This window comes from Hyla sarda (genome assembly GCF_029499605.1).
Source record: "Hyla sarda isolate aHylSar1 chromosome 1 unlocalized genomic scaffold, aHylSar1.hap1 SUPER_1_unloc_18, whole genome shotgun sequence".
NCBI classification, from domain to species: Eukaryota; Metazoa; Chordata; class Amphibia; order Anura; family Hylidae; genus Hyla; species Hyla sarda.
Genome location: NW_026607579.1, coordinates 230,514 through 302,602, shown reverse-complemented (window position 1 = coordinate 302,602; position 72,089 = coordinate 230,514). Strand labels below are relative to the sequence as shown.

Below are 72,089 nucleotides of genomic sequence, written 5' to 3'. Positions count from 1 at the left end.
TGGGAGTTGTAGTTTAGCAACAGCTGGAGTCTCCCTGTCTGGGTAGACACTGCCAGAAGGGTCTTTTCACATTATACAAAACGGACAATGTGAACAGAGCTTCAGATTAACTAGCCTAGTTCCCTTCTGTAGCCCCGCCCCCTAATGACATCATCACTAGGGGCGGAGCTACACAGACCTGCCCGGTACTCGAGAGAAGTAAGCGGACTTCGTCTTCTGTATACACTATATACAGCTATCTATAGATAGCTGTATATAGTGTATACCGCCCAAAGGGTTAACCTACACTGTCCAGCAGTGTAAGTTCACTCTTCCCTTGCTGGGCTTGCGCATAGCGCACAGCTCAGCAAGGGGTTAAGTGAGCCAGCAATGTGTATACTGTATGCACAGTGCAGGCTCACTGTAAGTTATTGCTGGGCAGTAGATATACCAGGTATACCTACGGCTCAGCGTCAGCTGTTCTCCCGGCTCTGTAGCCATGAGAACAGCTGATCCCGACGTTCACATCAGGACATTGCAGAAGGTGTCAGGAGGAGTGACATCCGCTGGGATCTGTCCCTTACTGCAGGTACTAGTAGTCCCAACTAGTGTTGAGCGCCATAGGCCATATTCGAATTCGCGAATATTCGCGAATATATGGACGAATACAGTATTCGTCATATATTCGCGAATATTTGCATATTCGTAATATTCTCGTTTTATTGTCGCATATGTGAAAAATTCGCATATGCGATAATTAACATATGCATAAATCAGCATATACAAAAATCATCGTAAGCGAAAATTCGCATATATGAAAATTAGCATATGCAAATCTTCGCATATGCGAAAATTCGTTCACCAGTCTCACACAGTAGTATTAGAGCCTTCTTTACACCACGCAAGCTGGAAGCAGAGAGGGATGATCACTGTGATGTGTACTGTGATTTAAAAAAAAAAAAAAGAATATTCAGAATTACGAATATATAGTGCTATATTCGCAAATATTCGCGAATTCGCGAATATGCGATATTCGCGAATAAAATTCGCATTGCGAATATTCGCGAGCAACACTAGTCCCAACATGGAGCACACTCTGCTCCATGCTGGGAGCTGTAGTACCTGCATTAATAGACATATCGTAGCGAGACATATCACAGCTCTGCGGGAAATATGAATATGTGTATATATACGTGAGTGCAGGGGACCATAGAAGAGCTGCCGCCCCATCTATACAAGAAGATCGCAAGGGACCCCAGCGATCTGTCAATTAGTACAGGTAACTACTACTCCCAACATGGAAGAGTGTGTTCCATGCTGGGAGTTGTAGTACTACCTAAAAAATGTTTTTTAAAAAAAGTGAAAAACACGCACACACTACATTTTCATTATTGTCGGCTACATTTTTAGTGCTTTACCTGCTCACATAAATTGATCCCTGTTTAAAAATTAATAAACATTTCATAATAAAAAAGATACATTTCGTTAGATACAATTTTTTCCATCACTACTGTATCTTTTTTATTATGATTTTTTTATGGTACCCTACGAAATTTTAATAAAAAAGGCATCTCCATAATTTTTTAGGATCGCTAAAGTCCAAAAAAAGAATAAAAAGATTTACCGAATGTACCTGAATACCGAATGTATCCGAAAAAAATCAACCCCAAACACCCGAATACCGAATGTATCCGAAAAAAAATCAGCCCCGAACACCCGAATACTGAATGTATCCGAAGAATCAAAACCGAAAATATTGCCGAACCGAAAAGTTTTTTCCAAAACGAAAAAACGAAACGAAACAAAACAAAAAATTTTGTAGTGCACAAGTCTAATGTGTGGCAGTGACTGGGACACAATGTCAATGACAGAAAGGTAATATATTATTAATATTAATGCCAAGTAATATTTTTAACCCCTTAAGGACCCATGACGTATGCATACGTCATGGTCTTTTCCTGGTCTCCGCCGCTCACCCGGTGGAGATCGCAAGCGGATCCCTGCGGAAATCCTTCAGCAGGGATCCAGGGCAAACGCCGAGGGGGGCCATGTAGGCCCCCCATGTCGGTGATCGCCGCAAATCGCTAGGGAAATCGCCCCTGCGATCTGCGGCGATACCGGGCTGATCGGGTCTCTGGGACCCGACCGCCCGGTAATTTTGCATGATCCCGGCTGTCACAGAAGGCCAGGACCATGCTAAAGTATAGGTGCGAGGTGCCACCTCCTCCTATCCCCTGCGATTCTTCGGTTAGCTAACCGACCAATCGTACTGGGAGGGGGGGGCGGTTACTTCCTCCCGCCCTGCCCGGCCCCTGGAAGTCCGGAGAGGACAGGAGGAAGACGGGAGGACGCGGCGGGAGAGTGCTGGGGCCCGGCCCCGGTACTTACCTCGTCTCTGAAGACCCGGATCCCGGCGATGAAGACGGCGGCGGCGGCGACAGGTGAGTGGATCTTCAGCCGCGGTTGGGCCCTTTACAGCAATGCACGTCGCCATAAAGCCCTGTATACTACAACTCCCAGCATGCCCAGACAGCCCTTGGAGTTTTGCAACATCTGTAGGTCCGCAGTTTTGGGACCACTGTGCCCTTCCAGATGTTGCAAAACTACACATGCTCAGCATGCCCTTACTGTTCAGTCATGCTGGGAGTTGTAGTTCTGTAACATCTGGCCCTTCAGATGTTGCAGAATTACAACTCCCAGCATGCCTGGACAGTTTTGGCATACTTGGAGTTGTAGTTTTGCAACATCTGGAAGGGCACAGATTGGGAACCACTGTATTAGTAGTCTGCAAACTGTAGTCCTCCAGATGTTGCAAAACTACAACTCCAAGTATGCTGGGAGATGTAGTTCGGCAACATCTGGCTCTAAAGATGTCGCCGAACTACTACTTCCAGCATGCCTGAGAATGTTTGGAGTTGTGGTTTTGCAACAACTGGAGGCACACTGGTTGGGAAACATTGTCTGTTTCCTAACTCAGCGTTTCCCAACCCGTGTGCCTCCAGCTGTTGCAAAACTATAACTACCAGCATGCACTGATAGACTGTGCATGCTGGAAGTTGTAGCTTTGCAACAGCTGGAGATTGCCCCCCCCCCCTGTGAATGTACAGGGTACATTCACATGGGCAGGGGCTTAAAGTGAGTATCAGGCTGCAAGTTTGCGATGCAGCAAATTTTGTGCGGCAGCTCAAACTCGCAGCGGGAAACTCGCTGTAATCCCCCGCCCGTGTGACTGTACCCTAAAAACACTACACTACACTAACACAAAATAAAATAAAAAGTAAAAAACACTACATATACACATACCCCTACACAGCCCCCCTCTCCAATAATAATGAAAAACGTCTGGTACGCTACTGTTTTCAAAATGGAGCCTCCAGCTGTTGCAAAACAACAACTCCCAGTATTGCCGGACAGCCGTTGACTGTCCAAGCATGCTGGGAGTTTTGCAACAGCTGGAGGCACCCTGTTTGGGAATCACTGGCGTAGAATACCCCTATGTCCACCCCTATGCAAATCCCTAATTCAGGCCTCAAATGCACATGGCGCTCTCACTTTGGAGCCCTGTCGTATTTCAAGGCAACAGTTTAGGGCCTAACAAATTTTGGGGGGCTTTTTCTACTTTCACCCCTTATGAAAAGGTGAAGTTGGGGTCTACACCAGCATTTTAGTGTAAAAAAATAAAAAAAAATGTACACTAACATGCTGGTGTTGCCCTATACTTTTCATCTTGACAAGAGGTAAAAGGGAAAAAAGACCCCCAAAATTTGTAATGCAATTTCTCCCGACTACGGAGATATCCCATATGTGGGCACAAAGTGCTCTGGGGGCGCACAACAAGGCCCAGAAGGGAGAGTGCACCATGTACATTTGAGGTGATTTGCACAGGGGTGGCTGATTGTTACAGCGGTTTTGACAAATGCAAAAAAAAAAAAAAGCACATGTGACCCCATTTTGGAAACTAGGGGTGCAGTGAGAATTGACACCCCACTGGTGTCTGACAGATCTTTGGAACAGTGGGCTGTGCACATTAAAAATTTTGTACAGCCCACTTTTCCAAAGATTTGACAGACACCAGTGGGGGGTAAATGCTCACTGTACCCCTTGTAATGTTCCTCAAGGGGTCTAATTTCAAAAATGGTATGCCATGTGGGGGTTATTTTGCTGTCCTGGCAACATAGGGGCTTCCTAAATGCGACATGCCTCCCGAGCAAAATTTGCTCTCAAAAAGCCAAATATGACTCCTTCTCTTGAGCATTGTAGTTCGCCCGTAGTGCGCTTAAGGTCAACTTATGGGGTACCTCCATACTCGGAAGAGATGGAGTTACAAATTTTGGGGGGTATTTTCTGCTATTAACCCTTGCAAAAATGTGAAATTTGGGGGGGAAACACACATTTTAGTGAAAATAAAAAAAAATTTTTTACGTATGCAAAAGTCGTGAAACCCCTGTGGGGTATTAAGGCTCACTTTATTCCTTGTTACGTTCCTGAAGGGGTCTAGTTTCCAAAATGGTATGCCATGTGGGTATTTTTTGCTGTCCTGGCACCATAGGGGCTTCCTAAATGCGACATGCCCCCGAGCAAAATTTGCTCTCAAAAAGCCAAATATGACTCCTTCTCTTCCGAGCATTGTAGTTCGCCCGTAGTGCACTTCAGGTCAACTTATGGGGTACCTCCATACTCAGAAGAGATGGGGTTACAAATTTTGGGGGGTATTTTCTGCTATCAACTCTTGCAAAAATGTGAAATTTGGGGGGAAACACACATTTTAGTGAAATTTTCTTTTTCTTTTTTTACATGCAAAAGTCGTGAAACACCTGTGGGGTATTAAGGCTCACTTTATTCCTTGTTACGTTCCTCAAGGGGTCTAGTTTCCAAAATTGTATGCCATGTGTTTTTTTTTTCCTGTTCTGGCACCATAGGGGCTTCCTAAATGCAACATATCCCCCAAAAACCATTTCAGAAAAACGTACTCTCCAAAATCCCCTTTTCGCTCCTTAGCTTCTGAGCCCTCTACTGCGCCCGCCGAACACTTTACATAAACATATGAGGTATGTGCTTACTCGAGAGAAATTGGGCTACAAATATAAGTATACATTTTCTCCTTTTACCCCTTGTAAAAATAAAAAAAAATTGGGTCTACAAGAACATACGAGTGTAAAAAATGAAGATTGTGAATTTTCTCCTTCACTTTGCTGCTATTCCTGTGAAACACCTAAAGGGTTATAATGCTGACTGAATGTCATTTTGAATACTTTGAGGGGTGAAGTTTTTATAATGGGATCATTTGTGGGGTATTTCTAAGATGAAGACCCTTCAAATCCACTTCAAACCTGAACTGGTCCCTGAAAAATTGTGATTTTGGAAATTTTGTGAAAAATTTGAAAATTGCGTCTGAACTTTGAAGCCTTCTGGTGTCTTCCAAAAGTAAAAACATTTTATGATGCAAACATAAAGTGAACATATTGTATATGTGAATAAAAAAAAATTATTTGGAATATCCATTTTCCTTACAAGCAGAGAGCTTCAAAGTTAGAAAAATGCAAAATTTTCAAATTTTTCATCAAATTTTGGGATTTTTCACCAAGAAAGGATGCAAGTTACCAAAACAATTTACCACTATGTTAAAGTAGAATATGTCACGAAAAAAGTCTTGGAATCAGAATGATAACTAAAAGCATTCCAGAGTTATTAATGTTTAAAATGACAGTGGTCAGATGTGCAAAAAATGGCTGGGTCCTTAAGGGGTTAATATTTGTCCAGCAAGAGACTATTGGAAAACCAGAGGGCTACATGAATAAAGAGAAACAACTAGTTGGAGAAAATACTGAGAATCTGAAGACTCCAATGACACGTCTAGCGCGGCCGCAGTCTGAGGAGCCTGTGAGGTAACGGGCGCGTAATGCTGAATAGTGGAGAGAGGGACAGAGAGAGAATCTCGCAGGAACCGCCCAGTTTAGAAGCAAATTCCCATAGCAAACCTCTTCTAAACTGGGCGGTTACCGAGACACGTGTCATCAGAGATTACTTAGACAGAAAATAACAACCTAAACTTCAGAAGCTCATAAGTACTGAAAGGATTAAGATTTTTTAATAGAAGTAATTTACAAATCTGTTTAACTTTCTGGAGCCAGTTGATATTTAAAAAAAAAAAAGTTTTTCCCTGGATAACCCCTTTAAGGGGTTAAGGAACGCCTATACCTCTTATAACCTATGCCGTGTGCTGATTGGTGGATACCTTGCTGATTACCTACCTGCTATCACCTGCGTTCACCTGTGTTTTTTTCTCTTCTTATTTCCGTTAACTCTTTTGCTGCTGTTTTTTCACTAAAAGAAAGATTTGGCACTATAATACTCGCCTCTTGCTTGTAATAAAATCTTGTATTAGTAGGTCTCTCCCATTGAATATGCGTGAAGCAAACATAATTCTGCTGTTAAAAAAGGGAAAGAACCTTCTTTCAGCTGATTCATATAGACCCATCTCTCTATTAAATTCAGATGCCAAAACTATTGCCAAGGTTTTGGCAATGAGATTGGCAAAGGTTTGTAACAAAATTATTGCTACTGACCAAACCGGCTTTGTACCGAGGCGAAATAGTCATGATAATTTGATTAAGCTGTCTGCTAATATTCATATGCCGGAGTAGGGGCTCCGATCCATCCTGTCGATAGATGCCATGAAGGCCTTCGACAGGGTAGATTGTAGCTACCTCAGGCAGGCGATGGAGAGGTTTGGGTTGGGTGGCAGATTTTTGGAATGGGTCAGGGTCCTGTATGTTTTAGATCTTAATAAAAATATCAGATTTTTAAAAAAAAGAGAAGTTTTCCAGGTCCTTATACGGCAAGGACTGAAGGTCAAGCCATCCAAGTGTCACCTGTTAAAGCCACAAGGGCACTATCTAGGACATGTCGTAAGTGCCGATGGTGTCCAACCTGACCCCCAGAAAAGAAGTGCTGTGAGGAACTGGCCTACACCCAAGACAGTACGAGACGTCATAAGTTTCCTGGGATTTGCCGGCTACTACCGACTTTTCATCCCTCCCTTTGCACAAATTGCTGGCCCCTTGACTGCCTTACTGAGGGGTACTGCCAAGGAAAATTATAATGGGAGGCTCCCGACACAATGGGCTGAAGACCAAGAAACTGCCTTCCGAGCTTTAAAGTACCTTCTTACAGAACCTCCTATCTTTGCCTATCCTGACTACGGTAAGCCGTTCCGCTTATATACTGAGGCCAGTTTCGAAGGACTGGGAGCCATCTTATCTCACCTCCAAGATGGTAAAGAGAGGGTAATAGCCTACGCCAGCCGTCATCTTCGAGGCGCGGAAAGGAACGATGACAGCTATAGCTCTTTCAAGTTGGAGCTCTTGGCCCTGGTCTGGGCCATCACTGAAAAATTCAAGGATTATCTGGCGGCCACCCCCTTCACGGTCTATACGGACAACAATCCCTTGGCCCACTTGAACGCTGCTAAGTTGGGGGCTATTGAACAGTGCTGGGTCTCCCGGTTGGCCAATTATAACTTCAGTATTAAGTACTGCAGTGGAAAATCCAATGTCAATGCGGATGCTCCCAGGTGAAGAACCCCCTGCAGGGGACGAATGGGAAGATGTGGAAATGCCACCCTTCTACCAACGGTTCATGAGCCAGAATGCTCTAACAGCCCAAGAGGGTGACGAACCCGGACCTCTGGAAGTCCCTGAAGACCAATACACGTGGAAGACTCTGCAGGATGAAAGCTGGGTCATAGGGGACCTCTTGAATTACTGCCTCCACAAGAAGGTGCGCACTCGACTCCACAAGCAGCAAGGGGACTTTGAACTGAGACAGTTGTGGCGACAGCGAAATCGCCTATTCCTCCATAAGGGGCTGCAATACAGAAACTCATTGGACCCGGTGTCTGGAGAACGGGTGCATCAAATTGTAATCCCCAGAAGAGATGCAGCTATGGTCCTGAATGCATATCACGACCAGTGGGGGCATTTTGGAATCCATTAGACAGAGGACACTTTTCGTCGAAGATTTTATTGGATAGGAATGCGAGGAGACATCGAAATATGGTGTGCTGAATGCACCACGTGCAATGTCATCAGGAACCCCCAAAAAGATGCAAGAGCACCCTTGCACCCCATCCATACTGAGAGGCCTAATCAAATGGTTGCCCTTGACCATGTGAAGTTGACCCCCACTGGATCTGGCTATTGCTATGCCTTGACTATGGTGGAACATTACTCTAAGTGGGTGGTTGTTGTTCCCGTCAAGGATCTGACCGCCAAGACGGCAGCATAACTCTTCCACAGCCACTGGATCCAGCCCTTGGGGTGTCCCGAAGCAGTCCTCACTGATCGAGGGACGGCCTTCGAAGCTCAGTTGTTCCAGGAACTCTGCCAGCTGCATGATTGTAAGAAGCTCGGAACGATAGCTTACCATCCTCAAGGAAATGGGCTCTGTGAAAGGATCAACCAGGTGTTTATCCATATGCTCCGAGCAGCTTCTGTCTCGAAACACGAAGAGTGGCCCCGACTACTGCCTGAGTTATTGGAAATCTACAACAACACTACTCATTGTTCCACAGGGTATACCCCCTTCTTTCTCATGATGGGAAGACATGGTCAATTGCCGAAGGACAGAACTTTTGGGCTACAGGCCCCTTTCAATAACTCCCCTCAAGTCTTGCAGGACTGGGTCTCTGAACATCGCAGGAGAATCAAAGAAGCCCGAGACATTGTGGAGAAAAAATGGGCGAAGCCCAGGGCCGACAGCAAAAAAAGTCGGCATGCCTCGGCTCAACCCCTGCAGCTGGGAGACAAAGTTTGGCTCAGGAAATTCCCAAGAACTCATGAGCTGTATTCTCTATTGGAAACAGAACCCTATACTATTACTGCAATTCCTTATCCCGACACAGATGTGTATGAGATACAGAAAAAAGGGTTTGAGCCACAGGTGGTCCACCAAAGCCGAATAAAAGTGTGCTTGAAGGAAGACTTACCGGGACCCCCTCCTCCTGCACTTCTCCCTACTCCTCCTCCAGCCAGGCCAGCCAGGGAATATGTACCAGGAGAAGGAATTCATCCCAGTATGGACGTTCCTTTATTCTCTTCTCACCAACCTGTCATGTATTGGAGTATGCCATGTTCAGCTGCAAGTCAGCCGCCCCTTGTTGCTCCACCTAGCCAGCCTCCACTGGTTGCTCCGCCCAGCCAGCTACCAATAGCTGCTCCATCCAGTCAGCCACCATTGGTTGCTTCCTCCAGCACCAGTCCTGCTCCTGTGGCTACTCCAAGTCCTGCTACACCTTCTCTACCTGACTTCAGAGAATCTCCCAGTCCAGCCGAAGATGTTGCTCCTGTGTCCAGCCTTCAAGCTGGTCAATCGGGGACTGAAGTTTCTGCAGAATCTCTATGTGAAGAGACTCCTGCCAGCCCGAGGGGGATGTTGCAAGAGTCTCAAAGGACTACTCAGGGTGAACTACCCTTAAGGTATTAAGACTAACTTTTAAGCAGTACGTGCACACATAGTACCTCAAATAGCTCACTTAAATGTACTTATCTCAGTCTTCTTCAATACACAAAGTAAAATAAAAATATGTCTCACACTCAAGAAACACTTTAGGAATTGTATCCTATTGAAATTCTATTCCTGCCACTGTTAGGTACACTAATCTCTCTTTTCTTTATTACGTGTATGAAATGCTCTACCTGGCCAGTAGATGCTCTTGAGTGCTAAAATTAAACACATATTTCTAATGGTAACCTAGGTAAGGGTATACTGTTGTGTTCTAGAGGTAAGAAGCGTGTAGCCAATAGACCCTGGTGGCTAAACTTATTGGTAGATAGCCTCAGGCAAGTCAATATAACTTTTGTGTACTAACAGGTGACTCATCGTGGCAAAACAAAAGAAACTGTGGTGAGATTTCAAAAATGTCTAGACAGCTTGAGACTAAATGTACAGAGAGCTCTGTATAAAAATCCAGGGAGCTTGAGACTAAATGTTAGACAGCTTCATCCAATGTCTAGTGAGCTTTATCAACGTCTAGTTAGCCTCATAAATGTATAGAAAGAGCTATAAAGATGTCTAAGGAGCTAGAGACTAAATGTTAGATAGCTTCATATTTGTTTAGTAAGAATACTAGGCAAATTAAAAGAAAATGTTGTCAGGATGTATAGACTGTTTAATAATTCTGTCCTTGTCCTAGTCCCTCTGCCTTAGGGGACAGGCGTCGGGGTCGACTTGTTTTAAGTAAGGGGGTTTGTGGTGTCCTGGCACGTATTTCATACTGTGCCTTGTTTGGAGGGGCCCCAAAGTCACAGTCCCTAGGACTGTCAGGGTCCGCTTCCCTAGTTATACCCTAGTCACCCCTTAGTAAGTTAACTCCATAAGGACACATGACGTACTGGAACGTCATGTGTCCGCTCCCGATCTATAATAGCGGGTCGGGCCACGGCATTGATCGCGGTGCCGCACGCTATTAATCCTTTAGACTCGGCGTTCAAAGTTGAACGCCGCGTCTAAAGTGAAAGTGAAAGTATGCCGGTTGGCTCAGTGGGCTGTTCAGGATAGCCGCGGCGAAATCGCGGCATCCCGAACAGCTTACAGGACAGCAGGAGGCTCCCTACCTGCCTCCTCGCTGTCCGATCGCCGAATGACTGCTCAGTGCCCGAGATCCAGGCATGAGCAGTCAAGCGGCAGAATCATCGATCACTGGTTTCCTATGAGAAACCAGTGATCAATGTAATAGATCAGTGTGTGCAGTGTTATAGGTCCCTATGGGAGCTATAACACTGCAAAAAAAAAAAGTGGGGAAAAAAAGTGAATAAAGATCATTTAACCCCTTCCCTATTAAAAGTTTGAATCACCCCCCTTTTCCCATAAAAAAAAAACACTGTGTAAATAAAAATAAACATATATGGTATCGCCGCGTGCGGAAATATCTAAATTATAAAAATATATCGTTAATTAAACCGCATGGTCAATGGTGTACGTGCAAAAAAATTCAAAAATCCAAAATAGTGAATTGTTGGTCACTTTTTATATCATGAAAAAATGAATAAAAAGTGATCTTGCTCTTTCTGAGTGTTGCTGTGTAAGAGGGGGCGTGAAAGTGGAGTTTCAAAAACTGGAGTTTGAAAGCAGGAGGTTGAGATCGCTGTGAGTGTTAATTTCTGAACGCACAAGGTCTACAAAAAATTTTTAAGTGTAATTTTGACTGTCTGTTTTTTCCTATACATTTGTGAAATCCCCATTACTAGATGGCCTCCATGTTGGAAAATGCAGTCCAATGTACATCCTGTTCAATGTATGCAATCCTTGAACAACAGTTTGAGGGTGCATATTGTTGTGCGAGATGTGTGCTAGTTGTCCGTTTGGAAGCCCAGATCCTGCATCTAGAGGGGCGACTGGCAACAATGAGAAGCATTAACAACATGGAGAGGAGTCTCCTGCTCACTGAGCAGGCACTCTCAGGAGTAGAGGTGGGGGAGGACAGTGGGACGGAGTTGCAGGACAGTCAGGCAGTTAGCTGGGTTACAGTTAGAAAGAGGGGTAGGGGAAAAAGTGTCAGGGAGGCTAGTCCTGAATTGGCACACCCCAACAAGTTTGCCCGCTTGGCAGATGAGGGGGATGCCATTACAGAGCTAGGAGAACTGCAGCAGGATACCACCTCTGACCGCCAGGGGGGTGTCTGCTCCAGTAAAGAGGGAGGGAGGAGTACAGGGCAGGCCAGACAGGTACTAGTGGTGGGGGACTCAATTATTAGGGGGACAGACAGGGCAATCTGTCACAAAGACCGGGATCGCCGAACAGTGTGCTGTCTGCCTGGCGCACGAGTTCGGCACATCGCGGATCGGGTTGACAGGTTGTTGGGCGGGGCTGGAGAGGACCCAGCAGTCATGGTACATATTGGCACCAATGACAAAGTAAGAGGTAGGTGGAGTGTCCTTAAAAATGATTTCAGGGACTTAGGCCGCAAGCTTAAGGCAAGGACCTCCAAGGTAGTCTTTTCTGAAATACTACCAGTACCACGAGCCGCACCAGAGAGGCAGCGGGAGATCAGGGAGGTAAACAAGTGGCTCAGAAGCTGGTGTAGGAAGGAAGGGTTTGGGTTCATGGAGAACTGGGCTGACTTCGCTGTCGGTTACCGGCTCTACCGTAGGGACGGGCTGCACCTCAATGGGGAGGGTGCAGCTTTGCTTGGGGAGAAGATGGCTAGAAGGGTGGAGGAGTGTTTAAACTAGGGACTTGGGGGGAGGGAACCTACAGCAAAGAGGGGGAAGATAGTGTAGATAGAGAGGTGGGAATTATAAATGTACATGGGGGTGGAGCGGAGGGAGGGGTTAGAATAGTTAATAGGAATAGGCTTCATAGGAAAATAAAACTTACACCCTTGAATCCCATTAACCCCAATAACATAAAGGATGGAAATGTAAAGTGTATGTTCACAAATGCCAGAAGCCTAGCAAATAAAATGGGGGAGCTTGAGGCCTTGATACTGGAGGAACATATTGATATAGTTGGGGTCACTGAGACATGGCTGGACTCCTCGCATGACTGGGCTGTCAATCTGCAGGGGTTTACATTGTTTCGCAAGGATAGAATGAACAGAAAAGGTGGTGGAGTCTGTCTGTATGTAAGAAGTGGCATGAAAGTCAGTGTGAACGATGCCATAGTGTGTGATGATTCTGAGGATGTGGAATCATTGTGGGTAGAATTACAAAAGGAGGGAAATACTGAAAAAATTGTATTTGGGGTAATCTACAGACCCCCTAATATCACTGAAGAGATAGAAGTTCAGCTTCATAAACAAATAGAGAGGGCCGCCCGGGCAGGTACAGTGGTAATAATGGGAGATTTTAACTATCCAGATATAGATTGGGGTCCGGGGTTGGCTAAAACTACAAAGGGGCGACAATTCCTAAATTTATTGCAGGATAATTTTATGGGCCAGTTTGTGGAGGACCCAACAAGAAGTGATGCCTTGTTGGATCTGATCATTTCCAACAACGCAGAGCTGGTTGGGAATGTAACTGTGCGGGAAAACCTTGGGAATAGCGACCACAATATAGTTACTTTTGACTTAAAATGTAGAAAACAAAGACAGGCGGGGAAGGCAAAAACATATAACTTTAAAAAGGCAAATTTCCCTGGGCTGAGGGCTGCACTACAGGACATAGACTGGGGGGAGGTGTTCTCAAATACTGATACAGAAGGTAAATGGGACATCTTTAAATCAACTCTAAATAACTATACAGCTAAATATATACCAAAGGGGAACAAATATAAACGATTAAAACTAAATCCTACATGGCTGACACATGATGTTAAAAGAGCAATAAACAACAAAAAAATTGCCTTCAAAAAATACAAATCTGATGGGTCAGCTATAACATTTAAACAGTACAAGGAGCTTAATAAAATCTGTAAAAATGTAATAAAAACAGCAAAAATTCAAAATGAGAGACAGGTGGCCAAAGAAAGCAAAACTAATCCTAAATATTTTTTTAGACATATAAATGCAAAAAAACCAAGGACAGAGCATGTAGGACCCCTTAATAATGATAATCGGGAGGTTGTCACAGGCGATCAAGAGAAGGCGGAGCTACTGAATGGGTTCTTTAGTTCTGTATACACTATGGAAAAAGGAGCTGATATTGGCCAGGTCAGTGCTGGTAACACATCATGTACAGGTCAGTGCTGGTAACACATCATGTAATGTACTGAACTGGCTTAATGTAGAGATGGTACAAGGTAAGTTAAGTGATATAAATGTAAGCAAATCCCCAGGACCGGATGGACTACACCCAAGAGTTCTTAGAGAGGTAAGTTCAGTAATATCTGTACCCCTGTTCATGATATTTAGAGATTCTCTGGTGTCTGGTATTGTGCCAAGGGACTGGCGCAAGGCGAATGTGGTGCCAATCTTCAAAAAGGGCTCTAGGTCTTCCCCAGGAAACTATAGACCGGTAAGTTTAACGTGCATTGTGGGTAAATTGTTTGAAGGACTTATAAGGGATTACATACAGGAATACATAGGGGATAATTGTATTATAAGTGATAGCCAGCATGGGTTTACTAAGGATAGAAGTTGTCAAACCAATCTAATTTGCTTTTATGAAGAGGTGAGTAGAAGCCTTGACAGAGGAATGGCTGTGGATATAGTGTTTCTGGATTTTGCTAAAGCATTTGATACTGTCCCTCATAGACGTCTGACAGGTAAGTTAAGGTCTTTGGGTTTGGAAATTTTAGTTTGTAACTGGATTGAACACTGGCTCATGGATCGTACCCAGAGAGTGGTGGTCAATGATTCGTACTCTGATTGGTCCCCGGTTATTAGTGGTGTACCCCAAGGTTCAGTACTGGGCGCGCTGTTGTTTAATTTATTTATTAATGATATAGAGGATGGTATTAACAGCTCTGTTTCTATCTTTGCAGATGACACCAAGCTTTGTAGCACGGTACAGTCTATAGAGGATGTGCATAAGTTACAAGATGACTTGGATAGACTAAGTGTCTGGGCATCCACTTGGCAAATGAGGTTCAATGTGGATAAATGTAAAGTTATGCATCTGGGTACTAATAACCTGCATGCATCGTATGTCTTAGGGGGGATTAAACTGGCAGAGTCACTGGTAGAGAAGGATCTGGGTGTACTTGTAGATCACAGACTACAGAATAGCATGCAATGTCAGGCTGCTGCTTCCAAAGCCGGCAGGATATTGTCATGTATCAAAAGAGGCATGGACTCAAGGGACAGGGACATAATACTCCCCCTTTATAAATCATTGGTACGGCCTTACCTGGAATATGCTGTTCAGTTTTGGGCACCTGTCCATAAAAGGGACACTGCGGAGTTGGAAAGGGTGCAGAGACGCGCGACTTAACTAATATGGGGAATGGAACATCTTAGCTATGAGGAGCGATTAAAGGAGTTACAATTGTTTAGTCTTGAGAAGAGACGTTTAAGGTTTAAAACAGGATTAGATACATTCCTGGAACAAAATAAGATTAATGCTTATGAAGAAATATAAAATCTCATCCCTTCCCCAATATCGCGCCACACCCCTACCCCTTAATTCCCTGGTTGAACTTGATGGACATATGTCTTTTTTCGACCGTACTAACTATGTAACTATGTAACTATGTAACTATGTAATAAGTCCTATCAATGCAAAAATGGTACCGCTTAAAACTTCAGATTACGGCACAAAAATTGTGCCCTCATACTCCCCCATATGCGCAAAAATAAAAAAGTTATAGTGGTCAGAAGATGACAATTTTAAACGCATTAATTTTCCTGCATGTACCATATTTATCGGCGTATAACACGCACTTTTAAAACTTGCATTTAAGGCAACAAGTCTTCCTGCGTGTTATACGCCGATAAGTCTTCTGGTCCCTGATTTAAAGCGGCCGCGGCAGCGTCTGCTTGTTAAGTATTAACAGCACGACCGTGGCCACTTTAAATCAGTGACCAGCGGTGTCTCCTCCCCGCACTGTCACTTGTTTTCTCCCGCACTATCCACAGGTACTGGTGTGGTGGATAGTGCGGGAGATGCTGATTAAAATGAGCCCTACCTTGTCCGGATCTGCGCTACCTTTTAATTAGCGTCTCCCGCACTATCCACCAGTTCCTGTGGATAGTGCAGGAGAAAACAAGTGAGTTTTACTTTTCATTTTCCCTCCCTCCCCCACCCTCATCATTCCCCCTTTCCCTGCTTTTTATAGTTTCATTTATTTTCCTTACCTGTCTGCGCTTCAGTGAAGCAGATGAGTTACGTCCTCTGCCGGCTTCTCTGTGCGGCATCACTTTATTTCCTGTAGTCGTCGCCGAAAAGTGACCTCCGTGATGCCGTGCAGAGGAGCCGGGAGAGGACGTAACTCATCTGCTTCACTGACCCCGCAAGACAGCCGAAGCACAGACAAGTAAGGAAAGGGGAAGAGTGGTCTTCAACCTGTGGACCTCCAGATGTTGCAAAACTACAACTCCCAGCATGCCCGGACAGCAGTTGGCTGTCCGGGCATGCTGGGAGTTGTAGTTTTGCAACATCTGAAGGTCCGCAGGTTGAAGACCACTGAATGCCATAGGAGGAACATGATGGGGGGATAATGAGATGGGGAAATGATGAGGGGGGGATGAGACAGGGGGAAATGATGAGAGGGAAAATGATGGGGGGATGAGACAGGTGGAAATGATGGGGGGATGAGACAGGGGGATGAAACAGGGGGAAATAATGAGGGGGGGATGATGGGGGGATGAGACAGGGGGAAATGATGAGGGGGGGGTGATTGGGGGATGAGACAGGGGGAAATGATGGGGGGGATGAGGGGGGGATGAGACAGGGGGAAATGATGAGAGGGGGGATGATGGGGGGAAGAGACAGGGGGAAATGATGAGGGGGTGATGGGGGGATGAGACAGGGGGAAATGATGAGGGGGGATAAGACAGGGGGAAATGATGAGGGGGGGGATGAGACAGGGGGAAATGATGAGACAGGGTGGGGGATGATGAGGGGGAATGATGAGACATGGGGAGATGATGAAACATGGGGGGTGGCGATGAGAGGGGTAAATGTGGCACAGGAACTGATAAAAGGGAAGGAATGATGTGGCACTGGAGGGGACGGGACCAAACTGAGGTGCAGAAGAAAACGAAGTTTGGGGGATGATGTGGCATTTAGTCCAAGTCATTTATTTTACATTTTATTTTTTTTACTTAAATTTCCCTGTTAAAATGGGGGTGCGTGTTATACGCCGATAAATACGGTAGTTATGACTTTTTCCAGAAGTACGACAAAATCAAACCTATATAAGTAGGGTATTATTTTAATCGTATGGACCTACAGAATAAAGATAAGGTGTCATTTTTACCAAAAAATGTACTACGTAGAAACGGAAGCCACCAAAAGTTACAAAACAGCGAGGTTTTTTTTCAATTTTGTCTCACAATGATTTTTTTTTCCATTTCAGCGTAGATTTTTGGGCAGAATGACTGACGTAATTACAAAGTAGAATTGGTGGTGCAAAAAATAAGCCATCATATGGATTTTTTTAAAGGCAAGGAGGAAAAAACGAAAATGCAAAAATGGAAAAACCCTCGGTCCTTAAGGGGTTAATATTTATAACCATTATCATTGTATATATGTATATTGTATTATTCACTTGTTTGGCGTCGCAGTACCTTAGGTCATGTGACCCGTTACTTAGAACTCTATGGTATGTTGAAGGACCTTAGGTGGTTCTTGTGTCACATGTTCACCCACAATGCCGTGTAACGGTGAGTGACAGTTGTTATGGACCAATCCAAAACGGCCAGCCCCTGCCCATATAAGGGAGCTGCGGCCATTATTCGCTCTCTTGGGTTGCTGTCACTGAACGAGGTAGGACCTCCGCAACTTTCAAGTACGTTTTCTAGGCCAAAGCCTTGCGGCCTCGGCCTATACCAAAGCGGTTATACTTCAATCATTCACCACTACTCTCTGCAAGATCACTGGACCTAAATGCACCCCTAAATCCAGCGGATCTATGCTACGGAATCTTTTAATAGCTAAATTAAGCTTATCTGATCCCAACCCACTGTCAATTGCTGATCAACTAGAAATATAATCTGTTATCTGGACTGTTATTGCTATTGCCTGCTTCAGAAAATCTTCAATAAATGTTCCTGCAAGTTTTCCGTTAAACAGTGGTTGTGGACAATCCATTTATTACGCACTCACCTATCGCTCTTGGGAAGGGTGACGATAGGCCCTAGCAACTTTACAGTATTTAACCCTGGCGTCACGAGTGACAAGGGTTAACCGCGCCCTTTATTATCCCCAACAGCAACACCCCAACTACCCTACATCCCCACCAAGGCACCACAATTGCTTTTTACAAATAAGTAACTCAGATCATAAATCAATAAAAGGAGAGTTCAGGAGAGAACATTCACATCCCCTTGTTTAATTAATGAGAGGGCCCCCTGTCCCTAAACCCATGACAAAAATGTATAAAACGTTGATGCTATCAAGGTTAGATGGGAAAGGGACTTGGGGGGGGGGGGGGGGTTATATTCAGATTCATGGGGCAGGGCCATTGTAAACATGAAATGTACATGATATAATAAGGTCCATGTAATGGTACAGTCTAAGATTTCGTATAGGATGTATTATACTCCATGGGGATTGAAGCGTATGGGCCTCAGACAGGATGCAAGCTGTCCAAAATGTCAGATGGAGGATGCTAACTTTTTGTATCTTATATGGAATTATTCCTATATTCATACATCATCGATGTTATTGAAAAAAGGTATAACATTAAGATGGAACGAGACCCTTAGATGCTTATCCTTGGAGATGTCGGGGAGTCTATATATAAGAAAAGTTTAATTAGACTATTTTCTTATGCAAAGTTGCTGTCCGGGCATGCTGGGAGTTGTGGTTTTGCAGCGGTTGGGGGTTCACAGCTTAGAGACCACTGCTATAGAGGGTGCAAATGTATCCGAGCCCTGGAACTCAAATAATGTGAAATATGAGATGATCAAAATGGAGCCCCTGCGCTAATTACTTGGGTTCTGGGGTCTGTAAGGTCCATAGTAGCAACATCAGGTTCTGTCCATAGCAGATACTAAATCATGTCAGCTCTAAGAAACAAGCAGTCATCGTGACATCAGACATGTGATGTCATAGACAGCTGGAGTTCTGACATTCCACTGACAGCCGCCCGAGCCTTCATTCTGTAGATTGGTACAGTGCGATTAGCAACTTCTATTTCTTCTTCTTGACTGAGATGGAGCTAAAAGGTTTGGGGTTCGTCCCCCTTCTGTTGGCGTTTTGGTGTGCGGCCTGGCTTGCCACCAGCTACATCGTGACGGTCGTCCTCGGCCATGCCGCCTCGCCACTGATGCACATCAGGTAAGATAAACAAGCACAAGATTCTTATTTCATGGGTTGGGAGTGAGGAAATATCCACAATAACATTGGTTTCTTTACCTTCACAGTGACGTGGGAAATTTCTTTCCCGAAAACATATTATTGAGAATTGGTTTCATAGGGACATCCATTGGCACTTTGGTACTAACCTTTCTTATTTATAAGTATATGGTTATGCATACTGAAGAGTTCAGGGGTCATCAGGTCCTGATCCAGAGGATCCTGCTCGCCATTGTGTGGGCCTCCTGTTTTGGTACAGCTGTCATGCATGTATTGTCCCCCGAAGAATATCCCAGGATACACTTTGTCAGCATGGTAATTTCCATTACATGTGAAGCCTTATACTACCTTGGGCAGTCCATCCAGATGTATAAATTACCAGGAGCAAAGAAAGTCATCCGCCATAGTAGATGCACCTGCTGTGGCCTGGCTTTTACCTGCGCAATTTTCTACTTTGGATATAAAACATTACAGGAATTATTCTATGATGATGAAGACTGGGACGAGATCCGTGAAATCACCACCATAATCATCGAGTGGGTGATGCTTCTACTGATCCTGATAAACATCGTGACCTATTATTCCACCATGCAGAGGTTAATGTTAACCGTCTCCAGGAACAGCTGCAAACTCTCTCTTAGAGTAAGAATTGATGACTTCGGGGTGTAGACCACCACGTGGGCCATCAAGTGGACTTCTGGGAGAGATACTGCACAGGACACGGAAAAACCATAAAAAAAATAATATGAGCTGGTAATATTACCTATACAAAAAAATAAAAAACATAAAAGAAAAATATTGGTGTGTGACGTGTAATACCTACCGTATATACTCGAGTATAAGCCGAGTTTTTCAGCACCATTTTTCGTGCTGAAAACGCCCCCCTCGGATTATACTCGAGTGATCTCTCCGCCTGTCAATCCCTTTTCAGTGGTCTTCAACCTGCGGACCGCCAGATGTTGTAAAACTACAACTCCCAGCATGCCCAGACAGCCATCGGCTGGGTGTTGTAGTTTTGAAACCTCTGGAGGTCCGCAGGTTGAAGACCACTTCGGCCTTCGTCATCATCCAGGCCCCCCCTATTTTGTTTTGTACTCACTCCCCCCCCCCCCCACAGCGGGAAGTTAGTGTGAGCTGGTCCGGGCCATCTATGCTGCAGGGACCATCCGGTGGGGAGGGATACTCGTTCCGGGCTGTCCATTTTCACCGGAGGGCCCTCTTCATGCACAACGTCCCTGTGCGTCGTCGTCAAGGCAACATCACTAGGACCAGCTCACCCTAACTTCCTGCCAAGGGGAGGTGAGTACAAAACAAAAAGGCCACAGTGGTCTTCAACCTGCGGACCTCCAGAGGTTTCAAAACTACAACTCCCAGCATGTCTATACAGCCGATAGCTGTCTGGGCATGCTGGGAGTTGTGGATCTGCAACATCTGGAGGTCTGCAGGTTGAAGACCACTGATGAAGGGATTGACAGGCGGTGATGATGAAAGGGAGGGGGATGATGATTAAGGGGGGGATGATGATGAAGGCCGCAGTGGTCTTCAACCTGCGGACCTCCAGAGGTTTCAAAACTACAACTCCCAGCATGCCCAGACAGCCGATGGCTGTCCGGGCATGCTGGGGGTTGTAGTTTTGCAACATCTATAGGTCCGCAGGTTGAAAACCACTGATGAAGGGATTGACAGGCGGTGATGATGAAGGGGGGGGGGTGGATGATGACGGGGGTCTGGATGATTACATGGGGGGATGATGTATTTCCCACCCTAGGCTTATAGTCGAGTCAATAACTTATTTTTTTTATTTTTTTATTTTATTTTTTTATTTTTTTTGGGGGGGGGGGTAAAATTAGGGGCCTTGGCTTATATTCTGGTCGGCTTATACTCAAGTATATACGGTAGTTAGAAAACCAATCAAATTCAGCATTATAACCACCCTCTGCATTACCCTGTTTATTATTTTTCAAGCAAGCACTTTGTTCTAATTCGTCCACTCTCTGGCGTGCTCCTTGTATAAGGGGTTTGGGATACACTTTTTGTTTAAAACGATTCTCCAGGTTATCTAGTTGTTGCTGGCATTTTTGTGTGGAAGAACAATTCCTCCGGATTCTTTTCATTTGACCGAATGGAATGTTCTTCTTCCATTGTTTCCGATGGCAACTGTTAAAGTCGAAGTAGTTCCTTAAAATAGGTGGCAGTATGCAAACAGCCATCCGGAATATAGATATTTAAATCCAGGAACTCAAATTTTTTGGGGGACTGATGCAGCTCTGTCTTTGGCAATCTCTGGCTCTGCCATAGCGCTTTTTTTGAAGGGGCGTGTCGGCTGCCGCTTCGTCTGGTGATCAACACGCGCTATCTGGCCAGAGAGCCAGGGCCCCGTACAGGAGATCGCGGGGGCCCACCAGCGGTCGTACCCCTCGCAATCTGAAACTTATTCCCTACCCTTGGGATAGGGGATGTTTTTCAGCACTGGACTACTCCTTTAATTGCCTCCAAAATGAAGTTCCTCTGATGTATTTTTTTTCGGTCTTTATGTACCTTAGGTAGAAAATAAAAATAAGGTACATTTAGGTTGGGGTTAAATATATATCATGTTTTTCCCTCTTAACTCCTTGGGGACGGAGCCCATTATAACCCTAAGGACGGGAGCATTTTTTGCAATTCTGATCACTGTCACTTTAAGCATTAATAACTCTGGGATGTTTTTACTTTTCATTCTGATTCCGACATTGTTTTTTCGTGACATATTCTACTTTATGTTAGTGGTAAATTTTTGTCGATACTTGCATAATTTCTTGGTGAAAAATTCCAAAATTCGATGAAAAAATTGAAAATTTTGCAGTTTTCTAACTTTGAAGCTCTCTGCTTGTAAGGAAATCAGACATTCCAAATAAATTATATATTGATTTACAAATACAATATGTCTACTATTTATTTGCATCATAAAGTTGACATATTTTTACTTTTGGGAAACATCAGAGGGATTAAAAGATCTGAAGCAATTTTCAGATTTTTCACAAAATTTTCAAAATCGGAATTTTGAATGAAAAAAAAAAAATGGTTTTTGGGGGCATATCACATTTAGGAAGCCCCTATGGTGCCAGAACAGCAAAAAAAAAAAACACATGGCATACAATTTTGGAAACTACACCCCTCAAGGCACGTAACAAGGGGTCTGGTGAGCCTTAACACCCCACAGGTGTTTGACGACTTTTCGTTAAATTCGGATGTGTAAATGAAAAAAAAAATTTTTTCACTAAAGTGCAGTTTTTTCCCAAATTTACCATTTGTACAAAGGGTAATGGGAGAAAAATCCCCCCAAAATTTGTAACGCAATTTCTCCCGAGTACGGAGATACCCCATATGTGGCCCTAAACTGTTGCCTTGAAATACGACAGGGCTCTGAAGTGAGAGAGCGCCATGCGCATTTGAGGCCTGAATAAGGAATTTGCAGTAGGGGTGGACCCGGTTACAAGGATGGGGCTTGTCTCCACCAAAACCCTACAGCAGTGTTTCCCAAACAGGGTGCCTCCAGCTGTTGCAAGACTTCCAGCCTGTCAGGACAGTCTATGGCTGTCCGGCAACACTGGGAGTTGTGGTTTTGCAAAAGCTGGAGGCGCTGATTAGGAAACACTGCCGTATGAGCCGTTTTTCATTTTTATGGGGGGGGGGGGGGGGGGGCGACGTGTAAGGGGGTGTATGTGTAGTGTTTTACTTTTTATTATTTGTTAGTGTAGTGTTTTTAGGGTACATTCACACAGGCAGGGGTTCACAGTAAGTTTCCTTGAAGGAAACCCACTGTAAACCCGCCCGTGTGGGGGTACCCTGTACATGGGGGGGGGGGGGGGGGGCGTCCCAAACCTTCAGCTGTGTCAAAATGACAACTCCCAGAATGCACTGACAGACCATACATGCTGGGAGTTGTAGTTTTACAACAGCTGTAGGCACACTGGTGGGGAACCACTGAGTTGGAAAACAGACTCTAGCCCAGTGATTCCAACCCATGTGCCTCCAGCTGTTGCAAGACTACAACTCCCAGCATGTACAGTCTGTCAGTGCACTCTGGGAGTTGTAGTTTTTCAACAGATGGAGGCACACGGGTTGGAATCACTGAGTTGGGAAACAGACTCTAGCTCAGTGTTTCCCATCCAGTGTGCCTACAGCTGTTGCAAAACTACAATTCCCAGCATGGCCAGACAGTCAGGGATGCTGGGCGTGTAGTTCTGCAATATCTGGCCCTTAAGATGTTGCAGAACTACAACTCCCAGCATGCCTGGACATTCTGGGCATGCTAGGAGTTGTAGTTATGCAACAACTGGGGAAGAACAGTTTGGAGACCGCTAAGTAGTGGCCTCCAAACTGTAGCCCTCCAAATGTTGCAAAACTACAACTCCAAGCATGCCCAGACTGTCCAGGCATGCTGGGAGTTGTAGTTCTAAAACATCTAAAGGGCCAGATATTGCAGAACTACACGCCCAGCATCCCTGACTGTCTGGGCATGCTGGGAGTTGTAGTTTTGCAACATCTGAAAGGCTACAGTTTGGAGACCACCATATAGTGGTCTCCAAACTGTGCCACTTCAGATGTTGCAAAACTACAACTCCCAGCATGCCCAGACAGTCAGTGCATGCTGAAAGTTGTAGTTTTGCAACATTTGGAGGACCATAGTTTAGAAACCACTACACAATGGTCTCCAAACTGTGACCCTCCAGATGTTGCAAAACTACAACTCCCAGCATGCCCAGAGAGTCTTTGGCTGTCTGGGCATGCTGGGAGTTGTAGTTTTGCAGCTTTTAGAAGGCCACAGTGAAGATCATTTATCGCGATCTTCACTGCAGCCTTCTCAGCCGCACTTTCCGGCCGCCGCTCCTCCTGCTTGCGCCGCTGCTCCGTGGATGCCGCCTCCGAAGGTCCGGGTAAGCCGGGCCATGCTCCCCCTCTCCGCCCGTGATCTCCCGCTCTATACCGACTTCCGATCGGTGGCCAGAGCGGGGGAAATGAACTCTAACCCCCCCCGCCCCCCTCCTGCCATTGGTGGTCAGCCTGACCGACCAATGGCAGGGGATTGGAGGGGGTGGCAACACTGCCACCTCGCTCCTATCCTTTAGGCTGGTCGGAGCTGGCTCTGACAACTCCGATCACTCTTATTTTCCGGGAGATCGGGTCACCAGTGACCCGATTTGCCTGGATCGCAGCAAATCGCAGGTCTGAATTGACCTGCAATTTGCTGCGATCGACGATATGGGGGGGCATCTCAGGACCCCCTATGCATTGCCACGGGATGCCTGCTGATAGATATCAGCAGTCATCCCGGTCTGATCACCGCCCGGCGAGCGGCAGTGATCGGAGATGCCGAGGGCGTATGGATACGCCCTTCATCCCCAAGGAGTTAAAGGGGTACTACGCACCTAGACATCTTATCCCCTCTCCAAAGGACCCCCGTGATCTTGGTTGCGGCACCCTGCTGTCAGCAAACTTGCTCTGTGCGTAATGACGGGTGATACAGGGGCCAGAACATCGGCATAGCCATTGACTGTCCTGGCACGCTGGGAGTTTTGCAACAGCTGGAGACACCCAATTTGGGAAGCACTGCCATAGGGTAATTTGGTGGTGGATGCAAATCCCTAATTTAGGCCTCAAATGCGCATGGTGCTCTTTCACTTTGGAGCCCTCTCATATTTCAAGTTTTGGGTTACAAATTTTTTTTCTCTTCTTTTACCCCTTAAGAAAAGGTAAATTTGGGGTCTACACCAGCATGTTAGTGTAAACAAATATATTTTTTTACACTAACATGCTGGTGTTGCCCCATACTTTTTAATTTTCACAAGAGGTAAAAGGAGAAAAAATTGTATATTTTGACGCAAAGTGCTCTGCAGGCGCATAACATGGCTCAGAAGGGAGAGTGTACCATATACATTTGAGGCCTAAATTGGTGATTTGCACAGGGGTGGCTGGTAGTTATAGCAGTTCTGGCATAAACATTAAAAAAAACACCCACATGTGACCCTATTTTGAAAACTACACCCCTCACGTAAAGTAACAAGGGGTATAGTGAGCCTTAACATCCCACAGGTGTTTGACATATTTTTGGTAAATTTGGAGGTGAAAATAAAAAAATGCATATTAAAAAGCCCCACAAAATTTGTAACCCCATTTCTTCTGAGTCAGAAAATACCCCACATGTGGATGTAAAGTGCTCTGCGGGTGAACTACAGGGCTCAGAAGAGAAGGAGCGCCATTGGGCTTTTGGAGAGAGAATCTGGCTGAAATTGAAGGCCATGTTCGTTTAGGCCTCCATGGTGCCAGAACAGTGACCCCCCCCCCCCTACATGTGACCCCATTTTGGAAACTACACCCATAATAAGAAGGGCAGTGAGCATTTACACCTCACAGGTGTTTGATAGATTTTTTGAGCAGTGGTCTGTGAAAATAAAAAATGAAAATTTTTCATTTGTACAGCCCACTGTTCCAAAGATCTGTCAAATGCCAGTGGGGTATAACCCCTTAAGGAACCAGCCCATTTTCACCTTAAGGACGCAGCCATTTTTTGCACATCTGACCACTTTAACTTTAGGCTAGGTTCACACTACGGAATCTCTGGGCAGAATTTCTGCTGGAGATTTATCCGGCGGCACTAAGATCGCACAGACTGCATTGCCGTCCCCATAGATGGCAATGCATTTCTGGGTGGATCTTTTGGGAGATCTGCTTAGAAATGCATTGGCATCTATGGGGACAACAATGCAGTCTGCGCGGTCCTAGTGCCGCCAACTTGATCTCCAGCAGAAATTCTGCCCAGAAATTCCACAGTGTGAACCCAGCCTAAGCATTAATAACTCTGGGATGCTTCTACTTTTCATTCTGATTCTGAGATAGTTTTTTTTGTGACATATTCTGCTTCATGTTAGTGGTAAATTTTTGTCGATACTTGCATCATTTCATGGTGAAAAATTCCAAAATTTGATGAAAAAAATTAAAATTTCGCATTTTTCTAACTTTGAAGCTCTCTGCTTGTAAGGAAAACAGACATTCCAAATAAATTATATATTTATTCACAAATACAATATGTCTACTTTATATTTTCATTATAAACTTGACAGGTTTTTACTTTTAGAAGACATCAGAGGGCTTCAAAGTTCTGCAGCAATTTTCCAATTTTTCACAAACTTTTCTAAATCGGAATTTTTCAGGGACCAGTTCAGTTTTGAAGTGGATTTGAAGGGCCTTCATATTAGAAATTCCCCACAAATGACCCCATTATAAAAAACTGCACCCCTCAAAGTATTCAAAATGACATTCAGTAAGTGTGTTAACTCTTTAGGTGTTTCACAGGAATAGCAGCAAAGTGAAGGAGGAAATTCAAAATCTCAATATTTTTATACTTGCATGTTCTTGTAGACCCAGTTTTTGAATTTTTACAAGGGGTAATAGGAGAAAGAGCCCCCCAGAATTTGTAGCCCAATTTCTCTCGAGTAAGGAAATACCTCATATGTGTATGTCAAGTGTTCAGCGGGCGCAGTAGAGGGCTCAGAAGGGAAGGAACAACAATGGGATTTTGGAGAGTGAATTTTGCTGAAATGGTTTTTGGGGGGCATGTCACATTTAGGAAGCCCCTTTGGTGCCAGAACAGCCGAAAACCCCCACGTGGCATACCTTTTTGGAAACTAAACCCCACACGGCACGTAACAAGGGGTCCAGTGAGCCTTAACACCCCACAGGTGCTTGACGAGTCGGACGTGTAAATGAAAAATAAAAATTTTTCACTGAAGTGCAGTTTTTTCCCCCAAGTTTACCGTTTTTGCAAAGGGTAATGGGAGAAAATGACCCCCAAAATATGTAACCCCATCTCTTCTGAGTATGGAAATACCCCATGTTAGGATGTAAAATTCTCTGCGGATGAACTACAATGCTCAGAAGAGAAGGAGTCACTTTTAGGAAAGTAAATTTTGCTGAAATAGTTTTTGTGAGGCATGTCACATTTAGGAAGCCCCTATGGTGCCAGAAGAGCAAAAAAAAAAAACATGTGGCACACTATTTTGGAAACTACACCCCTTAAGGATCGTAACAAGGGGTACAGTGAGCCTTAACACCCCACAGGTGTTTAACAACTTTTTGTTAAATTTGGATGTGTAAATGAAAAAAAAATTCACTAAAATGCAGTTTTTTCCCCAAATTTTACATTTTTACAAGGGGTAATAGGAAAAAATTACCCCCAAAATTTGTAACCCCATTTCTTCTGAGTATGGAAATACCCCATGTGTTGACATCAAGTGCTCTGCTGGCGCACTACAATGCACAGAAGAGGAGTAGAGATGAGCGAACTTTTCAAAAATTCGATTCGGCCGATTCGCCAAATTTTCCCAAAATGTTTGTTTCGATCCGAATTTATTCGCGGCTAATCGATATTAAAAAAAGGCTATTTCTAGCCTACATACAGCCTCTATAGGGGTATAGAACACTTTGCTGTGTCCTAAAACGCATATGGAGTGTGCTGGGGTAGTGAAATAATACTGTTATTCAGAATAGCATGCAGATTACCGGCATCGCTCTTAGAATCACTGCCGCACAGCAGCACAATGACAGAGCCTGGTGGTGGCATCAGTGTCAGGAGACCATATAGTGACTGAATGACATAGCGTGGACATGTTGGCAGCAAGAGGAGACCATTTAGTGGCTGAATGGACAGCGTGGAGTTGGCTGATGCACTAGTACACTACACACCAGGGCTTCACAATCCCCCCCCAAAAAAACAACACAATATATGAAATTTTTGACAAAGATTTCTCATTGGTAGCACCCACTATCCAAAAATTTGAAATGAACACACCCAGGCCCCACCTCTGCGGCATCAGTAACCCATATATTGCCTGAAGGACACAGCCTGGAGTTGGCTGATGCACCAGTACACACCAGGGTTTTACAATCCCCCCTCAAAATCCACACAATGAGAAATTTTTGTCAAAGATTTCTCATTGGTAGCACCCGCTATCCAAAAATTTGAAATTTCCAGAACCAGGCCCCACCCCTGCGGCATCAGTAACCCATATATTGCCTTCTTGACACAGCCTGGAGTTGGCTGATGCAAGAGTACACACCAGGGCTTCACAATCCCCCCCCCCCCAATAAAAAAAACAACACAATATATGACATTTTTGACAAAGATTTCTCATAGGTAGCACCCGCTATCCAAAATTTAGAAATTTCCAGACCAAAACCCCACCTCTGCGGCATCAGGAACCCATATATTGCCTGAAGGACACAGCCTGGAGTTGGCTGATGCACCAGTACACAGCCGGGCATCACAATCCCCTCCAAAAAACAGCAAAATTTTAGAAATTTTTTAAAGAAATACCTTTGTGTAAGAACAAGCGCATATCCAACAGTTCACAAGACTCTATAATGCAGGATGGTGGACCACCCAAAGACATTCTCCTCAAAAATACTAAACCACACAATGTTTGAAATTTTTTTACAAAAACTAATTCAATATGTTTGCAAGCGCATCTGTCTCCAATAGATCAGATCACCAAAGGACTTTTTCCGCCCAAAATGATGAAGCAGAGTTAAAGGGGTACTCCGCCCCTGGCATCTTATCCCCTATCCAAAGGATAAGGGATAAGATGTTAGATCGCCGCGTTCCCACTGCTGGGGAACCCGGGGATTGCTGCTGCAGCACCCTGCCATCATTACTGCACAGAGTTCCTGAAAGACACAGAATGAGTCTGGAACATGCATTTGCAGTACCCAAGAGGTTTTCATAACCCCTTACATTTAAAGATCAATGTTTACATTTGCATTAAGCATGTATTTAGCTACTGCTAAACTTCAAAAAATTATAGGCCCAAGGCCTGAGGCACCAGGGAGGCAAGTAGTTTTTGAAAGACACAGAATGAATCTGGAGCAGTCATTTGCAGTACCCAAGAGGGTTTCATAACCCCTTACATTTGAAGATCAATGTTGACATTTGCATTAAGCATGTATTTAGCTACTGCTAAACTTCAAAAAATTATAGGCCGAAGGCCAGAAGCATCAGTTTTCCCCATATTAGAAGCATAGTTGTCCCCCAGATTAGGCAGCATAGATGTCCCCCAGATTAGGAGCATACTTGTTCCCCAGAGTAGGCAGCATAGATGTTACCCAGATTAGGCAGCATAGATGTCCCCCAGATTAGGAGCATACTTGTCCCCCAGATTAGGCAGCATAGACGTCACCCAGATTAAGCAGCATAGATGTCCCCCAGATTAGGAGCATACTTGTCCCCCAGAGTAGGCAGCATAGATGTCACCCAGATTAGGCAGCATAGATGTCCCCCAGATTAGGCAGCATAGATGTCCACCAGAGTAGGAGTTTAGTTGTCCCCCAGATTATGAGCATAGTTGTCCCCCAGATTAGGCAGCATAAATGTCACCCAGATTAGGCAGCATAGATGTCCCCCAGATTAGGAGCATACTTGTCCCACAGATTAGGCAGCATAGATGTCCCCCAGATTAGGCAGCATAGATGTCACCCAGAGTAGGCAGCATAGCTGTCCCCCAGATTAGGCAGCATAGATGTCACCCAGATTAGGCAGCATAGTTGTCCCCCAGATTAGGAGCATAGTTGTCCCCCAGATTAGGCAGCATAGATGTCACCCAGATTAGGCAGCATAGTTGTCCCCCAGATTAGGCAGCATAGTTGTCCCCCAGATTAGGCAGCATAGATGTCACCCAGATTAGGCAGCAGAGTTGTCCCACAGATTAGGAGCATAGTTTTCCCCCAGATTAGGCAGCATAGTTGTCCCCCAATCAGCGCGGGCCGGTCAGAGCCAATCAAAGGGCCGTATGTGGCAAGCGGGCCGTACAATGCCCAGGTCTGCCCCAGAGGGTTTCATAACCAACCACAATAGAGAAAATTTTGTTGTAGGAGCATGGTCAATCTACTCAGACCCATCTGTCATTGGAGGCTGGAAATCCTGGCTGATCCATCCCTGATTCATCTTGACAAACGTCAGTCTCTCCACATTTTTAGTGGACAGACGAGTTCGCCTTGGGGTGACTATGGCCCCGGCCGCACTAAACACCTGCTCTGATGGCACACTACTGGCCAGGCAGGACAGCTTTTCCAGGGCAAATTCCGCTAGTTGCGGCCATAAATCGAGTTTGGCTGCCCAGTAGTCCAGCGGATCTTCAACGGTTGTTGGCAGGGTCATGTCGAGGTAAGCCACCACCTGCTGGTTCAGGTCCTGCTCCATGTCCACCTGCTGCTGATGAGTAGCTTCACTATGCGGCTGAAGGAAGCTACTCATCAGCAACTGTAGACTCAGGCTGCTGCTGATTGAGCCGGTACTGCTCCTGCCACCCCTCCCCTCCACAGCAACCGTGCCAGTGGAAGGTGAGCGCAGAGGGCCCCCCGAGTCAGACCTGCGAGTGGATGGACCATATGGCCGATAGGCATAGGCCAACCGACTACGTAGAAGCTCCTTGAAGTAGGTCAGTTTGTCCTCCCTCTCAGTGGGTGTAAAAAAGGCCCCCATTCTGGGCCGGTAGCGAGGGTCTAATAAGGTGGAGATCCAGAAGTCATCGCGCTGACGAATTGTGACAATTTGGGGGTCACTACGCAAGCAACTCAGCATGTATCTTGCCATTTGTGACAGTGACTCGCTGGGACTACCTGCCTCCATCTCCACTGCATACTGCCACGGTGTGTCCGGGTCCTCTGTCTCGCCTCCCTCGTAATAACCCTCCAGCTCCTCTGGCTGCTCCTGCTCCTCCTCTACTGTCCAATGACCAGAAACACCGGCCATCTCATCCACCGTAAACAGTGCTCCGCTCTGCCCCACATCATCCTCCTCCAGTTCATCCCCCTCAGGACTCATGTAGCCTTCTGATGTAGGCGCAACGTCTCCATTGCCGTGACCAGCCATGTTTCCAATCATTTTTTGGAGTAAATGTAGGAGTGTAATGGCGTAAACGTAGGAGTGTAATGGCGTAATTCGAGCGACTAACAAAAATGTGGCTTCCTCAAAGGGCCTCAGCAAACGGCAGGTGTCACGTATGAGCTGCCACTCGTTCACATTGAAGTTACACAGGGGAGTACTCCTATCTGCTTGTATCATCAAAAAATCTGTGATGGCTTTTCTTTGTTTGTATAGTCTGTCCAACATATGGAGGGTGGAATTCCAAAGTGTGGCAATGTAACAAATGAGACTATGTTGTGGGATACCGTTCTGATGCTGCAGCTCAAGCGAAGTGTGCTTGGCGGTGTACGAGTGGCTGAAGTGCATGCATAGTTTCCTTGCCATTGTCAGGACGTCTTGCAAATGTGGTGAAGACTTGATGAACTTCTTGACAACCAGATTCAACACGTGTGCCATGCAGGGCGAATGGTTCACACTTCCTTGTCGCAGCGCGGCCACAATGTTCTTCCCATTGTCGGTCACCATGGTTCCCATTTTCAGTTTTCGTGGAGTAAGCCATACTCGGATTTCTTCCCTAATGAACTTTAGCAGTTCCTCCCCTGTGTGTCAAGGCAAACCATGTGAAGGACGGCTTGACACCGCTGTGCCCTACACACGTGGTATGATGAAGGGCCACCAAGATTTGGATGTGCAGTGGAGGCCGAGGACACGAGGAGGAGGAGGAGGTGCACACTGTAAAAGGACCAACTGCCTGGGAGCCAGAGCGTGGAGGAGAAAGCGGTGTGACCTGTCCAAGTTCCTGTTGTGACTGTGCAGGAACAACATTTACCCAGTGGGCCGTGCACTTTTGAACACACCGACAGGCTCAAGGACTGGCCCACCTTCTCGTGTACAAACTTATGCAGGGCTGGTACTGCCTTCTTCGCAAAGAAATGACGGCTTGGGACTCTCCACCGCGGCTCGGCACAAGCCATCAATTCCCTGAAAGCTGCAGAGTCCACCAGTTGGAAAGGGAGGGACTGCAACACCAGCAACATGGACAGGAGCACATTCAACTTCTGAGCCGTTGGATGAGTGGACGCATACTGTTGTCTCTTGGACATGGCTTCGCCGATTGATTGTTGGCGGAATGGCTGACTGCGAGCGGAAGAAGCAGGAGTGCAAGAAGGAGGGTTTGACACAATGCTCCCTTCGGCTGAGGTGGTGGAGCCTTGGCTGGATGACGGAGGGAGCGGATGGCCACTGGGTGATGCGGCAGGCTGGACCACTACCTCGGAGCCACTGTTATCCCAGGCCGCTTTATGGTGGCGAATCAGACCTGCGAGTGGATGGACCATGTGGCCGATGGGCATCGGCCAACCAACTACGTAGAAGCTCCTGAAGTAGGTCAGTTTGTCCTCCCTCTCAGTGGGTGTAAAAAAGGCCCCCATTCTGGGCCGGTAGCGAGGGTCTAATAAGGTGGAGATCCAGAAGTCATCGCGCTGACGAATTGTGACAATTTGGGGGTCACTACGCAAGCAACTCAGCATGTATCTTGCCATTTGTGACAGTGACTCGCTGGGACTACCTGCCTCCATCTCCACTGCATACTGCCACGGTGTGTCCGGGTCCTCTGTCTCGCCTCCCTCGTAATAACCCTCCAGCTCCTCTGGCAGCTCCTGCTCCTCCTCTCCTGTCCAATGACCAGAAACACCGGCCATCTCATCCACTGTAAACAGTGCTCCGCTCTGCCCCACATCATCCTCCTCCAGTTCATCCCCCTCAGGACTCATGTAGCCTTCTGATGTAGGCGCAACGTCTCCATTGCCGTGACCAGCCATGTTTCCAATCATTTTTTGGAGTAAATGTAGGAGTGTAATGGCGTAAACGTAGGAGTGTAATGGCGTAATTCGAGCGACTAACAAAAATGTGGCTTCCTCAAAGGGCCTCAGCAAACGGCAGATGTCACGTATGAGCTGCCACTCGTTCACATTGAAGTTACACAGGGGAGTACTCCTATCTGCTTGTATCATCAAAAAATCTGTGATGGCTTTTCTTTGTTTGTATAGTCTGTCCAACATATGGAGGGTGGAATTCCAAAGTGTGGCAATGTAACAAATGAGACTATGTTGTGGGATACCGTTCTGATGCTGCAGCTCAAGCGAAGTGTGCTTGGCGGTGTACGAGTGGCTGAAGTGCATGCATAGTTTCCTTGCCATTGTCAGGACGTCTTGCAAATGTGGTGAAGACTTGATGAACTTCTTGACAACCAGATTCAACACGTGTGCCATGCAGGGCGAATGGTTCACACTTCCTTGTCGCAGCGCGGCCACAATGTTCTTCCCATTGTCGGTCACCATGGTTCCCATTTTCAGTTTTCGTGGAGTAAGCCATACTCGGATTTCTTCCCTAATGAACTTTAGCAGTTCCTCCCCTGTGTGTCAAGGCAAACCATGTGAAGGACGGCTTGACACCGCTGTGCCCTACACACGTGGTATGATGAAGGGCCACCAAGATTTGGATGTGCAGTGGAGGCCGAGGACACGAGGAGGAGGAGGAGGTGCACACTGTAAAAGGACCAACTGCCTGGGAGCCAGAGCGTGGAGGAGAAAGCGGTGTGACCTGTCCAAGTTCCTGTTGTGACTGTGCAGGAACAACATTTACCCAGTGGGCCGTGCACTTTTGAACACACCGACAGGCTCAAGGACTGGCCCACCTTCTCGTGTACAAACTTATGCAGGGCTGGTACTGCCTTCTTCGCAAAGAAATGACGGCTTGGGACTCTCCACCGCGGCTCGGCACAAGCCATCAATTCCCTGAAAGCTGCAGAGTCCACCAGTTGGAAAGGGAGGGACTGCAACACCAGCAACATGGACAGGAGCACATTCAACTTCTGAGCCGTTGGATGAGTGGACGCATACTGTTGTCTCTTGGACATGGCTTCGCCGATTGATTTTTGGCGGAATGGCTGACTGCGAGCGGAAGAAGCAGGAGTGCAAGAAGGAGGGTTTGACACAATGCTCCCTTCAGCTGAGGTGGTGGAGCCTTGGCTGGATGACGGAGGGAGCGGATGGCCACTGGGTGATGCGGCAGGCTGGACCACTACCTCGGAGCCACTGTTATCCCAGGCCGCTTTATGGTGGCGAATCAGACCTGCGAGTGGATGGACCATGTGGCCGATGGGCATCGGCCAACCGACTACGTAGAAGCTCCTGAAGTAGGTCAGTTTGTCCTCCCTCTCAGTGGGTGTAAAAAAGGCCCCCATTCTGGGCCGGTAGCGAGGGTCTAATAAGGTGGAGATCCAGAAGTCATCACGCTGACGAATTGTGACAATTTGGGGGTCACTACGCAAGCAACTCAGCATGTATCATGCCATTTGTGACAGTGACTCGCTGGGACTACCTGCCTCCATCTCCACTGCATACTGCCACGGTGTGTCTGGGTCCTCTGTCTCGCCTCCCTCGTAATAACCCTCCAGCTCCTCTGGCTGCTCCTGCTCCTCCTCTCCTGTCCAATGACCAGAAACACCGGCCATCTCATCCACCGTAAATAGTGCTCCGCTCTGCCCCACATCATCCTCCTTCAGTTCATCCCCCACAGGACTCATGTAGCCTTCTGATATAGGCGCAACGTCTCCATTGCCGTGACCAGCCATGTTTTCAATAATTTTTTGGAGTAAATGTAGGAGTGTAATTACGTCATTCATGGCGTAATTCGAGCGACTAACAAAAATGTGGCTTCCTCAAAGGGCCTCAGCAAACGGCAGGTGTAACGTATGAGCTGCCACTCGTTCACATTGAAGTTACACAGGGGAGTACTCCTATCTGCTTGTATCATCAAAAAATCTGTGATGGCTTTTCTTTGTTCGTATAGTCTGTCCAACATATGGAGGGTGGAATTCCAAAGTGTGGCAATGTCATAAATGAGACTATGTTGTGGGATACCGTTCTGACGCTGCAGCTCAAGCGAAGTGTGCTTGGCGGTGTACGAGTGGCTGAAGTGCATGCACAGTTTCCTTGCCATTGTCAGGACATCTTGCAAATGGGGTGAAGACTTGATGAACTTCTTGACAACCAGATTCAACACGTGTGCCATGCAGGGTGAATGGTTCACATTTCCTTGTCGCAGCGCGGCCACAATGTTCTTCCCATTGTCGGTCACCATGGTTCCTATTTCCAGTTTTCGTGGAGTAAGCCATACTCGGATTTCTTCCCTAATGAACTTTAGCAGTTCCTCCCCTGTGTGCCAAGGCAAACCATGTGAAGGACGGCTTGACACCTCTGTGCCCTACACACGTGGTATGATGAAGGGCCACCAAGATCTGGACATGCAGTGGAGGCCGAGGACACGGGGAGGAGGAGGTGCACACTGTAAAAGGACCAACTGCCTGGGAGCCAGAGCGTGGAGGAGGAAGCAGTGTGACCTGTCCAAGTTCCTGTTGTGGCTGTGCAGGAACAACATTTACCCAGTGGGCCGTGCACTTTTGAACACACCGACAGGCTCAAGGACTGGCCCACCTTCTCTTGTACAAACTTATGCAGGGCTGGTACTGCCTTCTTCACAAAGAAATGACGGCTTGGGACTCTCCATTGCGGCTCGGCACAAGCCATCAATTCCCTGAAAGCTGCAGAGTCCACCAGTTGGAAAGGGAGGGACTGCAACACCAGCAACTTGGACAGGAGCACATTCAACTTCTGCGCCGTTGGATGAGTGGGCGCATACTGTTGTCTCTTGGACATGGCTTCGCCGATCAATTGTTGGCAGAATGGCTGACTACGAGCGGAAGAAGCAGGAGCGCAAGAAGGAGGGTTTGACACAATGCTCCCTTCGGCTGAGGTGGTGGAGCCTTGGCTGGATGACGGAGGGAGCAGATGGCCACTGGGTGATGCGGCAGGCTGGACCACTACCTCGGAGCCACGGTTATCCCAGGCCACTTTATGGTGGCGAATCATGTGTTGATGCAGGGCCGTGGTGCCGAGATTGGGACCCTGGCCACGCTTCACTTTCTGCCCACAGATTTTGCATGTGACTACGCTAAGGTCCTCCGGATTCTTTATGAAGAACAATCACACCGCAGAGTAGCTGATTTTCCCACCCGCAGTTCGCACTATTTCACTGCTATTGGCGCCGTCTCCAGGAACCCCTGTTCCACTACCTCCCTGAATGGTAGCTTGCCACGAAGCAGGTGGTCTCCCCCTGGCACGTTTGGCTCCTGAATTTCCACTACTGCCACCACCACGCTGATTGCCAACTGTGCTACCGCCTTGCTGCCTCATAGACAAAGAGCAAATCTCTTCTCCTGATGATGATGAAGCCCCGGCTTCTGCACCCGTCTCCCAATTGCGATCGGCTTCATCATCATCAAAAGATGTGTGCACGTCACTGATGTCCTCCTCGTGTTCCACAACAGTGTCTGCCTCAGGACCCTGAACAATTGAAACACCGCCTCCCACGTCACTCTCCTCGTCACTACTTGCCCGCCTTGCGGAGCAAGGGACGCATGTCTCCTCACATTCTTGGCTGCCCATTAGATGCTGACTGTCCTCTATTACATCATCCTCGCTAAATAGTGGAGCTGAACCCAAAGCATGAGATACTTCTTTGGGAGAGGGAACAGCATAGGACAAAGGCAATGGGATTAAGGGGACTGCTCCCGGGCCATGCCAACTGAGGGTTGTGTCTGAGGAACCCACCAACTCTTGACTGGGGTTGTCAGATGTCGCTTGTGATGATGGGGATGAGTGTGCAAACCAATTGACGAGGAGAGATGGGTCGACGACACAACCGCTGGGTGTTAACGGGAGCTCAGGCCTATTGCTACGACTCCTGCTGCCGCTCGCCCCAAGTCTGCTGCCAACTCTGTCTGACGTATGTAGGCCTCTGCCCCTTCTCTGTGCATGTCCTGGCACTTCCCTGCCTGACATACTTAGTGCGTTTATGAGGGTATAGAACAGCTGTAGGCGATCACTTACGGCTGTCCTTTCAAAGTATATAGGCCCTAGACAGAATAACAGTTATTAAATAGTACACTCCTTTGTTGTATGTATGCCCTTTGCAATGATGAGCGCACTGTTAAGCATATTTATACGCAGAAAAAAAAAATTGTTGTAAACACCAGCCAGTGTATACTAATGTGTGGAATAGCACTGAATTTAGCACCGAGACAGAAGTACAGGTACTAAATAGGACACTACTTGGTTGTATGTATGCCCTTTGCAATGATGAGCGCACTGTTAAGCGTATTTGTACGCAGGAAAAACTTTTTTTTTCTTTAATACACCGGCAGGTGTATAACGTGTGGTATAACACTGAATTCAGCACAGAGACAAAAAAAAGGTGGTATATGGTACGCTATTTGCTTGTATTTAGGCCCTTTGCAATGATAAGGCCACTGAAAAAGCGTATTTGTACTCAGGAAAAAACAATTTTTCTTTAATACACCAGCAGGTGTATAACGTGTGGTATAACACTGAATTTAGCACAGAGACAGAGTAACAGGTGAAAAATGGTAAAAAGGCACTAAAGTCCACACTAATATGACTTATTTCTGAACAGCAGCAGGACCCAACAGTGCAGAAATACAAAAAAAAAAAAAAAAAATCCAGGGATTAAACCCTAAATTGCACTCTGTCACACAATTCTGAGCAGCAGAAGATTTGTGGAGAATAAAAACTCAATAGAGCTGAAAAATGAGGAGATAAGATGCTTCAGAAAGTTGAGGCAGCTTGGAGATCTGTATGAGGCAGCTGACAGCTATCTGCCCCTCTCTGCTGCAATGCTCAATAACGTGAATAGGAGGCTTAGCAATCAATGATCCTTCTCAGTGTAACAGCAAAGCACTCTGCACTCCTGCCTTTCCCTAATGCTGATGTGACTAGCAGTTGCAGTGTAACGCTGTGGTATGAGCTATTCACACACGCAGTCCCGTCCTCTCCATCTGAGTGCATAGATGAAATGAAGAGAGGCAAGATGGCCGCCGATTATATAGGGCCTGTGACATCACAGGGGTCAGTGAACACTGATAGGCTGCATCTCACATGTGGTTCAGGGTCAGACCGCCTACCTTCATTCCCGCCCTCCCATAATCCCCTGCCCCATGTACTCACATGTAGATCCGCCAACTTAGCTCTCCAATAGCCTGGAACGCTGTAAAATGGAGTTTAATGAAGCGATTCGTGCGATGGAATCGTGGCGATATTCGTATTCGTTGCAAAACGAATTTTTCATGAAATTCGTAACAAATTCGGGTTCGTCAACTTCGATTCGCTCATCTCTAGTGTTAAGGCTAACTGGACCCCTTGTTATGTGCCTTGAGGGGTGTAGTTTCCAAAAAGGTATGCCATTTTGGGGTTTTCTGCTGTTCTGGCACCATAGGGGAGACATGCCCCCCAAAAACCATTCCAGCAAAATTCACTCTCCAAAATCCCATTGTTGTTCCTTCCCTTCTGAGCCCTCTACTGCGCCCGCTGAACACTTGACATACACATATGAGGTATTTCCTTACTTGAGAGAAATTGGGTTACAAATTTTGGGGGGCTTTTTTTCCTATTACCCCTTGTAAAAATTCAAAAACTGGGTCTACAAGAACATGCGAGTGTAAAAAATGGAGATTTTGAATTTCCTCCTTCACTTTGCTGCTATTCCTGTAAAACATCTAAAGGGTTAACACACTTACTGAATGTCATTTTGGATACGTTGAGGGGTGCAGTTTTTATAATGGGGTCATTTGTGGGGAATTTCTAATATGAAGGCCCTTCAAATCCACTTCAAAACTGAACTGGTCCCTGAAAAATTCCGATTTTGAAAAGTTTGTGAAAAATTGGAAAATTGCTGCTGAACTTTGAAGCCCTCTGATGTCTTCTAAAAGTAAAAACATGTCAAGTTTATGATGCAAATATAAAGTAGACATATTGTATTTGTGAATTAATATACCGTATTTATCGGCGTATAACACACACTTTTTAGGCTAAAATTTTTAGCCTAAAGTCTATGTGCGTGTTATACGCCGATACCGCCCCAGGAAAGGCAGGGGGAGAGAGGCCGTCGCTGCCCGCTTCTCTCCCCCTGCCTTCCCTGGGGTCTAGAGCCCTGCTGCCGGCCCTTCTCACCCCCTGGCTATTGGCGCCGCTGCCCGTTCTGTTCCCCTGACTATCGGTACAGGGGCCGATAGCCAGGGGGAGAGAAAGGGCAGCGGCACCCATTGCCAGCGCCGCTGCCCCGTTGCCTCCCCCCATCCCCGGTGGCATAATTACCTGGGTCGGGTCCGCGCTGCTGCAGGACTCCGGCGTGCGTCCCCTTCGTCGTTGCTATGTGCTGCACGGCGCGGCGCATGACGTCAGTGCGCCGCACCGTGCATAGCAACGACGCAGGGGACGCACGCCGGAGGCCTGCAGCAGCGCGGACCCGACCCAGATAATTATGCCACCGGGGATGGGGGGAGGCAACGGGGCAGCGGCGCCGGCAATGGGTGCCGCTGCCCCTTCTCTCCCCCTGGCTGTCGGCGCCGCTTCTTTCACCCTGGCTATCGGCGCCGGCAATGGGGCGCCGGTAGCGATAGTCAGGGGGACAGAACAGGCAGCGGCGCCGATAGCCAGGGGGAGAGAAGGGCCGGCAGCAGGGCTCTAGACCCCAGGAAAGGCAGGGGGAGAGAAGCATTGCGTGGTATACCCCGATAAATACGGTATAATTTATTTGGAATGCCTGTTTTCGTTACAAGCAGAGAGCTTCAAAGTTGGAAAAATGCTAAATTTTAAATTTTTTCATAAAATTTTTACATTTTTCACCAAGAAATGATGCAAGTATCGACAAAAATTTACCACTAACATGAAGTAGAATATGTCACAAAAAACTATCTCGGAATCAGAATGAAAAGTAAAAGCATCCCAGAGTTATTAATGCTTAGGCTGGGTTCACGCTGTGGAATTTCTGGGCAGAATTTCTGCCGGAGATCAAGATGGCAGCACTAGGACCCCGCAGACTGCATTGTCGTCCCCATAGATGTCAATGCATTTTTGAGCAGATCTCCCAAAAGATCCACCCAAAAATGCATTGCCATCTATGGTGACGGCAATGCAGTCTGTGCGGTCTTAGTGCCGCCGTCTAAATCTCCAGCAGAAATTCTTCCCAGAGAATCCATAGTGTGAACCTAGCCTTAAAGTTACAGTGGTCAGATGTGCAAAAAATGTCTGCGTCCTTAAGGTGAAAATGGGCTGGTTCCTTAAGGGGTTAAACCCCACTGGCACTTGACAGATCTTTGGAACAGTGGGCTGTACAAATTAAAAATTTTCATTTTTCATTTTCACAGACCACTGCTCAAAAAATCTATCAGACACATGTGAGGTTTAAATGCTCACTGCACCTCTTATTAGGGGTATAGTTTCCAAAATGGGGTCAGATGTAGGGGGGGGGGTCACTGTTCTGGCACCATGGAGGCCTAAACGAACATGGCCTTCAATTTCAGCCAGATTCTCTTTCCAAAAGCCCAATGGCGCTCCTTCTCTTCTGAGCCCTGTAGTTCACCCGCAGAGCACTTTACATCCACATGTGGGGTATTTTCTGACTCAGAAGAAATGGGGTTACAAATTTTGCAGGACTTTTTCTCCTATTACCCCTTGGGAAAATGATAAAATTGGGGTAACATCTGCATTTTAGTAAAAAAAATGTTAAATTTTTTTTATTTTCACCTCCAATTTGTCAAACACCTGTGGGATGTTAAGGCTCACTATACCCCTTGTTACTTTACGTGAGGGATGTAGTTTTCAAAATGGGGTCACATGTGGGTGTTTTTTTTATGTTTATGTCAGAACTGCTGTGACTTTAGGCCTCAAATGTATATGGTTCACTCTCCCTTCTGAGCCATGTTATGCGCCTGCAGAGCACTTTGCGTCAAAATATACAATTTTTTTTTCCTTTTACCTCTTGTGAAAATTAAAAGTATAGGGCAACACCAGCATGTTAGTGTAAAAAATGTAATTTGTTTACACTAACATGCTGGTGTAGACCCCAAATTTACCTTTTCTTAAGGGGTAAAAGAAGAGAAAAAAAATGTGTAACCCATAACTGTTCCCTTGAAATATGAGAGGGCTCCAAAGTGAAAGAGCACCATGCGCATTTGAGGCCTAAATTAGGGATTTGCATCCACCACCAAATTACCCTACGGCAGTGCTTCCCAAATTGGGTGTCTCCAGCTGTTGCAAAACTCCCAGCGTGCCAGGACAATCAATGGCTATGCCGATGTTCTGGCCCCTGTATCACCCGTCATGACGCACAGAGCAAGTTTGCTGACAGCAGGGTGCTGCAACCGAGATCACGGGGGTCCTCTGGAGAGGGGATAAGATGTCTAGGTGCGTAGTACCCCTTTAAGAGGGAAAAACATGATATATATTTAAAACCAACCCAAATGTACCTTATTTTTATTTTCTACCTAAGGTACATAAAGACCGGAAAAAAAGAAATCCCCTTGTTGTCCGATAGTTGCCTGATGTTTATCTGAATATATAGACCATCAGTTACAGAAATGTGGGGTCTCTTTACCAGCATACCTCAGAGATAAAGGGCATTTATTAACCCTATTGAGAGATATCATACGGGAAGAGGACTATATGTGGGCAACACTAGATGTTGCTTCATTATATAGTAATATACCACATGACAGAGGAGTGGAAGCTGTGTCATCTTTTTTAGTGGAAGATCCCTTGATGCCCATACATCAGAGGAACTTCATTTTGGAGGCCATTAAAGGAGTAGTCCAGTGCTGAAAAGCATCCCCTATCCCAAGGATAGGGGATAAGTTTCAGATTGCAGGGGGTCCGACCGCTGGTGGGCCCCCGCGATCTCCTGTATGGGGCCCTGGCTCTCTGGCCAGATAGCGCGTGTTGACCACCAGACGAAGCGGCAGCCGACACGCCCCTTCAAAAAAAGCGCTATGGCAGAGCCAGAGATTGCCAAAGGCAGAGCTGCATCAGTCCCCCCAAAAATTTGAGTTCCTGGATTTAAATATCTATATTCCGGATGGCTGTTCGCATACTGCCACCTATTTTGAGAAGGTGGATGCAAACAGCTACCTCGACTTTAACAGTTGCCATCGGAAACAATGGAAGAAGAACATTCCATTCGGTCAAATGAAAAGAATCTGATGAATTTGATTCTGGTTTTCTAACTACCGTATATACTCGAGTATAAGCCGACCCGAATATAAGCCGAGGCCCCTAATTTCACCCCAAAAACCCAGGAAAAGTTATTGACTAGACTGTAAGCCTAGGGTGGGAAATACATCAACCCCCCACGTAATCATCCAGACCCCCGTCATCATCCCACCCCCTGCATCATCTCCGCCTTTCAATACCTTCATTAGTGGTCTTCAACCTCCGGACCTCCAGATGTTGCAAAACTACAACTCCCAGCATGCCCGGACAGCCATCGGCTGTCTGGGTATGCTGGGAGTTGTAGTTTTGAAACCTCTGGAGATCCGCAGGTTGAAGACCACTGCGGCCTTCTTCATCATCCCCCTCCCCTTCATCATCACCGTCTGTCAATCCCTTCATCAGTGGTCTTCAACCGGCGGGCCTCCAGATGTTGTAAAACTACAACTCCCAGCATGCCCAGACAGCCATCGGCTGTCCGGGCATGCTGGGATTTGTAGTTTTGAAACCTCTGGAGGTCCGCAGGTAGAAGACCACTGCGGCCTTCGTCATCATCCAGCCCCCCCCCCCCCACCTTTTTGTTTTGTACTCGCCTCCCCTCGGCAGGAAGTTAGGGTGAGCTGGTCCTAGTGACGTTGCCCTGACGACGATGCACAGGGACATTGTGCATGAACGCCCCTGTGCGTCGTCATCAAGGCAACGTCACTAGTCCGGGACCGGACCCGAAGCGTGGAAAAGAGGGCCCCCTGTTGAAAATGGACAGCCTGCAACGACTAACCCTCCCCACCGGATGGTCCCTGCACCATAGAGGGCCCGAACCAGCTAACCCTTCCTTCCCACCGAGGGGAGGTGAGTACAAAACAAAAGGAGGGGGCTGGATGATGACGATGGCCGCAGTGGTCTTCAACCTGCGGACCTCCAGAGGTTTCAAAACTACAACACCCAGCATGCCCGGGCATGCTGGGAGTTGTAGTTTTGCATCATCTGGAGGTCCGCAGGTTGAAGACCACTGAGAAGGGATTGACAGGCGGAGAGATCACTCGAGTATAAGCCGAGGGGAGCATTTTCAGCACGAAAAATGGCTTATACTCGAGTATATACGGTAGGTATTACACATCACACACCAATATTTTTCTTTTATGTTTTTTATTTTTTTTGTATAGGTAATATTACCAGCTCATATAATTTTTTTTATGGTTTTTCCGTGTCCTGTGCAGTATCTCTCCCAGAAGTCCACTTGATGGCCCACGTGGTGGTCTACACCCCGAAGTCATCAATTCTTACTCTAAGAGAGAGTTTGCAGCTGTTCCTGGAGACGGTTAACATTAACCTCTGCATGGTGGAATAATAGGTCACGATGTTTATCAGGATCAGTAGAAGCATCACCCACTCGATGATTATGGTGGTGATTTCACGGATCTCGTCCCAGTCTTCATCATCATAGAATAATTCCTGTAATGTTTTATATCCAAAGTAGAAAATTGCGCAGGTAAAAGCCAGGCCACAGCAGGTGCATCTACTATGGCGGATGACTTTGTTTGCTCCTGGTAATTTGTACATCTGGATGGACTGCCCAAGGTAGTATAAGGCTTCACATGCAATGGAAATGACCATGCTGACAAAGTGTATCCTGGGATATTCTTCGGGGGACAATACATGCATGACAGCTGTACCAAAACAGGAGGCCCACACAATGGCGAGCAGGATCCTCTGGATCAGGACCTGATGACCCCTGAACTCTTCAGTATGCATAACCATATACTTATAAAAAAGAAAGGTTAGTACCAAAGTGCCAATGGATGTCCCTATGAAACCAATTCTCAATAATATGTTTTCGGGAAAGAAATTTCCCACGTCACTGTGAAGGAAAATAAACTAATGTTATTATGGATATTTCCTCACTCCCAACCCATGAAATAAGAATCTTGTGCTTGTTTATCTTACCTGATGTGCATCAGTGGCGAGGCGGCATGGCCGAGGACGACCGTCACGATGTAGCTGGTGGCAAGCCAGGCCGCACACCAAAATGCCAACAGAAGGGGGACGAACCCCAAACCTTTTAGCTTCATCTCAGTCAAGAAGAAGAAATAGAAGTTGCTAATCGCACTGTACCAATCTACAGAATGAAGGCTCGGGCGGCTGTCAGTGGAATGTCAGGACTCCAGCTGTCTATGACATCACATGTCTGATGTCACGATGACTGCTTGTTTCTTAGAGCTGCCATGATTTAGTATCTGCTATGGACAGAACCTGATGTTTCTACTATGGACCTTACAGACCCCAGAACCCAAGTAATTAGTGCAGGGGCTCCATTTTGATCATCTCATATTTCACATTATTTGAGTTCCAGGGCTCGGATACATTTGCACCCTCTATAACAGCAACTTTGCATAAGGAAATAGTCTAATTAAACTTTTCTTATATATAGACTCCCCGACATCTCCAAGGATAAGCCTCTAAGGGTCTCGTTCGATCTTAATGTTATACCTTTTTTCAATAAGATCGATGATTCCAAAATGTATGAATATAGGAATAATTCCATATAAGATACAAAAAGTTAGCATCCTCCACCTGACATTTTGGACAGCTTGCATCCTGTCTGAGGCCCATACGCTTCAATCCCCATGGAGTATAATACATCCTATACGAAATCTTAGACTGTACCATTACATGGGCCTTATTATATCATGTACATTTCATGTTTACAATGGCTCTGCCCCATGAATCTGAATATAAACCCCCCAAGTCCCTTTCCCATCTAACCTTGATAACATCAACATTTTAGATTTTTTTTTACATGGGTTTAGGGACAGGGGGCCCTCTCATTAATTCAACAAGGGGAATGTGAATGTTCTCTCCTGAACTCTCCTTTTATTGATTTATGAAAAACAATTGTGGTGCCTTGGTGGGGATGTAGGGTAGTTGTGGTGTTGCTGTTGGGGATAATAAAGGGCGCGGTTAACCCTTGTCACTCTTGACGCCAGGGTGAGGGTTAAATACTGTAAAGTTGCTAGGGCCTATCGTCACCCTTCCCAAGAGCGATAGGTGAGTGCGTAATAAATGGATTGTCCACAACCCCTGTTTAACGGAAAACTTGCAGGAACATTTACTGAAGATTTTCTGAAGCAGGCAATAGCAATAACAGTCCAGATAACAGATTTTACTTCTAGTTGATCAGCAATTGACAGTGGGTTGGGATCAGATAAGCTCAATTTAGCTATTAGAAGATTCCGTAGCATAGATCCGCTGGATTTAGGGGTGCATTTAGGTCCAGTGATCTTGCAGAGAGTAGCGGTGAATGATTGAAGTATAACCGCTTTGGTATAGGCCGAGGCCGCAAGGCTTTGGCCTAGAAAACTTACTTGAAAGTTGCGGAGGTCCTACCTCGTTCAGTGACAGCAACCCAAGAGAGCGAATAATGGCCGCAGCTCCCTTATATGGGCAGGGGCTGGCCGTTTTGGATTGGTCCATAACAACTGTCACTCACCGTTACAAGGCGTTGTGGGTGAACATGTGACACAAGAACCACCTAAGGTCCTTCAACATACCATAGAGTTCTAAGTAACAGGTCACATGACCTAAGGTACTGCGACGCCAAACAAGTGAATAATACAATATACAAATATACAATGATAATGGTTATAAATATTAACCCCTTAAGGACCGAGGGTTTTTCAGTTTTTGCAATTTCGTTTTTTCCTCCTTGCCTTTAAAAAAATCCATATGATGGCTTATTTTTTGCGCCACCTATTCTACTTTTTAATTACGTCAGTCATTTTGCCCAAAAATCTACGGCGGAATGGAAAAAAAAATCATTGTGAGACAAAATTGAAAAAAAAAAACGCTGTTTTGTAACTTTTGGTGGCTTCCGTTTCTAGGTAGTAAATTTTTTGGTAAAAATGACACCTTATCTTTATTCTGTAGGTCCATACGATTAAAATAATACCCTACTTATATAGGTTTGATTTTGTCGTACTTCTGGAAAAAGTCATAACTACCGTATTTATCGGCGGATAACACGCACCCCCATTTTAACCCCTTCCCGCTATTGGACGTATGCATACGTCTAGGCGAACTACACGTTCGCGCAAATGGACGTATGCATGCGTCCAAGCGATCACCTGCTCTGCCGCGGGCAGCGCAGGAGATCGCGGGTGGGACTCAGCTGTCAATCACAGCCGGAGTCCCACCGCAGCTGCCGGGGCCGCGATCGCGCCGGTCCCGGCAGCATTAACCCCATAGATGCCGTGATCAGTTCTGATCACGGCATCTACGGTGTTTGCAGGGGGAGCGCTCTCCCCCTGCCCATCAACGGCGGCGCCGCGATAAAATAAGGGGAATCGGGGGTGTCCAAGACACCCTCGATCCCCCTTGAAGAGATAGGAGTGAGGTGGCAGGGTTGCCACCCCTCCTATCCCTGCTATTGATCGGCGGAGCGGCCGACCAATTTCAGACTGGGGGCAGGGGGGTTAAAGTTCGGTTCCCCCCCCCGCTATGCCCACCCATCGGTGTCCGGGCACAGCGGGGGGAACCGTGTAATAGCGGCGGCGGTCACTTACCCGGCGGCGGCTGTGATCATGGCGGCGGTGGAGTTGAGTATGGCGCCGCGTGTCCGGGAGTCTGTTGCCTAGCAACATCTGCAGGGCGACAGTTTAGAGAGTGGTCTCTAAACTGTGGCCCTCCAGATGTTGCAAAACTACAACTCCCACCATGCCTTGACTGCTGTTTGCTGTGTTGGCATGCTGGGAGTTGTAGTTTTGCAAGATTTAGAGGGGTTCAGGCTAGAGATCACTGACAGTGGTCTCTAAACTGTAGCCCTCCAGATGTTACAAAACTACAACTCCCAGCATGCCCAGACAGCAGTTTGCTGTCTTAGCATGCTGAGATTTGTAGTTTTGCAACATCTGGAGGGCCACAGTTTAGAGACCACTGTCAGTGATCTTTAGCCTGAACCCCTCTAAATCTTGCAAAACTACAACTCCCAGCATTCAGGAACAGCAAATGGCTGTCTCGGCATGCTGGGAGTTGTACTTGCGTGCCTCCAGCTGTTGCATAACTACATCTCCCAGCATTCCCTTTGGCAATCAGTACATGCTGAGAGTTGTAGTTCTGCAACAGCTGGAGGCACACTGGTTGGGAAATACCAAGTTAGATAATAGGTTCTATTACCTAACTCAGTATTTTTCAACCAGTGTGCCTCCAGCTGTTGCAAAACTACAACTCCCAGCATGCACGTTCTGTCAGTGCAAGCTGGGAGTTGTAGTTTTGCCCCCCCCCCCTCCCATGTGAATGTACAGGTTACATTCACACTGGCGGCGGATTACAGTGAGTTCCCCGCTTCAAGTTTGAGCTGCAGCCGCAGCTCAAACTCCTAGCGGGAGACTCAGTGTAATCCGCCGTCAGTGTGAATGTAACCGAAAAACACTACACTACACTAACATAAAATAAAGAGTAAAACACTACATATACACACGTACACTGCCCGGGGGGGCTTTTTCTCCTTTTACCCCTTATGAAAAGGTAAAGTTGGGGTCTACACCAGCATGTTAGTGTAAAAAAAAACATTTTTGTACACTAACATACTGGTGTTGCCCCATACTTTAAAATTTCACAAGTGGTAAAAGAAAAAAAGCCTCTAAAATTTGTAACGCAATTTCTCCTGAGTACGGAGATACCCCATATGTGGGCGCAAAGTGTTCTGGGGACGCACAACAAGGCTCAGAAGGGAGAGTGCACCATGTAAATTTGAGGTCTAAATTGGTGATTTGCACAGGGGTGGCTGATTTTACAGCGGTTCTGACATAAGTGCAAAACAATAAATACCCACATGTGACCCCATTTTGGAAACTACACCCCTCACGGAATGTAATAAGGGGTACAGTGAGCATTTACACCCCACAGGTGTCTGACAGATCTTTGAAACAGGGGTCTGTGAAAATGAAAAATAAAATTTTTTATTTGCACAGCCACTGTTCCAAAGATCCGTCAAATGCCAGTGGGGTGTAAATTCTCCCTGCACCCATTATTACCTTCCGTGAGGGGTGTAGTTTTAAAAATGGGGTCAGATGTGAGGGGGTCCACTGTTCTGGCACCACGGGGGGCTTTGGGAATGCACATGGCCAAATTCTCTCTCCAAAAGCTCAATGATGCTCCTTCTCTTCTGAGCATTGTAGTTCGTCCCCAGTGCACTTCACGTCCACTTATGGGGTATTTCCATACTCAGAAGAGATGGGGTTACAAATTTTTGGGGGTATTTTCTGCTATTATCCCTTGTAAAAATGTAAAATTTGGGGGAAAACAAGCATTTTAGTGTAAAAAAAATATATTTTTTTTACATATGCAAAAGTCGTAAAACACCGGTGGGGTATTAAGGTTCACTTTACCCCTTGTTACGTTCCCCAAGGGGTCTTGTTTCCAAAATGGTATGCCATGTGGGTTTTTTTTTCTGTCCTTCCACCATAGGGGCTTCCTAAATGCGGCATGCCCCCAGAGCAAAATTTGCTTCCAAAAAGCCAAATGTGACTCCTTCTCTTCTGAGACCGGTAGTGCGCCAGCAGAGCACTTTTCATCCCCATATTGGGTGTTTTCTGAATCGGGAGAAATTGGGCTTCAAATTTTGGGGGGTATTTTCTGTTATTATCTTTTTTAAAAATGTAAAATTTTTGCTAAACCAAGCATTTTTGGTAAAATAAAAAACATTTTTTTTTTTACATATGCAAAAGTCGTGAAACTCCTGTGGGGTATTAAGGTTCACTTTATCCCTTGTTACGTTCCTCAAGGGGTCTAGTTTCCAAAATGGTATGCCATGTGTTTTTTTTTTCTGTCCTGGCACCATAGGAACTTCCTAAATGCGACATGCCCCCCGAGCAAAATTTGCTCTCAAAAAGCCAAATATGACTCCTTCTCTTCTGAGCATTGTAGTTCGCTCGTAGAGCACTAAAGGTCAACTTATGGGGTACCTCCATACTCAGAAGAGATGGGGTTACAAATTTTGGGGGGTATTTTCTGCTATTAACCCTTGCAAAAATTTGAAATTTGGGGGAAACACACATTTTAGTGAAAATTATATATATTTTTTTACATATGCAAAAGTCATGAAACACCTGTGGGGTATTAAGGCTCACTTAATTCCTTGTTACATTCCCCAAGGGGTCTAGTTTCCAAAATGGTATGCCATGTGTTTTTTTTTTTGCTGTTTTGGCACCATAGGGGCTTCCTAAATGCAACATGCCCCCCAAAAACCATTTCAGAAAAACGTACTCTCCAAAATCCCCTTGTCGCTCCTTCGCTTCTGAGCCCTCTACTGCGCCCGCCGAACAATTTACATAGACATATGAGGTATGTCCTTACTCGAGAGAAATTGGGCTACAAATTCAAGTATAAATTTTATCCTTTTACCCCTTGTAAAAATTCAAAAATTGGGTCTACAAGAACATGCAAGTGTAAAAAATTAAGATTGTGAATTTTCTCCTTCAATTTGCTGCTTTTCCTGTGAAACACCTAAAGGGTTAAAACACTTACTGAATGTCATTTTGAATACTTTGGGGGTGCAGTTTTTGTAATGGGGTCATTTATGGGGTATTTCTAATATGAAGACCCTTCAAATCCACTTCAAACCTGAACTGGTCCATGAAAAATAGCGAGTTTGAAAATTTTGTGAAAAATTGTAAAATTGCTGCTGAACTTTGAAGCCCTCTGGTGTCTTCCAAAAGTAAAAACACGTAAATTTTATTATGCAAACATAAAGTAGACATATTGTATATGTGAATCTAAAAAAAAATATTTGGAATATCCATTTTCCTTACAAGCAGAGAGCTTCAAAGTTAGAAAAATGCTAAATTTTCAATTTTTTCATCAAATTTGGGGATTTTTCACCAAGAAAGGATGCAAGTTACCACAAAAATTTACCACTATGTTAAAGTAGAATATGTCTCGAAAAAACAATCTCGGAATCAGATTGATAAGTAAAAGCATTCCAGAGTTATTAATGTTTAAAGTGACAGTGGTCAGATGTGCAAAAAAGGGCTGCGTCCTAGAGGTGAAAATGGGCTGTGTCCTTAAGGGGTTAACAGGAAATTTAAGTAAAAAAAATAAAATGTAAAATAAATGACTTGGACTAAATGCCACATCATCCCCCCAACTTCGTTTTCTTCTGCACCTCAGTTTGGTCCCGTCCCCTCCAGTGCCACATCATTCCTTCCCTTTTATCAGTTCCTGTGCCACATTTACCCCTCTCATCGCCACCCCCCCATGTCTCATCATTCCCCCCTTATCATCCCCCGCCCTGTCTCATCATTTCCCCCTGTCTCATCCCCCCCTCATCATTTCCCCCTGTCTTATCCCCCCTCATCATTTCCCCCTGTCTCATCCCCCCATCACCCCCCCTCATCATTTCCCCCTGTCTCTTCCCCCCATCATCCCCCCTCTCATCATTTCCCCCTGTCTCATCCCCCCCTCATCCCCCCCATCATTTCCCCCTGTCTCATCCCCCCCATCATTTCCCCCTGTGTCATCCCCCCATCACCCCCCCTCATCATTTCCCCCTGTCTCTTCCCCCCATCATCCCCCTCTCATCATTTCCTCCTGTCTCATCCCCCCATCACCCCCCCTCATCATTTCCCCCTGTCTCATCCCCCCATCATTTCCCCCTGTCTCATCCCCCCATCACCCCCCTCATCATTTCCCCCTGTCTCATCCCCCCATCACCCCCCCTCATCATTTCCCCCTGTCTCTTCCCCCCATCATCCCCCCTCTCATCATTTCCCCCTGTCTCATCCCCCCCTCATCCCCCCCATCATTTCCCCCTGTCTCATCCCCCCCATCATTTCCCCCTGTCTCATCCCCCCATCACCCCCCCTCATCATTTCCTCCTGTCTCTTCCCCCCATCATCCCCCTCTCATCATTTCCTCCTGTCTCATCCCCCCATCACCCCCCTCATCATTTCCCCCTGTCTCATCCCCCCCCATCATTTCCCCCTGTCTCATCCCCCCATCACCCCCCTCATCATTTCCCCCTGTCTCATCCCCCCATCATCCCCCCCTCATCATTTCCCCCTGTCTCATCCCCCTGTCTCATACCCCCATCATTTCCCCCTGTCTCATCCCCCCATCATTCTTCCCTCTCATCATTTCCCCCTGTCTCATCCCCCCCTCATCATTTCCCCGTCTCATTATCCCCCCATCATATTCCTCCTATGGCATTCAGTGGTCTTCAACCTGCGGACCTCCAGATGTTACAAAACTACAACTCCCAGCATGCTCGGACAGCCAACTGCTGTCCGGGCATGCTGGGAGTTGTAGTTTTGCAACATCTGGAGGTCCACAGGTTGAAGACCACTCTTCCCCTTTCCTTACTTGTCTGCGCTTCGGCTGTCTTGCGGGGTCAGTGAAGCAGATGAGTTACGTCCTCTCCCGGCTCCTCTGCACGGCATCACGGAGGTCACTTTTCGGCGGCGACTACAGGAAATAAAGTGATGCCGCACAGATAAGCCGGCAAAGGACGTAACTCATCTGCTTCACTGACCCCGCAAGACCCTCCGCCTGACCTGACCTGCCGAAGCGCAGACAGGTAAGGAAAATAAACGAAACTATAAAAAGCAGGGAAAGGGGGAATGATGAGGGAGGGGGGAGGGAGGGAAAATGAAAAGTAAAACTCACTTGTTTTCTCCTGCACTATCCACAGGAACTGGTGGATAGTGCGGGAGACGCTAATTAAAAGGTAGCGCAGATCAAGACAAGGTAGGGCTCATTTTAATCAGCATCTCCCGCACTATCCACCACACCAGTACCTGTGGATAGTGCGGGAGAAAACAAGTGACAGTGCGGGGAGGAGACACCGCTGGTCATTGATTTAAAGTGGCCACGGTCGTGCTGTTAATACTTAACAAGCAGACGCTGCTGCGGCCGCTTTAAATCAGGGACCAGAAGACTTATCGGCGTATAACACGCAGGAAGACTTGTTGCCTTAAATGTAAGTTTTAAAAGTGCGTGTTATACGCCGATAAATATGGTACATGCAGGAAAATTACTGCGTTTAAAATTGTCATCTTCTGACCCCTATAACTTTTTTTATTTTTGCGCATATGGGGCAGTATGAGGGCTCAATTTTTGCGCCGTGATCTGAAGTTTTTAGCGGTACCATTTTTGCATTGATAGGACTTATTGATCATTTTTTCATTATATAAAAAGTGACCAAAAATTCACTATTTTGCATTTTGGAATTTTTTTTTGCATGTACACCATTGACCATGCGGTTTAATTAACGATATATTTTTATAATTCAGATATTTCCGCACGCGGCGATACTATATATGTTTATTTTTATTTACACAGTGTTTTTTTTTTTTTATGGGAAAAGGGGGGTGATTCAAACTTTTAATAGGGAAGGGGTTAAATGATCTTTATTCACTTTTTTTTCCCACTTTTTTTTTTGCAGTGTTATAGCTCCCATAGGGACCTATAACACTGCACACACTGATCTATTACATTGATCACTGGTTTCTCATAGGAAACCAGTGATCGATGATTCTGCCGCTTGACTGCTCATGCCTGGATCTCGGGCACTGAGCAGTCATTCGGCGATCGGACAGCGAGGAGGCAGGTAGGGAGCCTCCTGCTGTCCTGTAAGCTGTTCGGGATGCCGCGATTTCGCCGCGGCTATCCTGAACAGCCCACTGAGCTAACTGGCATACTTTCACTTTCGACGAGGCGTTCAACTTTGAACGCCGCGTCTAAAGGATTAATAGCGTGCGGCACTGCGATCAATGCCGTGCGCTTTTAGCCACAGCCCGACCCGCTATTATAGATCGGGAGCGGACACATGACGTTCCAGTACGTCATGTGTCCTTATGGAGTTAACTTACTAAGGGGTGACTAGGGTATAACTAGGGAAGCGGACCCTGACAGTCCTAGGGACTTCAGTCCTTGCCGTATAAGGACCTGGAAAACTTCTCTTTTTTTTTTAAATCTGATATTTTTATTAAGATCTAAAACATACAGGACCCTGACCCATTCCAAAAATCTGCCACCCAACCCAAACCTCTCCATCACCTGCCTGAGGTAGCTACAATCTACCCTGTCGAAGGCCTTCATGGCATCTATCGACAGGATGGATCGGAGCCCCTACTCCGGCATATGAATATTAGCAGACAGCTTAATCAAATTATCATTACTATTTCGGCTCGGTACAAAGCCGGTTTAGTCAGTAGCAATAATTTTGTTACAAACCTTTGCCAATCTCATTGCCAAAACCTTGGCAATATTTTTGGCATCTGAATTTAATAGAGAGATGGGTCTATATGAATCAGCTGAAAGAAGGTTCTTTCCCTTTTTTAACAGCAGAATTATGTTTGCTTCACGCATAGTCAATGGGAGAGACCTACTAATACAGGATTTTATTACAAGCAAGAGGCGAGTATTATAGTGCCAAATCTTTCTTTTAGTGAAAAAACAGCAGCAAAAGAGTTAACGGAAATAAGAAGAGAAAAAACACAGGTGAACGCAGGTGATAGCAGGTAGGTAATCAGCAAGGTATCCACCAATCAGCACACGGCATAGGTTATAAGAGGTATAGGCGTCCCTTAACCCCTTAAAGGGGTTATCCAGGGAAAAACTTTTTCTTTAAATATCAACTGGCTCCAGAAAGTTAAACAGATTTGTAAATTACTTCTATTAAAAAATCTTAATCCTTTCAGTACTTATGAGCTTCTGAAGTTTAGGTTGTTATTTTCTGTCTAAGTAATCTCTGATGACACGTGTCTCGGTAACTGCCCAGTTTAGAAGAGGTTTGCTATGGGAATTTGCTTCTAAACTGGGCGGTTCCCACAAGATTCTCTCTCTGTCCCTCTCTCCACTATTCAGCATTACGCGCCCGTTACCTCACAGGCTCCTCAGACTGCGGCAGCGCTAGACGTGTCATTGGAGTCTTCAGATTCTCAGTATTTTCTCCAACTAGTTGTTTCTCTTTATTCATTTAGCCCTCTGGTTTTCCAATAGTCTCTTGCTGGGCAAATATTAACCCCTTAAGGACCCAGCCATTTTACACCTTAGGACCCAGCCATTTTTTGCACATCTGACCACTGTCATTTTAAACATTAATAACTCTGGAATGCTTTTAGTTATCATTCTGATTCCAAGACTTTTTTCGTGACATATTCTACTTTAACATAGTGGTAAATTTTTTTGGTAACTTGCATCCTTTCTTGGTGAAAAATCCCAAAATTTGATGAAAAATTTGACAATTTTGCATTTTTCTAACTTTGAAGCTCTCTGCTTGTAAGGAAAATGGATATTCCAAATAATTTTTTTTATTCACATATACAATATGTTCACTTTATGTTTGCATCATAAAATTTACATGTTTTTACTTTTGGAAGACACCAGAAGGCTTCAAAGTTCAGACGCAATTTTCCAATTTTTCACAAAATTTCCAAAATCACAATTTTTCAGGGACCAGTTCAGGTTTGAAGTGGATTTGAAGGGTCTTCATATTAGAAATACCCCACAAATGATCCCATTATAAAAACTGCACCCCTCAAAGTATTCAAAATGACATTCAGTCAGCATTTTAACCCTTTAGGTGTTTAACAGAAATACCAACAAAGTGAAGGAGAAAATTCACAATCTTCATTTTTTACACTCGCATGTTCTTGTAGACCCAATTTTTTTTATTTTTACAAGGGGTAAAAGGAGAAAATGTATACTTATATTTGTAGCCCAATTTCTCTCGAGTAAGCACATACCTCATATGTTTATGTAAAGTGTTCGGCGGGCGCAGTAGAGGGCTCAGAAGCGAAGGAGCGAAAAGGGGATTTTGGAGAGTACGTTTTTCTGAAATGGTTTTTGGGGGATATGTTGCATTTAGGAAGCCCCTATGGTGCCAGAACAGGAAAAAAAAACACATGGCATATAATTTTGGAAACTAGACCCCTTGAGGAACGTAACAAGGAATAAAGTGAGCCTTAATACTCCACAGGTGTTTCACGACTTTTGCATGTAAAAAAAGAAAAAGAAAATTTCACTAAAATGTGTGTTTCCCCCCAAATTTCACATTTTTGCAAGAGTTAATAGCAGAAAATACCCCCCAAAATTTGTAACCCCATCTCTTCTGAGTATGGAGGTACCCCATAAGTTGACCTGAAGTTCACTACGGGCGAACTACAATGCTCAGAAGAGAAGGAGTCATATTTGGCTTTTTGAGAGCAAATTTTGCTCGGGGGCATGTCGCATTTAAGAAGCCCCTATGGTGCCAGGACAGCAAAAAATACCCACATGGCATACCATTTTGGAAACTAGACCCCTTCAGGAACGTAACAAGGAATAAAGTGAGCCTTAATACCCCACAGGGGTTTCACGACTTTTGCATACGTAAAAAAAAAAATGTTTATTTTCACTAAAATGTGTGTTTCCCCCCCCAAATTTCACATTTTTGCAAGGGTTAATAGCAGAAAATACCCCCTGAAATTTGTAACTCCATCTCTTCCGAGTATGGAGGTACCCCATAAGTTGACCTTAAGCGCACTACGGGCAAACTACAATGCTCAAGAGAAGGAGTCATATTTGGCTTTTTGAGAGCAAATTTTGCTCGGGAGGCATGTCGCATTTAGGAAGCCCCTATGTTGCCAGGACAGCAAAATAACCCCCACATGGCATACCATTTTTGAAACTAGACCCCTTGAGGAACATTACAAGGGGTACAGTGAGCATTTACCCCCCACTGGTGTCTGTCAAATCTTTGGAAAAGTGGGCTGTACAAAATTTTTAATGTGCACAGCCCACTGTTCCAAAGGTCTGTCAGACACCAGTGGGGTGTCAATTCTCACTGCACCCCTAGTTTCCGAAATGGGGTCACATGTGTTTTTTTTTTTTTTTTTGCGTTTGTCAAAACCGCTGTAACAATCAGCCACCCCTGTGCAGATCACCTCAAATGTACATGGTGCACTCTCCCTTCTGGGCCTTGTTGTGCACCCCCAGAGCACTTTGTGCCCACATATGGGGTATCTCCGTAGTCGGGAGAAATTGCATTACAAATTTTAGAGGTCTTTTTTCCCTTTTACCTCTTGTCAAATTGAAAAGTATAGGGCAACATCAGCATGTTAGTGTAAAATTTTTTATTTAAGCCCCCCAAAATTTGTTAGGCCCTAAACTGTTGCCTTGAAATACGACAGGGCTCCAAAGTGAGAGCGCCATGTGCATTTGAGGCCTGAATTAGGGATTTGCATAGGGGTGGACATAGGGGTATTCTACGCCAGTGATTCCCAAACAGGGTGCCTCCAGCTGTTGCAAAACTCCCAGCATGCTTGGACAGTCAACGGCTGTCCGGAAATACTGGGAGTTGTTGTTTTGCAACAGCTGGAGGCTCCATTTTGAAAACAGTGTCGTACCAGACGTTTTTCATTTTTATTGGAGAGGGGGGCTGTGTAGGGGTATGTGTGGGTATGTAGTGTTTTTTACTTTTTATTTTATTTTGTGTTAGTGTAGTGTAGTGTTTTTAGGGTACAGTCACACGGGCAGGGGATTACAGCGAGTTTCCCGCTGCGAGTTTGAGCTGCCGCACAAAATTTGCTGCATCGCGAACTTGCAGCCGGATACTCACTTTAAGCCCCTGCCCATGTGAATGTACCCTGTACATTCACGGGGGGGGGGGGGGGAATCTCCCAGCATGCACAGTCTATCAGTGCATGCTTGTAGTTATAGTGTTGCAACAGCTGGAGGCACACGGGTTGGAAAACGCTGAGTTAGGAAACAGACAATGTTTCCCAACCAGTGTGCCTCCAGTTGTTGCAAAACCACAACTCCAAACATTCTCAGGCATGCTGGAAGTAGTAGTTCGGCGACATCTTTAGAGCCAGATGTTGCCGAACTACATCTCCCAGCATACTTGGAGTTGTAGTTTTGCAACATCTGGAGGACTACAGTTTGCAGACTACTAATACAGTGGTTCCCAATCTGTGCCCTTTTAGATGTTGAAAAACTACAACTCCAAGTATGCCAAAACTGTCCAGTCATGCTGGGAGTTGTAATTCTGCAACATCTGAAGGGCCAGATGTTACAGAACTACAACTCCCAGCATGACTGGACAGTAAGGGCATGCTGAGCATGTGTAGTTTTGCAACATCTGGAAGGGCACAGTGGTCCCAAAACTGCGGACCTACAGATGTTGCAAAACTCCAAGGGCTGTCTGGGCATGCTGGGAGTTGTAGTATACAGGGCTTTATGGCGACGTGCATTGCTGTAAAGGGCCCGACCACGGCTGAAGATCCACTCACCTGTCGCCGCCGCCGTCTTCATGGCCGGAATCCGGGTCTTCAGGGACGAGGTGAGTACCGGGGCCGGGCCCCAGCACTCCCCCGTCGCGTCCTCCAGTCCTCTCCGGACTTCCAGGGGCCGGGCAGGGCGGGAGGAAGTAACCCCTAACCCCCCCCCCCCCCGTACGATTGGTCGGTTAGCTAACCGAAGAATCGCAGGGGATAGGAGGAGGTGGCACCTCGCTCCTATACTTTAGCATGGTCCTGGCCTTCTGTGACAGCCGGGATCATGCAAAATTACCGGGCGGTCGGGTCCCAGAGACCCGATCAGCCCGGTATTGCCGCAGATCGCAGGGGTGATTTCCCTAGCGATTTGCGGCGATCACCGACATGGGGGGCCTACGTGGCCCCCCTTGGCATTTGCCCTGGATCCCTGCTGAAGGATTTCAGCAGGGATCCGCTTGCGATCTCCACCGGGTGAGCGGCGGAGACCAGGAAAAGACCATGACGTATGCATACGTCATGGGCCCTTAAGGGGTTAAGAATATTACTTGTCATTAATATTAATAATATATTACCTTTCTGTCATTGACATTGTGTCCCAGTCACTGCCACACATTAGACTTGTGCACTACAAAATTTTTTGTTTTGTTTCGTTTTTTCGTTTTGGAAAAAACTTTTCGGTTCGGCAATATTTTCGGTTTTGATTCTTCGGATACATTCAGTATTTGGGTGTTCGGGGCTGATTTTTTTTCGGATACATTCGGTATTCGGGTGTTTGGGGTTGATTTTTTTCGGATACATTCGGTATTCGGGTACATTCGGTAAATCTTTTTATTCTTTTTTTGGACTTTGAAAACTTTGAAAAATTTATGGAGATGCCTTTTTTATAAAAATTTCGTAGGGTACCATAAAAAATCATAATAAAAAAGATACAGTAGTGATGGAAAAAATTGTATCTAACGAAATGTATCTTTTTTATTATGAAATGTTTATTAATTTTTAAACAGGGATCAATTTATGTGAGCGGGTAAAGCACTAAAAATGTAGCCGACAATAATGAAAATGTAGTGTGTGCGTGTTTTTCACTTTTTTTTTAAAACATTTTTTAGGTAGTACTACTACTCCCAGCATGGAACACACTCGTCCATGTTGGGAGTAGTAGTTACCTGTACTAATTGACAGATCGCTGGGGTCCCTTGCGATCCTCTTGTATAGATGGGGCGGCAGCTCTTCTATGGTCCCCTGCACTCACGTATATATACACATATTCATATTTCCCGCAGAGCTGTGATATGTCTCGCTATGATATGTCTATTAATGCAGGTACTACAGCTCCCAGCATGGAGCAGAGTGTGCTCCATGTTGGGACTATTAGTACCTGCAGTAAGGGACAGATCCCAGCGGATGTCACTCCTCCTGACACCTTCTGCAATGTCCTGATGTGAATGTCGGGATCAGCTGTTCTCATGGCTACAGAGCCGGGAGAACAGCTGACGCTGAGCCGTAGGTATACAAGGTATATCTACTGCCCAGCAAGAACTTACAGTGAGCCTGCAATGTGTATACAGTATACACATTGCTGGCTCACTTGACCCCTTGCTGAGCTGTGCGCTATGCGCAAGCCCAGCAAGGGAAGAGTGAACTTACACTGCTGGACAGTGTAGGTTAACCCTTTGGGCGGTATACACTATTTACAGCTATCTATAGATAGCTGTATATAGTGTATACAGAAGACGAAGTCCGCTTACTTCTCTCGAGTACTGGGCAGGTCCGTGTAGCTCCGACCCTAGTGATGACGTCATTAGGGGGCGGGGCTACAGAAGGGAACAAGGCTAGTTAATCTGAAGCTCTGTTCACATTGTACATTTTGTATAATGTGAACAGACCCTTCTGGCAGTGTCTACCCAGACACGGAGACTCCAGCTGTTGCTAAACTACAACTCCCAGCATGCCCAGACAGCCAAAGGCTGTCTGGGCATGCTAGTAGTTGTAGTTTTGCACCAAATGGTGGCTCCCTGTTTGGGTAGACATTGCATCATGGGTGCTCTCCCCAGCGGACAGCGACAAAAATGTCATAACCATTTTTTTGTGTTTTTTTCCTTCTCGTTTCAGATCCGTGTATGCAGAGGATTACTGCGGATTCGATGGATTACGGTGGATTTTTTTTTCTTTTAATAAAATTGTTAACGAGGGCTGTGGGGGAGTGTTTTTTTATATAAAATAATTTTTCCAATGTGTTGTGTTTTTTTTTATTGAATTTTCAGGGTTAGTAGTGGAAGCTGGTCTTATTGACTGAATCCATTACTAAGCCAGGGCTTAGCGCTAGCCCCAAAAACAGCTAGCGCTAACCCCCAATTATTACCCGGTACCCACCGCCACAGGGGTGCCGGGAAGAGCCGGTACCAACAGGCCCGGAGCGTCAAAAATGGCTCTCCTGGGCCTAGGCGGTAACAGGCTGGCGTTATTTAGGCTGGGGAGGGCCAGTAACAATGGTCCCCGCCCACCCTGGTAACGTCAGGCTGTTGCTGTTTGGTTGGTATTGTGCTGAGAATTAAAATACGGGGAACCCTATACGTTTTTTTTTTTTTTTTTTAAATAGTTGTAGTTCTGTAACATCTGTCCCTTCAGATTTAGCAATTTTCATGAAATTTTTGAAAATTGCTTCTCTACTTTGAAGCCCTCTAATTTCAAAAAGCAAAAATATGTCCATTTTATGATGCAAACATAAAGTGGACATATTGTATTTGTGAAGAAAAATAAAATTTATTGTGAATATCAATTTTCCTTACAAGTAGAGAGCTTCAAAGTTAGAAAAATGCTAAATTTTCATTAAATTTGGGGATTTTTCACCAAAAAAGGATGCAAGTAACGCCGAAAATTTACCACCAAAATAAAATAGAATATGTCACGAAAAAACAATCTCAGAATCAGAATATTCGGTAAAAGCGTTTTCGCGTTATTAATTCGTAAAGTGACGGTGGTCAGAATTGTGAAAAAGGGCCCAGTCCTTAAGGTGAAAAAGGGTTGCGTCCTTAAGGGGTTAAAAAACACCTTATTTTCTGTCCGCCAATGCAAAATTCTCTAATAGTGCCCCTCCCGAGACTAGACTCTGGATCCGCCCCTGGTTGTGGTTAAACTTTACTTTCCTGGAAAAGTTTCTGAGTTGCCCATAGCAACCAATCAGATTGCTACCTTCATTTTTCAGAGGCCTTTTCAAAAATGAAAGAAGCAATCTGATTGGTTGCTATGGGCAACAGCACAACTCTTCCTCTGCACTGGTTTTGCTGAATCTCCCCCATAGAGGAAGATTTATCAAAACCCAAAACCTGTCCAGAGGAAAAGTTTCTGAGTTGCCCATAGCAACCAATCAGATCACTTCTTTAATTTTTCATAGGCTTTTTCAAGAATAAAAGAAGCAATCTGATTGGTTGATATGGGCATCTCAGCAGCTTTTCCACTGGTCAGGTTTTGATAAATCTCTCTCTATGGGGGAGATTCATCAAAACCAGTGTAGAGGAAGAGTTATGCAGTTGCCCATAGCAACCAATCAGATTGCTTCTTTCATTTTTGAAAAGACCTCTGAAAAATGAAGGAAGCAATCTGATTGGTTGCTTTGGGCAACTCAGAAACTTTTCCAGAAATGGAGGATGCTAACTTTTTGTATCTTATATGGAATTATTCCTATATTCATACATTTTGGAATCATCGATCTTATTGAAAAAAGGTATAACATTAAGATCGAACGAGACCCTTAGATGCTTATCCTTGGAGATGTCGGGGAGTCTATATATAAGAAAAGTTTAATTAGACTATTTCCTTATGCAAAGTTGCTGTCCGGGCATGCTGGGAGTTGTGGTTTTGCAGCGGTTGGGGGTTCACAGCTTAGAGACCACTGCTATAGAGGGTGCAAATGTATCCGAGCCCTGGAACTCAAATAATGTGAAATATGAGATGATCAAAATGGAGCCCCTGCACTAATTACTTGGGTTCTGGGGTCTGTAAGGTCCATAGTAGCAACATCAGGTTCTGTCCATAGCAGATACTAAATCATGTCAGCTCTAAGAAACAAGCAGTCATCGTGACATCAGACATGTGATGTCATAGACAGCTGGAGTCCTGACATTCCACTGACAGCCGCCCGAGCCTTCATTCTGTAGATTTGTACAGTGCGATTAGCAACTTCTATTTCTTCTTCTTGACTGAGATGGAGCTAAAAGGTTTGGGGTTCGTCCCCCTTCTGTTGGCGTTTTGGTGTGCGGCCTGGCTTGCCACCAGCTACATCGTGACGGTCGTCCTCGGCCATGCCGCCTCGCCACTGATGCACATCAGGTAAGATAAACAAGCACAAGATTCTTATTTCATGGGTTGGGAGTGAGGAAATATCCACAATAACATTGGTTTCTTTTCCTTCACAGTGACGTGGGAAATTTCTTTCCCGAAAACATATTATTGAGAATTGGTTTCATAGGGACATCCATTGGCACTTTGGTACTAACCTTTCTTATTTATAAGTATATGGTTATGCATACTGAAGAGTTCAGGGGTCATCAGGTCCTGATCCAGAGGATCCTGCTCGCCATTGTGTGGGCCTCCTGTTTTGGTACAGCTGTCATGCATGTATTGTCCCCCGAAGAATATCCCAGGATACACTTTGTCAGCATGGTAATTTCCATTACATGTGAAGCCTTATACTACCTTGGGCAGTCCATCCAGATGTATAAATTACCAGGAGCAAAGAAAGTCATCCACCATAGTAGATGCACCTGCTGTGGCCTGGCTTTTACCTGCGCAATTTTCTACTTTGGATATAAAACATTACAGGAATTATTCTATGATGATGAAGACTGGGACGAGATCCGTGAAATCACCACCATAATCATCGAGTGGGTGATGCTTCTACTGATCCTGATAAACATCGTGACCTATTATTCCACCATGCAGAGGTTAATGTTAACCGTCTCCAGGAACAGCTGCAAACTCTCTCTTAGAGTAAGAATTGATGACTTCGGGGTGTAGACCACCACGTGGGCCATCAAGTGGACTTCTGGGAGAGATACTGCACAGGACACGGAAAAACCATAAAAAAAATAATATGAAATGGTAATATTACCTATACAAAAAAAATAAAAAACATAAAAGAAAAATATTGGTGTGTGACGTGTAATACCTACCGTATATACTCGAGTATAAGCCGAGTTTTTCAGCACCATTTTTCGTGCTGAAAATGCCCCCCTCGGCTTATACTCGAGTGATCTCTCCGCCTGTTAATCCCTTCTCAGTGGTCTTCAACCTGCGGACCTCCAGATGATGCAAAACTACAACTCCCAGCATGCCCGGGCATGCTGGGTGTTGTAGTTTTGAAACCTCTGGAGGTCCGCAGGTTGAAGACCACTGCGGCCTTCGTCATCATCCAGCCCCCTCCTTTTGTTTTGTACTCATCTCCCCTCGGTGGGAAGGAAGGGTTAGCTGGTTCGGGCCCTCTATGGTGCAGGGATCATCCGGTGGGGAGGGTTAGTCGTTGCGGGCTGTCCATTTTAACCAGGGGGCCCTCTTTTCCACGCTTCGGGTCCGGTCCCGGACTAGTGACGTTGCCTTGATGACGACGCACAGATAGGGTTGCCACCTTTCCCTCAGAAAAATACCGGTCATGGGTGTGGCTATGTGGGGGTGGAGCTACAATAGGGGAGGGGCCCGATTGCATAGGGGCTGAGGGATCAGGGGTTTAAGAAATGGCACGGGGGATGGGAGGGGGGTTTAAGAAATGGCATAGGGGATTGGAGGGATACAATATATATATATATATATATATATATATATGCAGGGGGAATTTTCCTATATCGCACAAAAAATTTACATTTAGAGAATACCTACCAAAACATTATTTATGCCTGCGGCGGCGGTAGTGGTGGTGCGCGACAGCAACGCTGGCTCTCTCTGATGATGAGTGACGTCCCCCTGCGCAACGTCAGATAAACAGGCTAATCAGACAGTATCACACATGACAGATTTAGATGCACAGGCTCAGCAGATAGTATCCCACATGACAGATTTGGATATACAGGCTCAGCAGACAGTATCACACATGACAGGATTAGATACACAGGCTCATATCCCACATGACAGATTTGGATATACAAGGTCAGCAGACAGTATCACACATGACAGGATTAGATACAGAGCGCAGCAGATAGTTTCACACATTAAAACATTAAATCAGTGTTTTCCAACCAGGGTGCCTCCAGCTATTGCAAAACTACAACTCCCAGCATGCCCGGACAGCCAAAGGCTGTCTGAGCATGCTGGGAGTAATAGACTGTTGAGACCCAATTAGCTCCTAGCAGGCTATAACTACCCCTCCCCCTTACTACAATAATTAATTAAATAATAACTGACACAACAACAATTTAACTTTTCCGTGGGTGGGAATCGGCCACAGCTTTATTTATAAAATGACTTATATAAATTACAATTTAACTGTAACAAAGACACTGATTGGCTTCTTACCAACCCGAGAGGTGCTGCCACACCGTCCTGTGTGGAGGTCTACCCCGGGTTGACCCCGCTTTCACCGTCTTCTTACCGCCAAGCTGTGACTTACAATAAACAGAGATACAAAAAAGGGAGGGCAAAACTCTGGGTCCTGGGCAGATTGAGGGGGGAAGGGAGGCACCACAGCTATAAATACCCAGGGGAGGGCCCCTGAAAGCCCGGGAAACTATTGAACCCCTGATTGGTGCACTCCTTCCCCCCACCCATGGGACATACCACTATAGCCACTGGCAAGTTTTACAGGTGGGGGAGGGGGCTAAAACATTGCCTGTATATTTCTTAACCCCTTACTGCTCACCAGTCAGGGGGCAAGCTAGTTATGCACAGCTTGCCCCACCAGTTTTGCAACAGCTGGAGGCACCCTGGTTGGGAAACACTGCATTAAATACACAATTTTGCAGAGAGGTCTCACCAGTCTCTTGTCTTCACTTTCTCCTTTCCCCGGGCGGCTCCAGGTTAAGGAATGTCCGATGTTGAGGAGGAATGGGGTGGGCAATTATTTATCCCATGGGGCCACATGAGAAACTAAAAATATTGTGGAGGGCCGGGTAGTTTTTCCCCAGATCAGGCAGCATAGTTGTCCCCCAGATTAGGAGCATAGTTGTCCCCCAGATTAGGCAGCATAGTTGTCCCCCAGATTAGGAGCATAGCTGTCCCCCAGATTAGGCAGCATAGTTGTCCCCCTGATTAGGCAGCATAGTTGTCCCCCAGATTAGGAGCATAGTTGTCCCCCAGATTAGGCAGCATAGTTGTCCCCCAGATTAGGAGCATAGTTGTCCCCCAGATTAGGAGCATAGTTGTCCCCCAGATTAGGAGCATAGTTGTCCCCCTGATAAGGAGCATAGTTGTCCCCCAGATTAGGAGCATAGTTGTCCCCCAGATTAGTAGCATAGATGTCCCCCAGATTAGGAGCATAGATGTCCCCCAGATTAGGCATCATAGTTGTCCCCCAGATTAGGCAGCATAGTTGTCCCCCAGATTAGGAGCATAGTTGTCCCCCTGATAAGGAACATAGCTGTCCCCCAGATTAGGAGCATAGCTGTCCCCCAGATTAGGAGCATAGTTGTCCCCCAGATTAGGAGCATAGTTGTCCCCCTGATAAGGAGCATAGTTGTCCCCCAGATTAGGAGCATAGTTGTCCCCCAGATTAGGAGCATAGTTGTCCCCCAGATTAGGAGCATAGTTGTCCCCCAGATTAGGAGCATAGTTGTCCCCCAGATTAGGCAGCATAGTTGTCCCCCAGATTAGGCAGCATAGTTGTCCCCCAGATTAGGCAGCATAGTTGTCCCCCAGATTAGGCAGCATAGTTGTCCCCCAGATTAGGCAGCATAGTTGTCCCCCAGATTAGGCAGCATAGTTGTCCCCCAGATTAGGCAGCATAGTTGTCCCCCAGATTAGGCAGCATAGTTGTCCCCCAGATTAGGCAGCATAGTTGTCCCCCAGATTAGGCAGCATAGTTGTCCACCAGATTAGGCAGCATAGTTGTCCCCCAGATTAGGAGCATAGATGTCCCCCAGATTAGGCAGCATAGTTGTCCCCCAGATTAGGAGCATAGTTGTCCCCCAGATTAGGAGCATAGTTATCCCCCAGATTAGGAGCATAGTTGTCCCATAGATCAGTATAGTTGTCCCCCAGATTAGGAGCATAGTTGTCCCCCAGATTAGGAGCATAGTTATCCCCCAGATTAGGAGCATAGTTGTCCCCCAGATCAGTATTGTTGTCCCCCAGATTAGGAGCATAGTTGTACCCCAGATTAGGAGCATAGTTGTCCCCCAGATTAGTAGCATAGATGTCCCCCAGATTAGGAGCATAGATGTCCCCCAGATTAGGCATCATAGTTGTCCCCCAGTTTAGGCAGCATAGTTGTCCCCCAGATTAGGAGCATAGTTGACCCCCTGATAAGGAGCATAGCTGTCCCCCAGATTAGGAGCATAGCTGTCCCCCAGATTAGGAGCATAGTTGTCCCCCAGATTAGGAGCATAGTTGTCCCCCTGATAAGGAGCATAGTTGTCCCCCAGATTAGGAGCATAGTTGTCCCCCAGATTAGGAGCATAGTTGTCCCCCAGATTAGGAGCATAGTTATCCCCCAGATTAGGAGCATAGTTGTCCCCCAGATCAGTATAGTTGTCCCCCAGATTAGGAGCATAGTTGTCCCCCAGATTAGGAGCATAGTTATCCCCCAGATTAGGAGCATAGTTGTCCCCCAGATCAGTATAGTTGTCCCCCAGATTAGGAGCATAGTTGTACCCCAGATTAGGAGCATAGTTGTCCCCCAGATTAGGAGCATAGTTGTACCCCAGATTAGTTGTCCCCCACATTAGGCAGCTTCCCCCCCCCCCCACACGCACACTGACACATTTAATCACACACAGACACATATATACACTGACACATATAATCACACACAGACACACATATAAACTGACACATATAATCACACACAGACACATATATACACAGACACATGTAAACACAGACACATACACACACAGACACTCACCCGCCCTGCGCAGCAGAGGGAGACAGGATACACGGCCTCTCCTCCTCTCCCCTCCCTGCTCTGCCTATGGAGGGTTGTAAGACTGCACGGCAGAGAGAAGGAGGGGGAGGGGGAGGGAGGAGACAGGAGGTGCACGCCCCCTCCCCAGCACTGTACAGTCTCTTACTGTCATTGCACGGAGCTCTCCCTGTCACAGGCTGGTGGTGTCAGACCTGGGCATTGTACGGCCCGACAGTCAGTGGGCTTTGTGTCGGGGGCTGAAACTGTAGTGCGGCAGCCTGCAGGTCACAGGCAAAATTTAGTTGCCGGTCATGAAAGAAGTGCTCTTCTGGGGATGCTGCTCAGTCCGTCCGTCAGGGAATGAAAAATACCGGCCATTGCATGGCCTGTATTTCTCATCCAAACTTACCGGCACAGCCCGGAATGTAGATGAAAATACCGGCTGTGCCAGTAAAATACCGGCAGGGTGGCAACCCTACGCACAGTCGTCAGGGCAACGTCACTAGGACCAGCTCACCCTAACTTCCTGCCGAGGGGAGGCGAGTACAAAACAAAAAGGTGGGGGGGGCTGGATGATGACGAAGGCCGCAGTGGTCTTCTACCTGCGGACCTCCAGAGGTTTCAAAACTACAAATCCCAGCATGCCCGGACAGCCGATGGCTGTCTGGGCATGCTGGGAGTTGTAGTTTTGCAACATCTGGAGGCCCGCCGTTTGAAGACCACTGATGAAGGGATTGACAGGCGGTGATGATGAAGGGGGGGGGATGATGATGAAGGGGATGATGAAGAAGGCCGCAGTGGTCTTCAACCTGCGGACCTCCAGAGGTTTCAAAACTACAACTCCCAGCATACCCAGACAGCCGATGGCTGTCCGGGCATGCTGGGAGTTGTAGTTTTGCAACATCTGGAGGTCCGCAGGTTGAAGATCACTAATGAAGGGATTGACAGGCGGTGATGATGCAGGGGGTGGGATGATGACGGGGATCTAGATGATTACATGGGGGGTTGATGTATTTCCCACCCTAGGCTTACAGTCGAGTCAATAACTTTTCCTGGGTTTTTGGGGTGAAATTAGGGGCCTCGGCTTATATTCGGGTCGGGTTAGAAAACCAGAATCAAATTCATCAGATTCTTTTCATTTGACCGAATGGAATGTTCTTCTTCCATTGTTTCCGATGGCAACTGTTAAAGTCGAGGTAGCTGTTTGCATCCACCTTCTCAAAATAGGTGGCAGTATGCAAACAGCCATCCGGAATATAGATATTTAAATCCAGGAACTCAAATTTTTGGGGGGACTGATGCAGCTCTGCCTTTGGCAATCTCTGGCTCTGCCATAGAGCTTTTTTTGAAGGGGCGTGTCGGCTGCCGCTTCGTCTTGTGGTCAACACGCGCTATCTGGCCAGCGAGCCAGGGCCCCGTACAGGAGATCGCGGGGGCCCACCAGCGGTCGGACCCCCTGCAATCTGAAACTTATCCCCTATCCTTGGGATAGGGGATGCTTTTCAGCACTGGACTACTCCTTTAATGGCCTCCAAAATGAAGTTCCTCTGATGTATGGGCATCAAGGGATCTTCCACTAAAAAAGATGACACAGCTTCCACTCCTCTGTCATGTGGTATATTACTATATAATGAAGCAACATCTAGTGTTGCCCACATATAGTCCTCTTCCCGTATGATATCTCCCAATAGGGTTAATAAATGCCCTTTATCTCTGAGGTATGCTGGTAAAGAGACCCCACATTTCTGTAACTGATGGTCTATATATTCAGATAAACATCAGGCAACTATCGGACAACAAGGGGATTTTTTTTTCCGGTCTTTATGTACCTTAGGTAGAGAATAAAAAGAAGGTACATTTGGGTTGGTTTTAAATATATATCATGTTTTTCCCTCTTAAAGGGGTACTCCGCACCTAGACATCTTATCCCCTCTCCAGAGGACCCCCGTGATCTTGGTTGCAGCACCCTGCTGTCAGCAAACTTGCTCTGTGCGTAATGACGGGTGATACAGTGGCCAGAACATTGGCATAGCCATTGACTGTCCTGGCACGCTGGGAGTTTTGCAACAGCTGGAGACACCCAATTTGGGAAGCACTGCCGTAGGGTAATTTGGTGGTGGATGCAAATCCCTAATTTAGGCCTCAAATGCGCATGGTGCTCTTTCACTTTGGAGCCCTCTCATATTTCAAGGGAACAGTTATGGGTTACACATTTTTTTTCTCTTCTTTTACCCCTTAAGAAAAGGTAAATTTGGGGTCTACACCAGCATGTTAGTGTAAACAAATTACATTTTTTACACTAACATGCTGGTGTTGCCCTATACTTTTAATTTTCACAAGAGGTAAAAGGAAAAAAAAATTGTATATTTTGACGCAAAGTGCTCTGCAGGCGCATAACATGGCTCAGAAGGGAGAGTGTACCATATACATTTGAGGCCTAAAATCACAGCAGTTCTGACATAAACATAAAAAAAACACCCACATGTGACCCCATTTTGAAAACTACATCCCTCACGTAAAGTAACAAGGGGTATAGTGAGCCTTAACATCCCACAGGTGTTTGACAAATTGGAGGTGAAAATAAAAAAAAATTAACATTTTTTTTACTAAAATGCAGATGTTACCCCAATTTTATCATTTTACCAAGGGGTAATAGGAGAAAAAGCCCCGCAAAATTTGTAACCCCATTTCTTCTGAGTCAGAAAATACCCCACATGTGGATGTAAAGTGCTCTGCGGGTGAACTACAGGGCTCAGAAGAGAAGGAGCGCCATTGGGCTTTTGGAGAGAGAATCTGGCTGAAATTGAAGGCCATGTGCGTTTAGGCCTCCATGGTGCCGGAACAGTGACCCCCCCCCCCCTACATCTGACCCCATTTTGGAAACTACACCCCTAATAAGAGGTGCAGTGAGCATTTAAACCTCACATGTGTCTGATAGATTTTTTGAGCAGTGGTCTGTGAAAATGAAAAATGAAAATTTTTCATTTGTACAGCCCACTGTTCCAAAGATCTGTCAAGTGCCAGTGTGGTTTAACCCCTTAAGGAACCAGCCCATTTTCACCTTAAGGACGCAGCCATTTTTTGCACATCTGACCACTGTTACTTTAAGGCTAGGTTCACACTATGGAATCTCTGGGAAGAATTTCTGCTGGAGATTTAGACGGCGGCACTAAGACCGCACAGACTGCATTGCCGTCACCATAGATGGCAATGCATTTTTGCGTGGATCTTTTGGGTGCATTTTTGTCGATACTTGCATCATTTCTTGGTGAAAAATTTAAAAATTTAATGAAAAAATGTAAAATTTAGCATTTTTCCAACTTTGAAGCTCTCTGCTATGCACGGTGCAGCGCACTGACGTCATGCGCCGTGCAGAGCATAGCAACTACGAAGGGGACGCACGCCAGAGGCCTGCAGCAGTGCGGACCCGACCCAGGTAATTATGCCACCGGGGATGGGGGGAGGCAACGGGGCAGCGGCGCTGGCAATGGGTGCCGCTGCCCCTTCTCTCCCCCTGGCTGTCGGCGCCGCTTCTTTCACCCTGGCTATCGGCGCTGGCAATGGGGCACCGGTACCGATAGTCAGGGGGACAGAACGGGCAGCAGCGCCGATAGCCAGGGGGAGAGAAGGGCCGGCAGCAGGGCTCTAGACCCCAGGAAAGGCAGGGGGAGGGAAGCGGGCAGCGACGGCCTCTCTCCCCCTGCCTTTCCTGGGGATGTATCGGGGTATACACGCGCACACACGCACCCTCATTTTACCATGGATATTTGGGTAAAAAACTTTTTTTACCCAAATATCCTTGGTAAAATGAGGGTGCGTGTTATAGGCCGGTGCGTGGTATACCCCGATAAATACGGTATAATTTATTTGGAATGCCTGTTTTCGTTACAAGCAGAGAGCTTCAAAGTTGGAAAAATGCTAAATTTTAAATTTTTTCATAAAATTTTTAAATTTTTCACCAAGAAATGATGCAAGTATCGACAAAAATTTACCACTAACATGAAGTAGAATATGTCACGAAAAAACTATCTCGGAATCAGAATGAAAAGTAAAAGCATCCCAGAGTTATTAATGCTTAGGCTGGGTTCACACTGTGGAATTTCTGGGCAGAATTTCTGCCGGAGATCAAGATGGCAGCACTAGGACCCCGCAGGCTGCATTGTCGTCCCCATAGATGTCAATGCATTTTTGAGCAGATCTCTCAAAAGATCCACCCAGAAATGCATTGCCATCTATGGTGACGGCAATGCAGTCTGTGCGATCTTAGTGCCGCCGGCTAAATCTCCAGCAGAAATTCTTCCCAGAGATTCCGTAGTGTGAGCCTAGCCTTAAAGTTACAGTGGTCAGATGTGCAAAAAATGGAGGGGCAAGCTGTGCATAACTAGCTTGCCCCCTGACTGGTGAGCAGTTAAGGGGTTAAGAAATGTACAGGCAAGGTTTTTTAGCCCCCTCCCCCGCCTGTAAAACTTGCCAGTGGTACAGTGGTATGTCCCATGGGTAGGGGGGAAGGAGTGCACCAATCAGGGGTTTAATAGTTTCCCGGGCTTTCAGAGGCCCTCCCCTGGGTATTTATAGCTGTGGTGCCTCCCTTCCCCCCTCAATCTGCCCAGGACCCGGAGTTTTGTCTGCCGGTTGGTATGTATCTGCCCCTTATATTATGGCCCGGATGGAGCAGGAGGGTGAGGGCTGGCATGCTCGTTTGTGGCTGAGCTGGCCTCCCCTCCTGTTGCACCCTGGCGTTGGGTTCGGGAGGCTGGCGGACCTCTCACAGTCCCGCTCTCCTTCCCCCTGTCCCTCCCGTTCCTTTAATCCCCTTCCCTGTCCCGTTCCTTTCATCTTCTGCCCGTTCCATTAATCTCCTGCCCGTTCCTTTCATCTCCTGCCCGTTCCGTTAATCTCCTGCCCGTTCCTTTAATCTCCTGCCCCTTCCTTTCATCCTTTTCTCTGCCCGTTCCTTCAATCCTCTTACCTGGCCCGAGCCCCTTTCTCATGCGTGCTCCTTTTGAGCGCGCTTTGCCTCTTTCCCCCGTTACTGTCCCCTCCGCTGCGGTGGCGGCCCCCTGGGTGGCTGCTGCTGTTTTTTGCGGGCTTGCGCAAATGGACGTTTATTAACGTCCATTTGCGTGTCCCTAGCTATTATGCGCGCTCACAAGTTGAGCGCGCATCATAGCCGCGGGGTCACGGTTGCTATTAGCAACCAGGACCCATGCTAATGCCGGACATTGCCGATCGGGCAGATGTCCGGCATTACCTTTTTGGATGCGGCGATCAAAGTTGATCGCCGCATCTGAATGTATGTACGGGAGTCCCGGCTGCTCAGTCGGGCTGATCGGGACCATCGCGATTGATCGCGATGTCCCGATCAGATGGAACGCAGCAGGAGGGTCACTTACCTGCCTCCTGCGCGTCCGCTCGTGGATTGATTGCTCCAAGCCTGAAATTCAGGCTTGAGCAATCAATCACCGATGACCCAGATCATTGCCATGTTAACACATGGCAAGTGATCTGTGTTAGGTACTGTGTGTGCAGTGTTGTGGCTCCCTATGGGAGCTATAGCATTACACACACACACACACACACACACTAAATAAATTAAAAAAAAATAAAAATAAAATAAAATAAAATAAATAAATAAATAAAAACTTATGAAGATCAATTTAACCCTTGCCATTAAACGTTGGATCACTACTCCCCCCCCCATACATAAAAAAATAATAATAATAATAATAAATAAATAAATAAATTACTAAATAACTGAATAAATAAAATAAAATAATTAAATAAAATATAAATATCTGTATTACATCAAGCATATACACCTATACGGTATTGCTGCTTGCGTACATGTCCGTACTATTTAAATGTATCTTCGATTGCAGTACTCCTTCAATGGCG

At 46.1% G+C, this 72,089-nt stretch overlaps 2 protein-coding genes across 2 annotated transcripts; both read left to right on the top strand.

Annotated features, from left to right (window-relative positions):
- Positions 1 to 18,709: 18,709 nt before the first annotated feature.
- Positions 18,710 to 53,891, top strand: LOC130298037 (DNA damage-regulated autophagy modulator protein 1-like). The gene is made up of 3 exons (XM_056550920.1): positions 18,710 to 18,863; positions 18,950 to 19,217; positions 53,757 to 53,891. The coding sequence occupies exons 1-3, from the start codon at positions 18,739 to 18,741 to the stop codon at positions 53,889 to 53,891; spliced, it is 528 nt and encodes a 175-aa protein (XP_056406895.1). The 5' UTR covers positions 18,710 to 18,738.
- Positions 53,892 to 61,302: 7,411 nt separating this feature from the next.
- Positions 61,303 to 62,235, top strand: LOC130298039 (DNA damage-regulated autophagy modulator protein 1-like). Its single transcript, XM_056550923.1, has 2 exons — positions 61,303 to 61,474; positions 61,561 to 62,235. The coding sequence occupies exons 1-2, from the start codon at positions 61,350 to 61,352 to the stop codon at positions 62,159 to 62,161; spliced, it is 726 nt and encodes a 241-aa protein (XP_056406898.1). The 5' UTR covers positions 61,303 to 61,349; the 3' UTR covers positions 62,162 to 62,235.
- Positions 62,236 to 72,089: the final 9,854 nt, after the last annotated feature.

Excerpts from the sequence above, each read along its gene's own strand:
- LOC130298037 (XM_056550920.1), top strand. The coding sequence starts at position 18,739 with ATGGAGCTAAAAGGTTTGGGGTTCGTCCCCCTTCTGTTGGCGTTTTGG. Across the intron at positions 18,864-18,949 it reads TCGCCACTGATGCACATCAG|TGACGTGGGAAATTTCTTTC; the intron begins GTAAGATAAACA and ends TTACCTTCACAG. Across the intron at positions 19,218-53,756 it reads TAATTTCCATTACATGTGAA|CATTACGCGCCCGTTACCTC; the intron begins GCCTTATACTAC and ends TCCACTATTCAG.
- LOC130298039 (XM_056550923.1), top strand. The coding sequence starts at position 61,350 with ATGGAGCTAAAAGGTTTGGGGTTCGTCCCCCTTCTGTTGGCGTTTTGG. Across the intron at positions 61,475-61,560 it reads TCGCCACTGATGCACATCAG|TGACGTGGGAAATTTCTTTC; the intron begins GTAAGATAAACA and ends TTTCCTTCACAG.